Consider the following 67,002-nt stretch of genomic DNA (forward strand, 5'->3'; position numbering starts at 1 on the left):
TATATTGAAATTATATATAAATCCACAGTGCTCGGAAAATTATAGGTACAAATTAAAAAAAATGAAACACGAAAACGTTTAGTAAAGCTTTACTAAACGTTTTCGTGTTTCATTTTTTTAAATTTGTACCTATATATATATATATATATATATATATATATATATATATATATATATATATATATATATCTATATATCTATATATCTATATATATATATATATATATATATATATATATATATATATATATATATATTGATTATAAATAAATGTGTTTATGAACACTTGTCTTTCTCATTAACCTAGTAACAAAACGTATAGTGAACACGGTATATAAATAAATGTGTTTATGTAACAATTGTTTAAATATATAAATTAACTTGTATCTACTTCATTTTCTTTGAATAATTTAAAAATTATAATTAAATAAAAATAAATACTCAATTATTTTATGCTTTCCGTGCCGTACATTATGAATAACTTTAAAAAGTCAATTAGTAAAGTTTTTAAAAAATTTATTTTCAACTTCCTTAATTCAGAATTTCGAATGAAAGGTTCATTGCATATTAACTATTTTCATATACATTGTTCGAAAAAAATATATTTAAAATTTGCATATTTTCTCTTTTTTTTTTCTTTATCCTCTACAACATAATTTTTGTGACCTAACTGAAGTATGCATGCTTGTTTGATTTTATCAATATTCACAAGCTTACAATTGCGTGATCAAATTACGACGTACTCCCAAATTATTCCATGTAAGTCAGAACATTAAAACATCATTTACTCCCCTGTATAAATCAAAACAGCTGTTGTCTTTACTTCCCCTTTACCCTCTATTGATCCCTAATACTGACGTGGTGACTATTAAGACCCTGTACGAGTCTGCTTGGATTACATTTAATCACTTGATTGGATTAAAATCAAACACATGGTAGTCCAAGATTAAGGTCAAGTAAGTATTCATTTCTTAGAAATATCAAGGTCGTCCCTGTTTTCATCTCAAGTTTGGTTTTAGATTGTGGATGTTCTGCTTGATTTATTATAGTAAATTTTTGATATGTTAGTCTTTTTGCCTCACAATCAATAATGTTATAAATTCTTAAATCATTTCGAGTCAGTAGCAGACAATTTAATAATCTCTGAAATAGTTTACTTGAAATACATAATACATACGTAATTCGAAATGAAAACAACTGAACCGTGAACAAACTTTATATACATAGTATCATATATTTTTAACAGAATTATTCCTGGGAAATAAGTTGATGAAACAAGGGTATCAACAGTCTTGTTTAAAGTCGACAATTTGCAAAGTCTCTAGTCAATACAATGACCTTCTTTGGAAAAACAACCTGTTGTAAGGTCGATTTTTGACTGACATTTTTAAAACAAATTGTCAGGCCATTATTGTCAAGCCGAATTGTCTACGGATTACTCTGTTTACCAGATTGAGACAAAGCGATCACGGCAGGTGTGATCCAGTCGACGGGGGATGCTTTCTTCTTAATGGCACCTGATCTCACCTCAGATGTTTTCTTTCCAGAGGTCCGTGTTTGCTTTGCTCTCTATTTATTTTTTTTTTATTTGACATTTAAGCATGAATATTGTTCTTTGTATTTACAATACATTATTACAATTGATAGTCCAAATTCTTATGACAATTAACTGGGGAAAACTGTCTGTTGCCTTTAAGCTGCTCAAATGAATACTGTATTACAGGGGATGCGTACTCCTCCTAGGCACCTGATCCCACCTCTAGGATTTCCATTGGTCCGTGTTCTATGCCCTGTTTGGAGATTTGTATTGTTTATAAATGTTTTTAAGATCGAACACTGTTCGTTGTCTTCACCTTTTTTCATTTTTCTTTTAGAATGAAAAGACAGTGGCGATCAAGCACAGGATGCCTTATCTTGACTTTTATCGGAGTACTCACGTGGGTATTCTCTACCAGAGTTTTCATTTTGAAAGTGTCACAGAAATATGTTCAGAAATCTGGATTGACAAACTCACAAGCTAGACATTATTTGTTACACCCACAAGGGACGCTGAGTAATAAAGAAAATAGGGATAGGCGCTATTCACAAGTGAAAGAGGATAAGGTAGTTTATGAAATTCTTCACAAAGAAAGGGGATTCTTTGTTGACATTGGTGCACACGATGGCCAGTTTTTATCCAACACACTTTGGCTAGAGAGACGACACAGTTGGACTGGTCTCCTGATAGAAGCAAACCCTGAACTCTGTCACAAAATAGATAAATTAAAAAGAAATGCATGGAGATTATGTGCTTGTTTATCAGGTACTCAAAGGGACGTCTCATTCATCACAGGAGGTGGTGTAGGTGGCATTGCAAGCCACATTGATCAGCATCACATGAAAATGTTAGAACAGAAAAACAAAATAACTGTACCTTGCTTCAATTTGGAGCAGATTTTAAACATTATAGGAGTCTATCATATTGATTTTTATTCACTAGACATTAAAGGGGCAGAAATACCTGTCCTTGAATCCATGAAATCAGGACTCAAGTCAGGTGTCTTCACAGTTGATGTTTGGGCCATTGAATATAGAGTGTGGGATGGTCAAAAGATAGCGGTTGAGAAATCAAAGAAGAATTTGAAAAACTTAAGGGACTATTTCAAACACATTGGGGGATATTTTGAACATTCACAACTATCTACAAATGGTAATAAAAAAGATGGATATGCACTTGATGTAGTGTTTGTTCGTATTACGACGTGGTGTAAAACGAGAGAAAGTTTCCCAAACGGGACAAACTGCCCAGGAAAGGAGCAAGTCTACCACATCAACGAATATCTTAAAGCTCCTCATCCTTACCGAAAAGTAGAGAATGCAGACCAGTTGTATTCACAAGCCAAGCAAGACCAAGTTGTTTATGAAATTGTTAAAAAAGATGGAGGATTTTTCGTTGACATTGGCGCTCACGACGGACAATTCTTATCCAATACATTATGGTTGGAACGAAAACACAACTGGACGGGACTTCTTATTGAAGCCAATCCAGATCTCTGTCAAAGAATAGATCAGATCAGACGCCATTCCTGGAGAATGTGTGCATGTCTATCTAATACACAGAAAAAGGTCTCATTCATTAAAGGGGATACCGTGGGTGGAGTTGAACAACACATTGACCAACATCATATCAAGATGTTGAACAAACAAAATAAAGTAGTTGTTCCCTGTTTTAGTTTGGAAGAAGCGTTGAATACAATTAAAATCTCCCATATTGATTTCTATTCACTGGATGTTGAAGGCGCGGAGTTGGCGATACTGGAATCGCTTAAGGGTGGACTCAAATCAAAGCGTTTTATAGTAGACGTGTGGACGATTGAATACAGAGTCTGGGACGGCCGAAGAGTGGTTGTGGATAAGTCGTTAGAAAATCTAAATGCATTAAGAAAATATTTCCAAGATATCGGTGGTTACAATGAACATTCCCAGCTATCGAACGATGGTAATTTTAAAGATGGGCATGCCCTAGATGTAGTTTTTGTACGTAATGAGATGTGGTGTAAATCCCACGACAAATTACCAAATGGTGCATCATGTTCAAAATATGGCTGATCTTTGGTGTTTGGAAAGAGAGATCGTCCGTAATTAAACATATTTTGAAGATGTGATGCTCTACGTGCACGTATAGTTTGTATAGATCTACATGTTTATACATATACATTAGAAAATACCTTGATTATTCAAATTGACACGGTTTAGATTCTTCTGGATGACCACAAATTAAGCTTCATTTTGTGAAAGGAAGATCCAAACCCGAAAATTGATAATTATACATGTAAATAATAATGAAATTTTGATGGAATCATTTAAAAAATCTTCTAAAGAACCATGGGGTCAGAAAAGATAAAAATTTCTGACACAAAGTATATGTAAATATAAAATTGCTCAAATCATGGCCCCGAGATAGGGCGAGGTCACAATAAGGAATCAACTGTTACATGAGTTTGTATTTGGAAAATGTATTAAAATCTTATTAAGAACAACAGGTCATGTTCAATGATATTGACGTAAAAGCTTCCCTAGAGTAGATTCATTTTCTTTTTTAATCCAAGGCCACTGTTGGTAAGGTGGAATCAAATTAGGGGTATCAGTTTTATGGGAATATATGGGAATGTATTGGACTTTCATACTTCACATATGTAATCCTTGTAACAAGACTTTTCTTTAGGTACCAACAATTTTGACCCTTTGATCTTGGAGTTTGACCTACTTTTGGAAAACTTAAACCTTGGTCATAATTTTTGAACGATTGGTGCTTCGGCTTTTTTCTTGGGAGAAGGCCTTTCCTTGGGTACAATTAATTTTTGGCCATTTGACTTTGACCTTGATGTTTGACATACTTTTGAAAAAACTTTAACTTTTTCCATATCTATTCAATTGTTGCTGCTAGGGATTTCATATTTCACAGGTTTATTCCTCAAGACAAGGCCTTACTTTGGGTACCAACATATTTGATTTGCATTTTAGAAAGCTTAACCTTTGCTATAAGTTGCCTTACGGGGGCATCAGTGTTTCACAAACACATCTTGTTTTTCCTTGTGACAAGATCTTCCTTTGGGTACCAGCATTTTTCATTTCTTGACTTTAACCTTGATGTTTGGCTTACATTTGAGAATCTTTAACCTTTGCCATGAGCTGACAAACGGAGGCACCAATGTTTATCAATAACATCTTGTTTGTAACTGAAGAGAAAATAAGCAATATTTGGGGTATATTTGTAGGAAATGCAGGGTGCAGACCAACTTAAAATATGGTTGAATGCCTGACTGGACTTTATATTTCTAATGTTCACGGCATATTCCTTAGTTGGCACATTTGATTTATAAGGATTGGACGAGATGAATTGGAATTATTATCTTCCGACAAATGTGGTGGCTTGCTGAGTAACATTCTAACATACTGTCACATGAACCTCGACGCTGCATTCAAGTGAGTCATCTAGAAATTTCTCTCTATTATATAGAAAATCTCCCTGACAAGTGGTACTGTCACATGAACCTCGACGCTGCATTCAAGTGAGTCATCTAGAAATTTCTCTCTATCATATAGAAAATCTCCCTGACAAGTGGTACTGTCACATGAACCTCGACGCTGCATTCAAGTGAGTCATCTAGAAATTTCTCTCTATCATATAGAAAATCTCCCTGACAAGTGGTACTGTCACATGAACCTCGACGCTGCATTCAAGTGAGTCATCTAGAAATTTCTCTCTATCATATAGAAAATCTCCCTGAAAAGTGGTACTGTCACATGAACCTCGACGCTGCATTCAAGTGAGTCATCTAAAAATTTCTCTCTTTCATATAGAAAATCTCCCTGAAAAGTGGTACTGTCACATGAACCCCGACGCTGCATTCAAGTGAGTCATCTAGAAATTTCTCTCCATCATATAGAAAATCTCCCTGACAAGTGGTACTGTCACATGAACCCTGACGCTGCATTCAAGTGAGTCATCTAGAAATTTCTCTCTATCATATAGAAAATCTCCCTGACAAGTGGTACTGTCACATGAACCTCGACGCTGCATTCAAGTGAGTCATCTAGAAATTTCTCTCTATCATATAGAAAATCTCCCTGACAAGTGGTACTGTCACATAAACCTCGACGCTGCATTCAAGTGAGTCATCTAAAAATTTCTCTCTATCATATAGAAAATCTCACTGACAAGTGGTACTGTCACATGAACCCCGACACTGTGTTCAATTGAGTCATCTAGGAATTCCTCTCTATCATATAAAATCTCCCTGACAAGTGGTACTGTCACATGAACCCCGACACTGCATTCAAGTAAGTCATCTAGGAATTCCTCTGTATCATATAGAAAATCTCCCTGACATGTGTACTGTCACATGAAGCCCGACACTGCATTCAAGTAAGTCATCTAGGAATTCCTCTCTATCATATAAAATCTCCTTGTCCTGTGGTACTGTCACATGAACCCCGATGCTGCTTTCAAGTAAGTTATCTACAAAACCCTTTGTATCTTACAAAATCCATTTTTGCTAGTGGTACTGCTATATAAACTCTGATGCCACATACAGATTGGTTATCTAGGAATTCCTCTGTATTTAACAAACATTGAATAAAAAATAATCTATGACTTTGTCTCCTCAAAAAACTAGAGTCATTAAGAAGTATTTTAAGTACTTTTATTGGCAGTGTTTTATCTTCGATGACAACATTTCTTTCTCCATTGGTAAGTCTGACATTTAACATATAAAACCTAATGCAATAAAACTTGTCTACTTTGTACACCATTGCACGTAAAGCATTGAGCAATCCCTGATTCTCTAACATAGTATCATGATTTTAATTATAATCAGCATTCTGTTTTTGAAATATTCACATCAACTATACTACATACATAATCATAATTTTACATATTTACACAATACAAAATTGAACTTTCACAGTTACTTCCCTTCTTAGAACTCTTTTGGAATTATCTAACAGGAAATGAAACATTTGTTTCTTTTTCCTTTTTTCTAGTCTTCCATTAGGAATAGTTCACTCACAGTATCCCATCTTTGGTCACTTTTTCTAATTTATGGTCGAGAGGTTTCTTTTGCATCCGATATCTCTTATGACAAGACTTGGCCTTGTAGACTTTAAATGATGAAAGTTAAAATAAAAATAAGTCAGTCCGCGTAGCAAAAAAAAGAAAATTTTCTGAGGACCCGTTTGGGGGAGGGGGTAGAAAATGGACATAATCCTCCCCTTCTGTCCCCCTTTTCAGGAGTTTATATTAACATAAACATTTTGTCAAAAACATTTCACTGAATTTAGCTTTGTCTGTGTACAAGTCTATAAACCATGCTCAGAAATTTTAATAGTTGTCTCTATGCAACCTTTTTTTTCCTAAGAAGAGTTCTGCAAAGGGAAGTAATTTTAAAATTACAGCAGTTTAAACACATCAATAATTCTCAATTGTCAATCATTTAAATCTCTTAAACAACAAAAGCTAACAAACTACTATATAACAAGTCTATAAACATATGAAATAGGCAACAAAACAGAGTCACTTTCATTAATATTTAAATTACTAACAAACATAAGAAAGACTTGAAAAAATAAAACATCATGCTGAGGATTCTACTTAGCAAATTTTTATTTATATGAAAGTTCCATGCATTTTATAATAGTATTTATTTGAGATCTTGAAGAAAAAGAAAAATACCAGTTTTAAAACTAATAAATCTGTCTCCTTAAAGAAAGGGCACAAATAATCATTCACAAATATAGACTCTATGGCTACATATCAGCATGTTTGTACAATAAGCACCTACAATTTCTATATATACAAGGTTAATAGCTGCATAAATATCACAGTCAATCGTCATGGAGACCAGAACCATGGCAACAAAATGGTACACAGATGGCTTGAGCAAGTAAATACACCAAATGCCGAAATTCACAGCACTACCTTGAATGAAAAGTTTTTCATCATCCCAAACTGCTTTAAATGATGGGGAAAAAACACTATGTTGGAAAAAGGTGAGCAAAGAGAAGATTAGTGCATAATCCAAAAGATATGTAAACTCCTTGTTCACTTGTCTAAGATTGTAATTATTTTTTTAACATTTTCAGTGAAATCATTGCATTTTTTTTTCTGAAATCTTTAAAACAATACGAGGCACAATTTTCCATGGCCAAAGGTAAAATATTTGAAAAAAATATTGGAATGCCACCAATTCTGAAATAAACTTAAAATCACTGATGATTTATAAGTATACTGAAACAATTGTTAGTCATTACTGTTGAAGAAATGGTGATATGATGTAATTACAGAGCTGGGAGTGGGTCTGTGATATGGAGGCTAATCTATCATCATAAATTCTTAAGGCACAGAAGATGGGCTCCTCATCACCTGGTCCATTAAACAGGAAATACTGTATTTTCATGAAGTAAAATTTCTCCAGGACTTTTTTTTTCATGAGTCAACTTTTACCCTTACAGATACAAAACATTCACTGTAAATCGTTCAGTAAATTATAAATTACAATTATACTGGCCAAGTATTTCACCATGTTCACTGTAACCATCCTGTAAATCATAAATTAGAATTATACTGGCCAAGTATTTCACTGTAACCATCCCGTAAATTATAAATTAGAATGATACTGGCCGTGTATAAAGTGCCCAATTATACTAATCCAGTACATTAATCTGGTTTTACACTACTCCAGTTATATTCCATGTACTGTGCACTCCAATATTCATACTACATATGCCCAGTGAATTGTATTTTTGTTCAGTACTAGTCCAGTATTTACTGTAAATAAGTCCAGTATTATTGGAAATAGTCCAGTATTTACTGTACATGTATATAAGTTCAGTATTTTTGTACATAGTCCATTATTTACAGTACACAAGTCCAGTATTACTGTAAATAGTCCAGTATTAGTTATGTCTCATGCAATGAAGTAACTTAAGTGGTAGCCAAAATCAAAAATCCAATACTTTGTTGACAACGTCCCGAAGTTGTGTCCCTTTTTGCACATCCTGTTTGGCTAGAACACGTCGGAACATGATTGGACAGTCCAGTGATACGCATGGCTGATTCTCATCCTGAGCCCCCATACAAGTATTACACACCTACAAAGAAAATTAGATATTTTCTAGAATTTTATCAATTTTAATCAAAAAATTTCCTATTTATTAATCATATTCTCAACAAGACCAAATTTGCTTCCCATACTAGCCTTTTCTAAATTATTATACATTTAACTTTTGCCTTGCTGTCATAACCACACAAATACATTAATATATCTGAAAACAAGAGAACAGATCATAGTTGTGCAATGTTTGCAAGATGGCCTTGAGTTAATAAACTAGCAAATGAATGACCTGGAATTTGTCACTTAAGTCGATCAACTATAGTTTTAGTGGCTTAATCTGTCAAGGGTTTGTGGAGAGCATAGCAGACTATGAAGTCTTGGTTTCCAAACATGTGAACACAGGGATCCTACTTTATGAAGGTTTGGGATATAAAATTTCCTACAATAACTAATACACTTTAAATCATTCTTTGAATCAAACAGCTATGTACCTTCACCAGGTCAGAGTAAATCTTCTCCCATTTCCTGATCCTATCACAGAGGGTGACACAAACATTCTGAGGATCCTTAATACAGATGTTACAGATTGCCTGATTGGTCTGTCTGTCACAAACCGGACAATTGGTGGCTGAGAAGTACTGAGAAATAGTTCCTTTTTTCTGGTCAGGCGCAAGGAGAGAAGAGGGCACAACTCGCACAACTTTTGGCATATCATTATACCTAGAGAGAAAGAAACAGAACCTACATTAATAGTGCTATCAATGATTGAAACTCTTGGCTATCAATTATTAACTTCAATGTACAATAACAGTTTATGCACTGTAAATGTACATGTACTTATATTTAGCCTTGATAATATTTTAGTATCTTTTGCACCAATTCTCGTCTGCTATAAATTAAAATAGCTGCATACTAATATATGATAAAAACAAATACATAGAGAAGCTTGGCTGAATATGAGCTAATTCATGATTATGCTAATCAAGTGACGTTGAAGAGTACACTGAATTTTGAGCATGCTAATATGTATGTATAAAGTATTTAACATTACTGAATGTTTATAGTATTTTACGTTAGTGATATCGTACCAGGAGAACACGTCCACCCCCAGAAGGGAGAAGAGGCGATCTAGTGGAGGCAGTATCTGTTTTGTGATGTAATATGTGGCATTTAGTCTCAGGGACGGGTCAGCTAGGACCTCATGTGGCTGCCGAACCAACTGTATCAATGGAAGTCCAGGACTGCCGTAAATAATCACGTACGGAACTCGCTCCCCAGTACGGGGCTCAGCTTGCCTGTCATGCCTCAGTAACTTCCTTCAATATTAACAAAATCTCATGTAAACAAAGATAAAATTACATATTTAAATGTTATTAGAAAATTACATGTATTACTGCATTTCTTTTATTATAACTCAATAGGGTCAAAGGGAGAAAAATAAATTGAAAGTTTCTATTTGATGATTATATTTTTGCAGATGCTAGTCATAAAAAACACTGGATCTGAAATTTAACACAATTGCTTCGTAAATTTTATATCATAGAGAGATTTCAGATTTACTTTGCTATCTCCAGGGCAGGGACACACGCTCCAGGCTTATAACCCTTCATTCCTCGGTACTCCTTCGCAAATATACAGTCCTGCATGGTAACTTTTCCTTCCATGAATTTTTGACACTGACGTAACACATACTCCTTTACTTTAGATACATCCTTACAGCCAAAGAGAATCTTAATAGAACGCTCCAGAATCTAAAATAAAATGATATATATACTAAATTATAACTTCAGCAGGTATCATCAATTTGTAAGTAAAATCATGAATGTCCATTTGATACTCGCTATGTTACCTTGGATACCGCTGCACACGAGTCTCGTCTGACCGTCTCTATCCCTTTGGCATCAAACACGGGTTCTTTCTGGTCCACCGTCTCAAAACTGTAACCCACATATCGCTTCTTAGTTTGTAAGACACAGGGATAATATACCTGATGGTAGAGAATAGACATTGTAGATCTGTAAAACTGACAAAGGAATAAACCTGATGGCACAGAATATACATTGTAGATCTGTAAAACTGACAAAGGAATAAACCTAATGGCACAGAATATACATTGTAGATCTGTAAAACTGACAAAGGAATAAACCTGATGGCACAGAATATACATTGTAGATCTGTAAAACTGACAAAGGAATAAACCTGATGGCACAGAATATACATTGTAGATCTGTAAAACTGACAAAGGAATAAACCTGATGGTAGAGAATAGACATTGTAGATCTGTAACACTGACAAAGGAATAAACTTGATGGCACAGAATATACATTGTAGATCTGTAAAACTGACAAAGGAATAAACCTGATGGTAGAGAATAGACATTGTAGATCTGTAAAACTGACAAAGGAATAAACTTGATGGCACAGAATATACATTGTAGATCTGTAAAACTGATAAAGGTCAAACAAAACAAGGTTCAGCTTCAGTTAAAAAAAAAAGGAGTTATGGCAGATTGCTTGGGTCAGTCAGAATTACTTCTGTACATCTTATCATGCTTATAAATATTACTTTGATGCTCCTAATGACAATAAATGATTTCTTTGTAAGCTGATATTAGCCATAAGCAGGTTAATTATAAACATGTTTACTTCACAGGGACAAACATTCAATAAACTGAAAGGTTTTAATGCAACAGATTGACATGACTAGTACCTTTTCAAACTTCAGTTTGATTGGCTTTGGATTCATAGCTGTCACAGCGTCACAGATTTCATGTCCGATGTTAAAGGCTTCCTCTTTGCTCTTACCCTTCATCTCAATAAACATACTGTAACACAGAAATTAAAGTTAATGAAACACATGGAAAATAATCAAAGTACATGCATCTCAATAAACATACTGTAACGCAGAAATTAAAGTTAATGAAACACATGGAAAATAATCAAAGCACATGTAACTTCACAAAATATCACAACTGCAAGAATACAGTAAATTAATAGATGTAAATCTCTTTAAGATTAACCATGCATGTATTTTTATACCAGTCAAGTCTGATCTTGAATTTGGAGCATTACCCATATTTTCTTCCAAATAATGACAAACAACCTCCACCATATCTGTATGGAATATGCATCATTCCCATCTCATAAAACACACATGAATAGATGACTCATCCCCCCCCCCCCCCCCCCCCCCCCAGTGATTCATTTTGGTCTGCGTCCTGCGTAAATTACGCACAAATTTTGCTCAGGACTCATTATTTCAATAAATGTGCATCCCAATGGATGCATAAAATTTATAATTTAACAGGTATAAGATTGCCAACAACAGGTCAGATTTTACAATTCACTGTTAAATTGTAGTTATAACAAGCAATTATCAGAAAATATTTGAAAGTTAGATAGCATAGTTCGATTATGTCTACTGTGGAATTTTTCTGAAGCGTATTTATATACTATATAGCTTTGTAAAGCTGTGACCTGTATCATTTTAATATTTTCCTTAGAAGTTAAGAAGTATAAAATTTGATCATTTTTCTTTCTGACAATTTTTCATTTAAAAAAAAAAAAAAAAAAAAAAACTTTCTTTACTTCATTCTGATTCTGTGCATTTTATGACTGATACCATAATAAATGTGCGAGATTGTATTTACGATCTAAAAATAGAACCAAGGTGCACAGTTGACAATATTATTTCATGTATTCTTACTTCTAATTGATAGTAAAAGTATAAACCACTCACAGCTTCAATAAAACATGTGCACTTTTATGCAATACCCTTTCATATTTATTTCACCAGGATTTCCTCTGTAATATCTAATGAAAAAAAAAAACAAAAACAAAAAAAAAAAAAAAAAAAAAAAAAAAACAGTACCCTTGGATTTGGACACATTGATTTTGGCATGGGACTCATTGTTGTCATTAAGAGGGGTCCTTTGGACCCATGATAACCATTTTCAAAATGAATCACTGCCCCCCCCCCCACCCCCCCCCCCCCATTTGTTACACGATATCTACCTGTCTGTATCACCGTAGAGGACTTGTGTCCCCCCTCCCTCCCTCTCCCCAACCTCTGTTATATGATATCTATCTGTCTACATCTGTTATATGATATTACCTGTCTGTATCACCATAGACAACTCTTGCCCCCCACTCCGGCCTATCCTCCACCAGTCTGATCGCTCGTTCCAAGGTCTCCCGTGCCTTCCTTACAATGCTGTCTCCCACCTTTGTATATAAATACAGATTCAATGTTTACATGAATTTTGTAATTTCATGAGAAAACAATGTTTTTCACTGTTTAATGTCTGTCTCCAGAAAAGCTACAGAATTTTAGTTCCATCAGGCATGAAGTACAAGCACTTATATATATCCACACAAAAACCATCCATGACAAAGCATCTTTCAATTTTAATCATTTTATTACTACTGTATTAAGAGAATTCTAATTCTATTTCAACTTAATTATCCATTTCTATCTTTACCTGTGTGCTACAATTTATGTACAATTTATATTCATATAAACTTCACTTCCAATCATACTCACTAATGCACAGATATGTAATATGCACAATGCATTCAAACACTTAATGTAATTTACCTCAATACATGGCATTCTCCCTGAGAAGTTAGCCCCTGTGTAACCGTAAGTAACGTTGGCGATAAGTTTAAGTCCCATTTGTCGAGCATCAAGGAGGCGATACAAGCCTTTATCATCTTTGTGTTCTTTCATCGATTTCTTAACCATAATACGAGTGTTCAGAATTTCTTCAACCATTCTATCCAAAGAAAAAGCACAGAAACTTAACAGTATAACTTCTTTTCTCAGAAAATGATATGAGAAAAAGAAAATTTGTGTGTATGACATGGGAATTATGTGGTTACTTAAAGATCTAAAGATCTACATTATGTTCCTCATCACACAATTACGGGACAGAATATGCTTTGTTCCATGACCAAAAATTAAAATAGCTGAAAAGTTATGTCCCTTGACAAAATATTACAGGGAATAGTTATATCCCTTGTCATATTTCAGGAAGTGAATGGAGGTATGACCCTGATACAACATTACAGGCCGGTGATCTTACTTGGAGATGATTCCTTTTCTGACGTGTTCCTTTACAAACACCACTCCATTGGGAGACACAGTAACATCATTCTTTATCCTCTGAAAGAGTCATTAGCGTACAATTAAATCAGAAACATTTACTTGGTCTCATATAAAGTATTTCAGAAGATGCATTCATGAAAAAAAAAGTGTTAAGGCAAACGAACGTACATTAAGGGTTTTAGGAGAGATTCTAAGATGAGTGCATCCAAATTCTATTGGGCCCTCACTACAACAAAAAATAAACACAAATGTTAAATCATATCAGAGGACATTAAAGCTAGTTTGTCTGCTGTACAGTACTGTGTAAAAGTTAGCTACCTTCTGACCTGTCTCCAGGAAATCCAGTCTCTCTACAGATACACTGTAGTTGTAGTACAGTACTGTGTAAAAGTTAGCTACTTACTGAGCTATCTCCAGGAAGTCTAGTCTCCCCACACAAGTGGAGAAGCAGTAGTTGTAGGCAATCATAATGGAGGGGTACAAGGACTGGAAGTCAAGGACAACCACAGGGTCAGCATAGAACCGAGACTCGGGCTCCAAGGTCAGGGGGATACACTCAGGGGCCCTCATACGGGCTCTCTGCTGAACACTGGGGGAGGCCGGAATAAAATTCATAGGTTTGGCCAACCTCAACATCATAGACTCCACACGATACTGAAAATTAAAATGCGAATGGTTTACACTAACAGATTAACATGTCAGTGTGGCTATTCCTTTATCTACTGATTAAACTAACAACATTATCAAACAAACCTGTGAGCCTCTGGAGAGAACATGATAAAACTCGATCCCAAAAACTCTAGCAAACTCACTCGTCCTTCCTATCAAGTCCAGCTGGTCTATGATTTTTAAGTTACTCTGTACTCGAATTAAGTAGTACCTGATGAAGCGCCACCTACAGGAGAAACCAAAGGAGTGAAAAACGATACTTATATGACTCATCCTAAATATTGCTCATAGGTATATCCTGGAAACAGTTGTCTAATCACTTGTTAGGAATGCATTCAACAGTTTATATTTATAGGTAATGAAATTCTTAAAATCAGCTTAATTCAAATAATCATTTACATGTATGTAGCTCCTTAATAGACTATACAATTTAGTCAAGGTAAAGTACAATTTAATCTATATTCCATGTTTTACATGCTGAAATTATACAGTGTATCTTGAAATTAGGCAGTGTATCAAATTCAGTAGGGTTGAAATCTTTAGAATTTACCTGTAGAGGTGAGTTCTATGTTTGAACCAGGAATTGAGAGTCTGAAAGCTGTAATGAGGGACTCTCTTGTGAATAACATGGTGGGCTATATTCTCAAATGTGTAAATGTTCAAGGTCACCTGCAATACACAGAACATCAAGTATAAGAAATGTAAACTTGTGCAGAATCAACTTTTCAGCAATGTCAAAATCTGAAATATAAAATATAAGCTTTTCTCTGAGTTTACATATTAACTGGGCAAAAATTCATATACATGTATTCAGGAATCAGCAGCACTCATAAATCTTTCAAAATCCTCAGTCTGACAGTAAATATTTGAAATTACCCCCTTTCCAATTCAACCAGCCACTCCAGTATATTTCTACTGAAAGAAGCTCAAGATCAGAGGCTTTACAGTGTATTTTATATATTGAGGATGACATTCCACATGCAAACCTCATGTCTTAGGATCCTCCAAAGATTAAGGATCACACGTCCTGCGAGGTGGATCTCAGAGGAGTGGTCCGCCCCCCACTCATCGCTCTCAGCCTTAAAACTACTCTTCCTCTTCTCATCTAAACAAATCAATTTTTTAATGCATAAATTTAATAGCTAACTTTCTTATATGCCTTAAGAAAAAATATTTCCACTTTTGTAAAATTTAAATTCTTTTATATGTCATATTCAATATCAAAGTGGCCTGATATAAATTCAGGATTGTAATCAAGATACTGTATGTGTACGTAAATTGGTGTATTGAAAATTTAGTGCAATCACTGGGTATTGAGTTGTTGGCACATTCATGAATTAGCGCTGCACACTAACGCGTTGTATATTGTACTAATGATTTTTTTTAGCAGTATTCATGAATTAGAGCATCGTTGTCCGCACCAAAGCCGCTAAAATATGATGCCCGCTTTTATAAGTATACATACAGTACATAGCAGGTATAAACATTCAAATCCGCTGTTTCTATCAGTTTATGAATGTTTTCACTTACTGCTGATGATAAAATAACATTGATCTTCTTTATATACAAGGCATACTGGTGCTTTGAGCATAAGGAGATTTGACATTTCATTCATTCATTCATTCAAAATTCTAGAACTCAAGGTAACAGATGATATTTGATCTAATAATTACCTGGTATCCTAGACATTTGGGCACACAGGTTAACACTTAGATGTGAAGCTCGCTGCAATAGGTAACCCCAAGAAAACTTCTGAATCTCAAACCCGACCAGAATATCTGGGTCCCACCTGTCACAATATAAAAAAATTCATTTATATCATTCTTTTTGTATACTTACATGTACTTTACATCCATTGCTGATTCATATTCTTCTTTTATATCAAGACTAGGAAGAACTTGCACATTTACACTTCCAGTAATGATAGATTCCAAATATAATTTTCTAAAAATACTATCGATTATAAAATTTGTAAGAGCTTACACAATAATTGATCTTTAGCACTACAGAACAACTTTTTAAAACAGTTATATTAATGTGAAAAGAAACTTGAATTCTCACTTGGAGAACAGCTTGAGAATTTCTTGAAACAGTTCCTCCTCATTTTCCACATAAGTGACTTCTAAGTCTTCATTCACGCCTGATTTCTGCAGCACAGTATCTTCTATATCAGATGCCTTAGGCACCTTACAAACTGGTCTGGGGGAGGGGCTTCGTGACCTTGACCTCTTCCCTTTTTGTGATGGAGCAGGGTGACTTGATGTAGAGGGTTGTGGGGAGGGGGATCGCTGGTAAGAGGTTGAAGGTTGATCGGAGGATCTGACCTTTGACCCTGTGTCATGTGACATGGATGGCTGTGGAGATGTGGGTTGGGTGGTGGTTGATTTGTTTTTCAAGGCTTCCTGGCTTTCTTTGGACTTCCTGTCCACAAGTATGACCCCTGTGATGTCACATTTTTTGTCCTCTGCGGACACATCATTAAGAATGTTGTAGAAGACAGCGACAATGGGGTCGATTTCAGGGTCAGGCATCAAGTCCCGTCGTGTCTCGGCATGTAGCTCCAGACTCAACACAGTGAGGTTCTGTACCTGAGGAAATATAGGATATAGTCAGCATCCATTAATGTCAGACCTTTTATTACGCACTATCAGCCATAAAAAGCCATATTTCCAAACAATATTCAAATCGTGGAATTCAGAATCTCACCATAAAATATAATAGATTATTCAAATCAATGTGAAACTTGGAATTCTTGTCCACAATAACATGTACAAATTAAGATTACTTCAAAAATATTAAAATTCTCTACTCTCTCTGAACCTGAAACTTATGTATACTAGTTTACATTTACTCTCTGCTGCTCCAATTTAATTTAAAGTAAAACTGCATCAGTATGAGCCAAATATTCCAAACCTATAAAGATATAAAAGTCGTGTTAAAATTCTTTCATTTATTGTAAACTCAGTACTCACCTCATGAAGTGCCTTGGCATCCTGCAGATTGTGCTGACTGACTTTGAAACCAAATGAATTCTTCGGGGTGGGGCCGTCGATTTGAGACACATTTCCTTTAGAATTTGTGGGGGTTGCCATCTCCTGAGGAAGACCCAGAAATTCTAAATTTTTAACTTCGTAGCACATAATTCGTTCTCTGCTTTTACCATATGGTTAAGATAAACAAAGGACAAGATAGGGTAAAACTCCTTTTTGGCCCCTGGTTTGGGGTGTCTTTTAGAATGATGCAACAGTTTATCAATAGAAACCTGTTGTCACCCCTACCACAAAATGAGTATTAGTTCTAAGTTATGGGATCCACAGAGATCACAGGAAGGTCACAAAAAATGTCCATTTCCAAATTTTCTCATTTTTATGCAAATTTTCATCAATTTTACAGCACATTTTGTTTCAGAAAACATAGAGCACAAGCTTGCCTATCTACCAAATTTATATATTTCATACAATAGTATCAGATGCATCTTATACATAAAAATCTCAGATAGGCAAGCTTGTACTCTCTGTTTCCCGAAGTGAAAAGCATCCCAAATTTTACGAAAATCGATCAGAATTGAGGAAATTTGAGAAAATGTCCTACTTTTGCACCCTCTAGTGGCCTCCATGTAAGTTTTGAATCAAAATTAGTGCTGGTTATAAAACAAGCATCATTCTAAGTTCTAAACCACAAACTATCACAATTTTAACTGTGTTCTGATTTTTACATCATATAAGGGGCCAGATTCGGCCATTGCCATACCTTGTCCTTTCTGTAAACAAGTTTTTTTAAGTTTTGACTTTTTAAGTAATAAACAGGTGTTTGCTCAATTCACCATTTAACCTAGTTCTAGTATGGTCAAGACTTAATTAGTATATTTTCAACACTAATAATAAAATTTTCATTTTGAAAGAATGGACAAATGAAGGAATGAAAATCCTCCTTACCCTCATTTCAGCTGAGGACATCAGTGATCGTCTGGGATCTCCTTTTTCTATGGACTGTTTCCTGGGTAATGTTACTCGACGTGGGGTCTGAAATACTCCAGAAGTCTCTATATTTAATTTCACTTTCTCCTCTATGTCTACATTGCCAGAGATTGGAGTCACATTGATCCCTTCTAGTAGGGATTTTTGATCACGTGCTGAAACTGGAGTGCTATGTGATGAACCAATCAGATTTCTCCGTACTAAATCACATGACTGCTTTTTTGCAACTGTTGCAGATGACATTTGACTAAGTCTCATTCTGGATGTCAGAGATTTTCCCAACTGTTGAGAATCCTTTCTGATTGATCTTATCATTGTTTTGGGTGGAGAGGGGCTTATGATGTCTTCTTTTCTCATCATTTTTGTTTTGGGTGGGGAGGGGCTTATGATGTCTTCTTTTCTTATCATTGTTTTGGGTGGAGAGGGGCTTATGATGTTTTCTTTTCTTCTGAATGAGATTGTCTGCTGAGGAGGGGATGGACTGATTATATTCTCATCGTCCGAGTCATGGGATTTAAACACCGAATCTGATTCCCTCTCCTGACAAGGTGGTTGTGTATTTTCTAAACACATACTTGATTCACCATTTTGTTTTACTGGGGAAAAACTATCATCATCAACATGAAATATTTCAGTTGTCTCATTAAAGCTAACTTCTCTTGTAAGAAATCTTTGTTTCGGTGTTGCAGTAATGTTTATGCCTAAATCACCCCCTCTCTGCTGAGCTGGGGTAAGTGTCACTATCTTAGTAAATTCAACTGATTTCCCATTCTCCTGGGAGTCACTGTATTGTTTTCCTTTTTCTAGGGAGTCACTTTTCTGACTTTTCCCAGACTTTTCCTTCATCTTCTGTTGCCTGTATAGTTCTTTCTTCTCTAGCCAAGACCTCACACTAGCCGAGGAAGGAGATTGTTTACAGGGTACCATGGTAACCAATCGGTCACCGAGCACTGAGCACCTGAGGGTGTGGTCTTTTGTGATGGAGTCCATGAGGGTTTGATTGTCTGTCTGTGAGGGTAGAATGCGATCAGTAGTGGCCAGAATTTGTCTGATGGTGGAGAGTCCTTCACAGGCCACTGTGCTCAGGTATTCCATCAACCCTGTCACCTAGAATACAGAAAATGTTCATCTAGCTTCACACAGTCAAAATGCTAATACACATGTACACGTATACTTTTGGTTCATGTGTAATATCATTCCCTGTCAATGTGCATTACTTGAAAATTCATTTTACTAAAACTTTGCCAGATCATATCATTTGATAACAATTTTCAATTGAGTTTAAAGTTATTTTCATTATGTGCACTGTACTTCATATAATTGTAAGAAAGAGTATGAGAGAAAAGTATTAATGAAACCACTCTGACAGATAAAGAAACTTTAAAATTAAGCAATGATTTTTCTTGTGAATTTGGAAAGTTGTTAATCCAATGTCAATCAAGACAGAAAAAGACGAAAAGGAAAAGCAAACTAAAATAAAAAAAATTAACAAACTGTTAGAAAAAAAAATTTACTATATTTACAAGGATCTAATATGGAAAGGAGATGCAAACTAACAGTGCAACTAATGTCCTTGTCTAAGAAAAAACTAATATCTGAGTGATGTGATGTGTGTAAGAAAATGGCTGAATGTGAGGATGACAAAGTCCCAGAAAGAAGTAAATATGCTCACCCTATTGGACTGTAGAGTAAGGAGTCTCCCACCCACCTCCCTACAATACAAAAACTGTAACAGTCTCAGAGGAATTCACTTAATTGCCTTATATCATACCCCTATTTCATTCCTTTCTACTATGGACTCAGTTCAGGTTACATATCAATTTTAAAAGAAACCCCCCAAAAAAAAGAAAAAAAAAAGATTTTTCCTTTAATTTTATTCACATACTGAAATTCTGAAAAAATATTCCCATTTTGACCACCAAATCTTTATTTCTTGTGATAATAAAATTTTATCATACATTTTTATACAGTTGTAGTCAATATTTGCTGAAAAGAAAAAGAGAGATAACTCTTGCTCCCCCCCCCCCCCCCAAAAAAAAAAAAGAAAAAAAAGCATGCTACATTTAATTTTGATTTTTTTTTTTTGACTTAACATTACCTTGGTTTTTCGGGCACATCATCAGCATTACTACAGAAGGCATCCTGGTTGACCACGGTGTGAAGTCCGTACTGCCTGGTGGTCATCTCTACCCTAAGTCTACTGGGAGGGGCTTCCTTGGGTCTCAGAACTCTCCTTTTGGACGGTGACAATGATCGGAACATTTTCTGTCCCTGCCCTTGTGGAGAAGGCTTCCTTTTCCTGGTTATCTTCTCTTGGTTTCTATAGCAACCATCTTGTTGGGTACCTCGGTTAATACTAGAATGATTCTCTGCCTGAGTGTCTCCGTTCCCAGACTTTGGAGGATTTTTCTCATTGGTTCCTTTCCTTGTTCTGTAGTTAACAGTGGATATGATATTTACTGACCCATTGACTACTGGCGTTCTCTCTTCATTTTGATCTGATCCACAGGTTTCCAGGATATCAGGTGTTCCACTTTCTTCTGAATCAATAAACTGGTCATTTCTGACAAGATTTGGTGGACTTTTGGAATCCTCCTTAGAATATTTCCCTGGAATTATAGGAGGGCCCAGATCTGGTGGAGAGAAGCTCTCATTGTCACTAATAATGGGAACATTCTCCTTCCCAGAGCAGATGGTCTTAAAGCAGTACCGCTTTATCTCTCTCTCTGTTAAAGGTTGCAACTTTACAATAGCTTTACGTTTGAAATGTAAAGGTCCAATTTTTGGTCCTCTGGAATTTGGAATTTTATTTGTCACATTGAATACCAGACCTGTTGTTGATTTCTCCGAGATCAAACTTTCTAACTGTTCCTCACTAATGTTGCTCTGTATTTCTGTTTGGAATGAGGATTTCAATGAATTTCTGTCCATTTTTACTTGAATATCTTCCTCTTTTACTTCATCCGTGTCTCTTTTAAGCTCGTCTGCCTTGTTATCTTTTATACAGCCTTTATTTTCTGTTCTTTCAACATTCGTCTGATTGCTTAAGTCTAAATCACTTAAATTCAAAGTGGAGACTTTCTTCATGGGAGATTCATTAACACTCACAAACTGTGACGTCTTGATTGGTGAGTAAACTGGTGATCTGCTCTCCTCATCGGACATCAGAGCCTGATGTAGATCATTAAACACATTTGTTTTCTCTGGTGAGGAGTCAATGTCTCCTAGATCTGTAGGGCTGTAGGGCCTGGGAGGGGACTTTTCTAGTTCCTCAGGTGGTGGGGGTGAATAAAGAGACATGGTATACAAGGCGTCTTCATACTTTGTTCTGTAGTCATCAGTCGAGTCGCAGTAAGATGGAGCCACGTCCATCAGATTAGCTAGGGTCGCCTGATGTAGCACAGACAGACTCGTCATTAGTTTACCAGAGTGAGAGCGAGTCCGCCTCTTCCTGGCCCTGTAACTCGCTCCATTAAAGGCTGTATGAATTTTACGACTCTTGCTCAATTTTTTCTTCTTCTTGACATATTTTGGAGTAGTTTTTACCGGCCTACTGTGCACAGAGTTTTCTTCACAACTCTCTTTACCATCATCCATTTCATCATCATCATCGTCCTCATTGTTTATAAATATCACAGAATCATTAGAAGTCCAGTCACTGTTTATCACAGGCTGTAGATCTAGACCCGGAGATCCATCCTCGTCCTCCGAGCTACTGATCTCGATCACATCATCGTTTGGTCGGCTTCTTCTTAACAGGGACAAGCGGCTTTTTCTCGGCTGAAAATAAGTGGAATCTTTGGATGAATCATCAGAAACTATATTTCCGAAAAATTTTGAGTCTTGCAAGGATTTAAATTTTTCGAAGATATTGTCACAAAACAATTCATGAGCAGCCATCTCTGGCGCTTGAACAGTTTTGTTCTGACTTAATCCATTTTTCTGAAACAGTGAGTTAAGTGAGAAAACTTGAGATAATTTGACTACAGTTCCATTTGATATATTTAACTTTTTTAGCTGAACTGTCATTTTTTTATGACCTTTGAACTTTCCTGTTACTAAGTAATCCACACCTGGTACTTCCTGTTTCCTCTTTCGTTCTCTGCGCCCAATTCGAACCGATTTCCTCGTTTTTTCTTTATCAGACTCACTCAATTTCTTGTTTTTCAGTTGTTCAGCCTTTGTGTGCTTTCTGCAGCTACTATCACTAGAGGACCTTGACCTTGTCATATGACCTTCAAATTGTGAGGTCTTCCTGCTGTTGTCTGGTTCAGGGGGTCTTTTGTTGTCAGACGCAGGGAGCATATTTTCTAGGTCCGAGCTCTTGTTACTTGGGGGACCACTTTCTACACCTGATTCCTCTGAGGGAGATTGGACACATTTTTCATTCGTTTTCCGAGCTGTAGGATTATTCTCTACAGCTAATTCCTGTGAGGGGTATTGGACACATTTCTCATTCGTTTTCCGAGCTGTAGGATTATTCTCTACAGCTAATTCCTGCGAGGCAGATTGGACACATTTCTCATTTGTTTTCTGAGCTGTAGGGTTATTCTCTACAATTGATTCCTGTGAGGGGGATTGGACACATTTCTCATTCGTTTTCTGAGCTGTAGGGTTATTCTCTACAGCTAATTCCTGCGAGGGAGATTGGACCCATTTCTCATTTGTTTTCTGAGCTGTAGGGTTATTCTCTACAGCTAATTCCTGCTGGACACATTTCTCATTTGTTTTCTGAGCTGTAGGGTTATTCCCTACAGTTGATTCCTGTGAGGGAGATTGGACACATTTCTCACTTGTTTCATTATTCTCAACGATAGAAAAATTAAGAATTTCTTTTGATGTATGAGTCTGCCCGTTTTCACTGAAATTGGCTTCATGCGCGTCCACCAAGGATGAATTCTCTGTGTTCCCTACATTTTTCTGTGATAAAGCTGATTGACTTTCATCCTTACTATTACAAGAAAGACCCGGCAGTATTTCTGACTTTTTCTGAGATGTTGATATTTGCTCTGAACTTTTCCTATTATTAGTATTGTTCTCCATTTCTGCCCCTGTTTGGACATTCAGTTGGGAATCTGATGAAGACTGAGATTCTGTTAAATCAATGACGTTAGTTTGTGGTGAAGTGCATTCCTTCACCTGGAATGTTTCCACTTCATTATTTCCATTGTAACCACTCAGTTCTTCTTCCTTCTCTGAATCTTTACAGTTATCTGGATCTTTCTCACAATCCACCTCCTCTCTCTCTGATGTGGAGTTGTCGGTGTCTTCTTCCTTCTCTGAATCTCTACAATTATCTGGACCTTTATGACAATCCACCTCCTCTCTCTCTGATGTGGAGGTGTCTGTGTCTTCGGAGCTGCTCTTAATCCGAGGATCTAGGACATCGGAATCAAACAGTCTGTATGTCTCTCCAGTTGGCTGATGCCTGATGGGACTTCTACCAGTGATCGGTGTCCGGGATTGAACTGGAGTGTTTGAACCATCCGAGGCTTCTGTCAAACTAACATCCTTTAGAACAGGATCGGGTAACTCCTCCTGATCTGGATCTATCACCAGAGGGAGCTTTTTATGAAGTTTTAACAGCTTTTTCTTTCGTGCAGTTTTACTGACAGAGACCTTCAGCTTACTGTGTCCATGTCTATTCTTCCTGTATTTCTCATCTACAGGTACTGGCATGTCAGTGGTCTGCTGGAGGTATTTAAAAAACTGGTCTTGATACATCCCTGTCTTCTGTTTGGCCTGCTCTTCTTTCCCCCCCTGTGTCTGGATGACGTCTGGACTTGGCTGATCCTGATCCTTTCCTACATTCAGTTCCTCCTCCTCGCAGCCTGTGGTCATTGGTTGATACTCCTCCTCGGAGGACAACGAGCTGAAGGCCTTGTCAATGATAGAAGCCAGGGTGATTTTTTGTATCGGTTGGGGCCCATTAGTCTGGTCTTCTATACACCAAAGCTCTGAGAAAGTCCTTTCTCTTTCTGCCACCAATTTTGTTGCTCCTTTTGACTTGGCCACTTCTACTCTCAGTTCTTCATAACTTGGGTATCTTTTACTCTTATCCACAAATGGCACAGTGTTCCTCCTTTGAGAAGGCTTTTTAGGGACCTTAGATTGAATTTTGCTTTCTGTTATGGATTTCACTTTTTCCAATTCCTTGTGTGAAAGCTTTTTCAGTTTAACAACTTCCCTTCCAATTTTCAACAAACTGTATCTACGAGCATCCATAGGATGCATACGAACAACTTTAACTCCTTCCCTGGGTGGACGGTGTTTGAGCTGAATGTAATTAACTTTCTTGTACACAGGAGGTGGAACAGTGAAGGAGTATGTATACTTAGAAGGCTGCACAGGAACAGGAGGGACCGGGATCTTCCGAGGTCTGCCTCGTTTTCTTTTCACAGCCTCAACAACTTTCTGTGGAGCTGGTGTGCTAAAGGATCGCACCAAGGAAGGCCTGTTGACTGACTTCTGCTTAAGTGATTTTGTGAATTCAGTCCTATTGCTACTTGAGCTTGAGGTAGACATTGTTCTTGCTCGAGCTGAAAACTCAGTGTTTGAGACAGATGCACCCCCTGGATTACTGGACATAGACAAAGCTCTGTCTCGACTCACTCCATCTGAGTTTACAACAGGAAGGTTACCTCGGAAACTTGACACTAAAGGCCTATCACTGACTATCATTTCAGCACCAGGTGCAGTAACTTGACTAGAATTATTTGATATGGATCTGCCACTGTTTGAACACTCAACATAGCCTCTGTTTGGACACTCTGCATAAGGCATGGAATGATTACTGATGGTACTGGACAATGATATAGTTCTTTCTCTGCCAGGAGAAACCATGCCAGACATTGGAGGATATCCACCAACACCTGGAGTGGAAATTCTTCTTGGTGGAGTTTCTGTTGCAGACAATGACCTCTTTTTCCTGGATTCTGTTTCCACTTTACTCCTTATGAGTTCAGATACATTTGTGGGTTTTCTGATGGGAATTTCACTCTCAGTAGTCCTCTCTGCTTCGCCCACTGTGTCTGGGGACTCCAATAAACCAATATTCTTTTGAATGTAACTTTGAAGTTCAGCCTCTGAACATGAGTAAGGTTTTCCATCTGTTGCGATCTGACGGACATCGTGTCCAAACTGAGTCTTCTGTGGAACATTTGTCACTAAGTCCTGCAGACTGAAGAGTGAACCAAGGGGATTTAACGCCGTCCTCTGTGGCCATTTATCACTCTCCGGTGTTCTCTCTCTGAATGGAGATAAATAATGTGTTAAGGCAGAACTAGTCATCTGTGGTTGGCCTGCAGTCTGATTCAATGATTGTGAAGATGAATTATAAACACCTTTCACTGGCGGATGAATAAAATTTTTTGTTTCTGGAGGAGAAATTCTGTCAACATCTGTAGGCTGCTGCACTGAACAACTAACAGCAGGTTTCAGAATGTTTGTTTCACCAGGTGAATGGAATGATGATTTTGAGGATGTGTTTTCGGAGGGAATACTTGAAGCCTTAGATCCTGGTTCAGATTTTATGTTGTCGTTTTCATTTGACATTAGGAGTTTCTCCAGGAGATTACCTCCCCCTGGGATGGGGCCCCGGGGCTGGAATGAGGTGGACCTTTGTAACACACTTCCTAGTGAGGTCCCTCCACTGGAAACTGTTGTCACTGTGGCAAAAGTACTCACAGATTTTGGCGAAGATTTTTTAGCAGGCTTTTTCCTTGTGGTGCTGCCTGCTGAGCTGTCCTCTGACTTTTTCTTTGGACCTCTTCGTTTTGGAGTTTTAGGAGGTTTACCCTGGGAAGGATTTATAACTGAGGGGTTGTACCCAACATTAGGATGATTATTATAATGAGTTACAGATTCACTCCAGTTACTACTGTTAAAGCTATTCTGAGAATTGGTAAACTGGCCATTTGATTGAGATCCTGGATATGAATGTGATGAATATGAATTTTGAGAACTCTCACTGCCCTGTACTTTTGGTAAACTCTGAGGAAATGATCCTGTTGGATAATCTGGATGAGATCTTGAAAACGTCATGGAAGATGAACCACTAGAATTACTTGCGTTTTGTTGAACCCCATTTGGAGCCCCACTGTATGTAACACTCCCACCAGACAATGGGTACTGTGTCTGGCTGAGATCACTACTTTCACCCGCTACATGTCTAAGATTACCATGGAGTTTATTGGCACTAGTGGAAACTGCACTCACATTCTTCACAGAAGTGAAATCACTCTGAGCACTGAAATTTCTGTTTGGTAACACACTACTAGGAGAATGTGATACATTTGATGCACTGTTTGGTAGATGGCCACTGGGATTTGATTGTGCAGAGCTATTCATTGGACTAGTTTGTGAATGATATGTTGAATGTGAACTTGAAAAAGTGTGTGGGTCGATCTGCTGAGAGAATCCTCCTTGCTGAGAAAACCCACTGAATTCTGGGTAATTCACTTGGGAGTCCCCTCCCTGAGAATTTTGGAACACTTGGTTGCTAGGTTGACTGTACTGAACTCCCAAAGACTGATTTACACCCTGTACATTCATGTTAACATGGCTATTTGGAGACACCCCCATTGGAGTGGAGGTCATACCCTGCTGGTTTGGAGAGAATTGACTCAGCTGTCCTTGTGAAGAATTCAGGTTATGCCCCCCTGGAGTACTGAAGTTTGGCTGACTCCGAGAGTAAAACATCTGGTCGGTTGATTTTTGTGACAGCTGTCCATTAACACCACTACCCTGAGAAAGTGTACCGTCAGAGTCACTCAATCCTCCAAATTCTGAGAAATTCCACAGATTATTGGATAAAGTTTCGTCATTCATAAGAGCACTAAAAGAATCTCTTGGCTCCATCACGGAAGTCTGAAAGCTCTGTCCTTGACTCATATTCTGAGTATTGAGAGGAGCATTGATATTTGGAGAGAGAGAATTCACACTTCCATTTGATGACTGTGCACTATCCTGGGAATTTCCAAGCTGAAAACCATGTGGAGATTGTAAACTCCCCTGGGAATTTCCTTGATGGAAACCTTGAGGTGATTGTAAACTTCCCTGGGAATTCACTGGCTGAAAACTCTGTGGTGACTGTAAACTTCCTTGAGAATTTCCAAGCCGTAAATTGTGTGGAGATTGTAAATTTTCCCGAGAGTTTCCAGGTTGTAAATTATGTGGTGACTGCAAAGTTCTCTGAGAATTTCCCAGCTGTAAACTATGTGGCGATGGTAAATTCTCCTGGGAATTTCCATGTTGTAAATTATGTGGTGATTGTAAACCATGTGGGGAGGGTAATCCATGCGGTGACTGAATCCCATGTGGAGAATGCACACCACTCTGTGTTGCCTGTATTCCTGGTGAAGTCTGCATGTTGTGAGATGATGTTGGCACTCCCTGTTGTGGCTGACCTTGAGGCGAAGTTAGCCCATGACTTCCCTGTTGTGAGCGACCTTGAGGTGAGGCCGTCCCATAAGCTCCCTGTTGCAGTTGACCTTGAAGTGCGTAACTTTCCTGTTGTTGCTGACCTTGAGATGAGGCCAATCCTTGTCCTTGACTTAATTGATGGTGTGATTGCTGAGTATTCCCATTAGGGGAGTTCATCATGTTCCAGTTCATCTGCTGATCCCAGCCCTGTACTCCATAACCTGGATTACCACTATAAGGAGCCTGTTGATTCCACATATTGTTGTAGTTATAATTCCCATACTCCATGCCATAACCTTGACCTTGGTAGGGGTACTGGTTGCCATTGGAGAACTGATTGTCGTTAGGTCCACACATATTTTGGGTCGGGTTGTTGTAACCAGGAACAAAGGCGGTGTTCTGCTGAGCCTGCCTTTGAGCTGAGGATTTGTCAAACCCTATTACTGGACCTGTAGCTCCTAGTCTCTTCTTCTTACTTTTTTTTGCTGGAGTAAACATAATAATAAAAAAAAAAGATTAACAACAGTACTCTCAAATTATAAAGCTGTTATACATTACTTTACAAAAATCAAGTCAAATATTTTTCATGAACATAATGAGTACAAAAGTTTTATTTTTTATTTATTACATGTATTTTGTACACACAATTCTTCTTCCAGCAGAGATTGAATTTGTCTTTTATTGTCTCCAAGAACAGTGTGCATCTGTGCACAGCTTTGAACAGATTTGTTCACAGATACTAGGGGGTCTGAGTACTTAAACAAGACAATGACAGTTTAGAATAACTTTACCTGTGGGTGGTTTCTCATCATTGGCACCATCATACTGGGGAATCTTTAGATCCTCCTCCTCGTCACTAATGGCAACAGCCTGGGAGTCATTCCATGTCGTGTCAAGTCCTTCCAGGTCAAAGTTTAACTCCTCCCCTTTACTGAATGAAACAATTCAAAAATATTTCCAGATGTTTGTCACATAATTTAAAAACAGGAGCACATTAAAACTCTCCTAATAGAACTAATACTGATGTCTTGCTGCATCACTGTTACCTTTACTTTAATAATTCAGGAGATGTCTCATAACTTGCTTTTTTACCCAAGACTCAGTTATTAAAGACTGATCATGATCAAATAGTAAAAAAGTTAACTACAACAGACTTAGAATATCCCCCTCACCTTTCCTTCCCTTCGTTGCCTTGACTCCCATCCTCCCAGACAATCTGTGACATCTCCAGCGTCTCGGCTTCATCTCTCTCCACTGTCTCGTCGTCGGGGACGACAGGGGCCTCCAGCAGGATACTGTCCTTCTCCTCAAGGATAGTCACCTGACCAGCGGCAGCCTGAGAGGCCGGGGGAGAACTGTCCTCTGCTAGAGAAGCCAGTAAAGCTGCTAAAGATCTATCCTGGGGCTCATCTGTAACCAAACAAGAATAAGTAGAGAAATTATTTGTCATAAACCATGACATACATGTAGCTGATCATTATTTTGAAAACATAGTATACAAAGCTACGTGATTCTGGAAGCACTTGAGATGTTAATAAGCTTTGACACACTATGTGGTTGTGAGTTTATGGGGTGCCTTTACGGGGGTTTCATGGTCAGTTTGAGTGTGTGAATATGTTTGTGTGGGGAAGGAGGGGTTCCTTCCTGATTGCTGTGACAGTGGTGTAGCGGAGAAACTCTGACTCATGGATAGAACTCTCTGTATGGAGTATTTATGTGACTGTTTTTTTAATGTGAGGAGGGGTGGGGTGGTGAAGGAGGGATGGAGGGTTGTTGCCTGCTTGCTGTGAGAGTGGCCTAGCTGAGAAGCTCTTGGGAGTGGGAGGTGGGGGTGTTCCTACCTGATTGCTGTGACAGCGGTGTAGCTGAGAAGCTCTGGCTCATGGACACTACTCTCTGTATGGAGTCCATGTTTACAATGGCTGTTTTCCCTTCGTCCTCCTCCTCTCCCAGTATAATAGTGCTCTGTGATGCCTCAAAGTCATCTGGAACAAGAATAGCACTAACTATACACATCTAAAAGAAGAATCTAAAAGAATATAAGTTTGCTTGGAATTATTGCTTGGAATTTTAAATATGACTGTCTGACATAATGAAATCTCTCCTAGGAAAACAATTCCACACTATAAATTATTATTTCCCTTTGAGTAAGATTATATCTAGATCCTAGTTTTCATGTTTCCCCATTACTTAACCTATTTCATTCCTACCTTCCTGTTGGGAGGAATGGAAGTCCACACTGGAGGCAGATTGAGTGGGAGGAACTTCCTCCTGGGAGGATTCAGACATGGAATCTGGTTGGCTGTCACTATGGAAATACGTAAATGAAAGCATTTTTTATGGCTATTCTTCCAACAATTTTAGGAAACAATCTCACAGGTGAAAAATTGTACACTTGTTTGAAAGAAAACATTTCTAAATCAGATTTGTGCTATCCAGACAGGAGTGAGAAGATCATTAAATCTGTTCAATCCGGTATCTGTATTTCCAGCATAACACAAACAATCTATAAAAGTTACTTTACAAAAAATTATTTGTTTGCTGATAGCATATTTTGATAGTTTTGGGAGCATAATAAATTGTACTTACACATAAGGAAGTTGAGATAGAACAATTTCTCTGAAGCGGTCAGAAAGAGCCTGGTCACTTTCACTGATCTCCACTGACCCACGATCTGTAAAACATATCACACACAATGAGAAATAATATCAAAAGAATTTATCATACAAATCTATTCAATACAGAAAAATTGTCCTTCACAAAGCATTTAAGAAGAAAGAAAAATGTTTGATCAGTTTTAATATGTGACAATCAAACTAAAATCCCATTTACAACAATGAGACATCAATTTGTATTAAACCTGTGACCTTGTATTTAACCACTGACCTACCCTACAACACTCATCCTGTGAACCTGTGTTTTTTCCTGTGAGGTATGAGGAGTAATATGGGAGACTGACTCTTGTTTTGTCACCTAGAGACATCACAATTAGCTCCTTAATTATCCATGTAATTCATGTCATTAGCCTGTGACATTGACCCTGTATTTAACCTTTGAGACTTGCCTTATGAGGCTGTATTTAACCTTTTGACACTTACCCTTTGAGGCTGTATTTAACCTTTGACACTTACCCTGTGACCCTGTATTTAACCTTTGACACTTACCCTTTGAGGCTGTATTTAACCTTTGACACTTACCCTGTGAAGCAGGGGGAGTAATCTGGGATGACTGACCCTGGTTCCGTTTCCTCTGTCTTTCATCTTCCCACAGAGCAGCGAGGCCAGGATTGTTTCCAACATTAGCTAAAATGTAGAAAGGATTTAGGTAGAAAATATAAAGGGAGATAATCGTATTCTGTGTGTACAGTCACAGACCATCAAGGCCAGGTGCCTAAAGATGATGGAAAAAATAAAGGGAGATAATCGTATTCTGTGTATACAGTTAAACAAGGTAACAGTTCACTACCAGGGAAAACCAAGACTGCTTTTTTTTAAAGCTGTGATTTGTCACAAAATATGGCCTTGTTATACAGTATGATGGATATCATTCAAGAGGACTAGTAATTTGTGAGATAAATATCCCTCCCTCTCCCATCAAACATTTACGGCTACTTGTACTTGTAATTACCATTAATATCCTGTCTTTTGTGAGAAAAGATCAATGATACACACATTTGATTATGAGAGGATAGAAAATTCATGTTCTTTGTTATTATTGAGGGGATAGATTATTCATGTTCTTTGTTATTATTGAGAGGATAGATTATTCATGTTATTATTCATGTCATTATGAGAGGATTAGATATACATGGAATTTCTAGAGGCTTTATTTACCATCCACTTCCAGTCTATTAATGATGTCAGCTGCCACCACGTCTACCTCAAGTTCACATGTACTCTGTCTGACGACCTCATTCCCCAAGTATAGGTCACTGAAATAGTGAAAACTATAGACTCAGCAAGTTACAATACATGTGTATACAACAAATTACATGTGTATACAACAAATTACATGTGTATACAACAAGTTACAATACATGTGTATACAACAAGTTACAATACATGTGTATACAACAAGTTACAATACATGCGTATACAACAAGTTACAATACATGTGTATACAGCAAGTTACAATACATGTGTATATAACAAGTTACAATACATGTGTAAACAACAAGTTACAATACATATGTATACAACAAGTTACAATACATATGTATACAACATGATAATATCATTTTTGCAACAAGAAATATTTAAATGGTCTTCTACCAATATTTACAGCTAGATAAACTAAACAGGATATAATTACACTTGTATGTAACCTTTCCTTTTACAGGACAAAATCAAATGGAAGTTTGCAATGCCACAAGGTTATGACCTTTTCTTCAGAGCTTTGATTGGTTGCTTTTGTTTACCTTGTGATTGTGTCCTGGTTCCAGATTGGCTGGGACTGCAAGGAGGCATTAGTGAGCCAGTCCTGGAGCGATACATTAGGTGATGTAGGGGAGGACATGTCAGACCGACGGTTCTCAACACAAACTTCAGGATTTGCATTTTCTGTAAAGATTTGTATATACCATAAATTGCACAAAAAAAGATTCTCAATTCATTGGCAATTCCAGAACAATCGAAAACCCCCCCCCCACATATTTTCAGAGGTGCTGATGAAAGAATGATGTCATATAAAAAGGCTTGTTAAATGTGAATGCTACATTTGCCTGTATGTAACAAAAAATTACTTGAAATTTAGTAATAAAACTGTTTGGGTAAGGTGTCACTATGCTATAGACCCAGTGTTGTCTTTTGCAGTGTATGTTGTCCTTGTGCTGATGTTGTTTTTTGCAGTGATTGTTGTCTTTATTGTAATTTTATATTGATGTTTTTTGCAGTGTTTGTTGTCCTTGCTGTAATTTTGTACTGATGTTGTTTTTTGCAGTGTTTGTTGTCCTTACAGTAATTTTGTACTGATGTTGTTTTTTGCAGTGTTTGTTGTCCTTGTACTGATGTTGTTTTTTGCAGTGTTTGTTGTCCTTACTGTAATTTTGTATTGATGTTGTTTTTGCAGTGTTTGTTGTCCTTACTGTAATTTTGTATTGATGTTGTTTTTGCAGTGTTTGTTGTCCTTGCTGTAATTTTGTATTGATGTTGTTTTTTGCAGTGTTTGTTGTCCTTACTGTAATTTTGTATTGATGTTGTTTTTGCAGTGTTTGTTGTCCTTGCTGTAATTTTGTATTGATGTTGTTTTTTGCAGTGTTTGTTGTCCTTGCTGTAATTTTGTATTGATGTTGTTTTTTGCAGTGTTTGTTGTCCTTACTGTAATTTTGTATTGATGTTGTTTTTGCAGTGTTTGTTGTCCTTACTGTAATTTTGTATTGATGTTGTTTTTGCAGTGTTTGTTGTCCTCACTGTAATTTTGTATTGATGTTGTTTTTGCAGTGTTTGTTGTCCTTGCTGTAATTTTGTATTGATGTTGTTTTTTGCAGTGACTGTTGTCCTTATTGTAATTTTGTACTGATGTTGTTTTTGCAGTGATTGTTGTCCTTATTGTAATTTTGTACTGATGTTGTTTTTTTGCAGTGTTTGTTGTCCTTACTGTAATTTTGTATTGATGTTGTTTTTGCAGTGTTTGTTGTCCTTACTGTAATTTTGTATTGATGTTGTTTTTGCAGTGTTTGTTGTCCTTACTGTAATTTTGTATTGATGTTGTTTTTTGCAGTGTTTGTTGTCCTTACTGTAATTTTGTATTGATGTTTTTTGCAGTGTTTGTTGTCCTTGCTGTAATTTTGTACTGATGTTGTTTTTTGCAGTGTTTGTTGTCCTTACAGTAATTTTGTACTGATGTTGTTTTTTGCAGTGTTTGTTGTCCTTGTACTGATGTTGTTTTTTGCAGTGTTTGTTGTCCTTACTGTAATTTTGTATTGATGTTGTTTTTGCAGTGTTTGTTGTCCTTACTGTAATTTTGTATTGATGTTGTTTTTTGCAGTGTTTGTTGTCCTTCTGTAATTTTGTATTGATGTTTTTTGCAGTGTTTGTTGTCCTTGCTGTAATTTTGTACTGATGTTGTTTTTTGCAGTGTTTGTTGTCCTTACAGTAATTTTGTACTGATGTTGTTTTTTGCAGTGTTTGTTGTCCTTGTACTGATGTTGTTTTTTGCAGTGTTTGTTGTCCTTACTGTAATTTTGTATTGATGTTGTTTTTGCAGTGTTTGTTGTCCTTACTGTAATTTTGTATTGATGTTGTTTTTGCAGTGGTTGTTGTCCTTACTGTAATTTTGTATTGATGTTGTTTTTTGCAGTGTTTGTTGTCTTTACTGTAATTGATGTATAACAGATACTGACCATCCTGGTTCCTTCTCCTGAATTTGATGGCCGCCACATTCAGCATGTTCATTCCATAAAGATTGTAGTCAATAAACATCTGCAAAGGACAGAGACATGTCAAGTACTCACTCACTAATAAAGCTTCATATACAAACTTTAGTATGACCTGACTGCATCTATTAACTCACTGATACTGTGACATGTCAGTTTGACCTGACTGCATCTAATAACCTACAGGCAGCAATTTATGAATGAAAGTAGTTTACCCTATCATAGCAGCCAATACCCTGGAGCTTATTGAAGTACACAACATACATCAAGTGTACAGGGTATACTTACTTGTAATGTGTAAGGTATATGTGACTCGTGGGGTTGAAATCCTTTGTTTAACACAGCTCCCCCTAGTAATAAATCTGCAGCCCTGAAATAAAACATATGACATTCACTGACCAATTCTTCAGCATCTCAATATACACAAATACAGCAGTATGAGATCATGTGTGACAATGTCTCAAAAAATTTAATTTAAAAAAAAAAGCACCCTTAAAGGCTAACAGATTATTATCTTTAAATTACTTGATTATATCCCAGTGACACAGAAATGAAAGTTTATACTACATGTATATTTGCTTTCTTTTATCATTGTTTCACTTATTTTTCATTTAGACACATGAAAATGAAATAAACTAGTGCATTAATTTTCTTTATTGCCATGATTCATCAGATTAAGCCCCGCCCCTTCTTTCTACACGGGTACCACAAACAATTAAACAACCTCTGATAACAGATTAAACTGTGTTACAGGATTATCTATGGCCTAATCTCTCTTACACAATAATTCCTCGGTAGTTCATTAAGTTACACAGGTATAATGCTCAGTGATAACTTATACCCCATCACTTCTACATACCTTGACCTACTTCTGACTTCTGTCTACAGGTACACACATGGATAACTTACATCATTACACCTTTACACTGGTTACCTACTGCTCTTCACAGACTTAAAAGTCAGCAATAATAAAACTCAAAAGTTTTATTTAGACATTTTTTTTTTTGAATTTTTGGGCAGATCATTTAGAATGTTTGTGTTATTATCATGTGATTACCGGTACATAATTCAAGTTATATAAATATCTAATATTTTTTTAAAAAAAAAAAAAAAAAGGTTTTCTTTTGTTTGCAGACATTTGAATGATTTAATGATATCCTTTGCTACAGTTCTAACATCTGCACAAAAAAGTAAGTTATTTTTGTCTGAGAGATCATGAGGTTGGGTAATTATTACAGAGTATCCAATCAATCTATTTCCCGTGACGTGGAAAACAATACCTTGGGCAATGGAAAACAAGCTCTTTTTCATCCTTCACAGAATTCATCAAAAATTTTACGGAATTCTTTGGCTTAACTGTATGTAATAATAACTCTGTTTCTATCACACTACACGGTCCTGGTTTGACCGAAAGTCTTCAGTCCTTCATTAATTTAAACAACTTATGATCGGGAGTCTAATTACCGTAAATCTATTGTGAACAAAGCTACAATGCAATACTTTGACCTATAATTATAAAGAATGGACAGGAACTGTCAAAACGCCAAGTACTCTTCAGAAAACATCCATGAGTCCAACTTAACAGCTCAGAGTTAAGACACATAAGAATGGATTGGGAAAGATGTGACTAGAGACTAATGCCTGGTTGACTTTCTCATTACTAGACTTCTCCTGGGGGGGGGGGGGGGGGGATGGGGGGCTATGTAGTCTATGTAACATACCTCCTAATGATGTTGGGGTTGTAGAAGTAAATCTTCAGAAACTGTTGTTCTCTTTCATGATACCCGTACATAGGGCTGTAAACAGAAACAAAAATTTATATGTGGAAGAAAAGAAACAGAGTAACATTTTCCAAATAAATATTTCCAATTCATTTTTTTTGCCTCATACATTTAGAGTATGTTTTGTGTTGTGTATGAATAACCTCAATGTAATAGGCAATGAAATTCTTTTAATAAAAAAATACATAACTGTCATGTAATACAAATAATTTTCATGACTGAAATACCAAAATTCTGTTTATCATAAACTTGTGAATCTAAATGTTAATTTTACAAGTAGAATCAGAGAAGCCTTACATTCCAGACACTAGAGTGATTTTGTACACGTGTTGTATTTCTGAGGATGCGTTGCCCTGGGCTACGTTAATGGCTTTATCTAAACTGTTGGCAAACAGTCGTAAGTATCGGTCCCACGGCTGCGTCCCATCATAAGGCACATACAGGTATGGAAACACTCCGTGTACATGCATGCATGTCTTCTGACCTAAAAATAGTATACCATTGTCCTTGACCACTTATGTGACAACAATAATTTTGCAAAGCTCTGATAGAAATGTCTAATCCAAGAAAAAGCTATTACTTGTAAAAACATAACATTTACTTAAGTACTAAAATTAAACACATCTGTACAGATTTATCAAAATAAAAAGAACTTAAATCAATGTTCAGATTCATTCATTTACCCTGGGGCATTCAGACCAATTCACAATATGCTTATTTTGGAGGGACATTTATTTTGTGGTGTTACAATTCCCAGAATTCAGTGATGGACACAAAGGTATCAGTATATATTTAGCATTTGTAGTACAAGGCCAGTGAACTTGATGGCCATGAACCCCAGTATTTTACTGGGCCCTGATTGAGCATACCTTGAGCTGTTGACCCATACACTCTAATCACAGGAACTTTCTTGACAACAGAGGCCCTGAAGTCAGTATACTGGACATCAAGTCCTGGTATGGGGGACCCTTGGTAGTGATCTGTCGTTACAATTCGTATCGAGAACATTCTGGGTTAGTTCTCCTTCACTCCTCAAGATTCATCTTCTGTGGAAAAAAATAAAAAATTCATTCAATAAAATTATCTATTATAACAAACAATATACCAATGAAAATATAACACTGTCCTCAGAATAATTATATCCCTCCCCCCCCCCCCCTACACACACACAAAATATTCAACAAAAGAAGATGACTAAGACATGCTACTATCATTTTAATCATGCACAGGCAGATTTACAAGACAAAAGATGACTCAAAAGCAGAGATGTTGACATGTCACCCTTGCTCATAAAATCAATACATCTGTTTATGAGTCTCTATATACCTAACAACAGCTTTGTTCATGGAACATGATCCCCATAACGAGGATAAGCCAATAGATATTTGTTATACAACTACTATAGGAACAAAAAAACCCAATGGGTCAATATCAATATATATCAGTGATTAGTGTTTGATGTCGTATCATTATCATGTGACAAGACACCTGGGGTAGACTAGGAACACCTGTCACTTCTCTTTTGTTTTAATCTGAAACTCTACAGCGAGTAAAAGGTAACCTGACCCAGCATCCTGACCACTAGTGAGAGACCGAGACAGAAGACATATTCTGTCAGATCTACAGAGTTGGAAGAGAGACATACCGTCTCCTTAATCAATATCAGTCAGCTCCCAGATGATGTGAATGACAGGACTTCTTACCAGAAACTGAACCAGCCCTCACCAACAGATATGACTACAAATACAATTTATTATGCACTTTTAAAAGAACTATACAATATTTTGGCACCGCTAAGACACTCTAGTCTTATAGGACTGTTCAGAAATTGACAGGAAGCCTCTTCAGAGTGGGGAGTGAGGATGGATTCTGGCACTGCATTCCCGGGGAGGAAGGAAAGAGCATGACACTGCTTTCTTTATCTGGTGAAATGCATGCTTCAAGAGTTTACCAAAAAAAAAAAAAAAATCCCTGAATAATTAAAAAAAAAAAAAAATAATAAGTGCATGTAATACCTTCAGAACAGCTGGTGTGATATTATCAGCAATTGTGTTTTTAGTATACCCAGTATAAGACAGAGAATATATCATTAGATATGTTAGAGATAACTGGAGGGGGGACCTCCCATATTTTCAAGGTTTTCAATATTCTTCCCACACTGTAAAATCCTATATGTCATGTAGTTTAGAAATCTATCTATTTCTACCTGGAAAACATTTTTTTTTACATGCATTTGCAACAACTTAATTTTTTTTGGTTTCCTGTAAAAAGAATTTCTGAGGCTACTATTTCAGGTTGCTGTAAAATTGAAACAGCTGGCAAAGTATTTTAGATGTACAGGACACCATGAAAAATGAAGTGGATGATGATGATGATGATTGTCACAGATTTAGAGAGTAACCTCTTCCACTCAGAGACCAGCTAGGCTATAAATAGATCTGTTTGTTACTGATCCTCTCTAAAAGGGAATCCCCCCCAACACACACTATCTGACAGAGTATTTTGATGGGCCTATATATTTAACTTGAGTATTCAACCTTTCTTTCATGATAATTTTTTTGGGTTGCATTAAACTACCAGACCACCCGCCAAACAACACAGCAGACTCAAACTAACCAGGACAGATAAAATCTTGATACAGATTTATCTACCATTAGAATGTACATTATACATAACAATCCTTATCAAAAACCATATCTCTACTTACTAAGTTAAAAGTCTTGAATTATATACAGTTTAATATTATACATGTACTAATACACTGTATATGAATGAATAAATCTTGACATATCTTCCAGTATTTTATAAGCTTTGTATGATCCTGCCAGACCTTATTTCTGAGACCGTACTGGACCAGCTAGTACACAAACAAAATCTCAAGTAGCTGCTCTGTGTGCATATATAAATTATACATCAGTGTCTTTATTCTATGATCATTGCTATGTGGTTAATGTGAAGAGAAGTGGTGCATGAAGTATACACAGGGGTTGAAAGGTCAGACAAGCAGTCAGCCATAGCAGAATGATTGTGGTTATATAAATCTATACCCCACCATAACAATTACTTAACAGCGTACTACTGATAAATGCTTATAAATATTTAATCTGAAGTCATAAATACCTGTACTGTACGTAACAATGGGGAATCAATCTAGAGCACCCAGAGAGATTACAGTACTAGACAGTTTTACTATGAAGAATTCTACAGAACAAGACTTATGATCAGAATTATATTATTATAAATAAAGTGCATAAAAATAGATTTCAATCCCACTAATTACACCACACCACTAAATGGGAACAAACCAGATCCACCACTGGTCAGGAGGGAAATAACTGAAGCAATGTTCCTGCTTTGACAGTAGTCATTAAATGTCCCCACCTAATTACCTGATGGACAGGCATAAAATCAGCCATATTAAATATTTAACTTCCCATAATTCTTGTAGCGGTTTTAAAGTTATGGTTGTGGTGCCCTAGTGATGGATAAGTGGTAACAATATACCGGAAAATCAGATCACTCTAAAATAAGGAAATTTCAATACCAGTAAAGTGGGTGGGTTTACAAGTAGAATTAATGAATAGAATATATATTTCAAAAACAAACAAAATACTTTACATGAGGATGCTATTCCTATGGGGAAAGGCTGAGACTAATCAATGACACATGAGTCTGGTACTGGTGGAGATTAGCTATACATGTATATTGTTTGCTCCCTAAGAGCACCACATGGATATACTTCACAAGAGCAGAATCTAATACCTTTTCCTTCTTTGTATCAAGCTGGCCTGACCTTGACCTTTTAATAATGAAGACTCATTTTCCTGTGGATATAAATAGACTGACTGAATGAGAGGATGATCAATACTTTCTCTCTGTTTGATTCCTACACAGTACGACAGGGACCTCTCTCTCCCTCATACCAATTTCAACATAATTATTATACAGAATACTTTCTACTGTAACTAATCCCATCCAAACTCTCTTAATTATCTTCATTAAAGTCTTTAACCAATCCAAACCGAATACTTTCTCTTTGTAATAAATCCCTATGCACAACTCAATAATGCTCAGAGTCAACTCAAAAATCATTTTTTCATTATCCTACAGTTCATTTTTCCTAAACTTTTCACCAATTCCTGCAACATTTTGGTGACATTTTCTGACTGACAATCAAACACTGGAGTAACCTCCGTTTAATTTCTAGTCGACAATAGTCACTGTACATGAACATACATACTAGACAACTTCAAGCCAAAAGCATATAAGCATCATGATTTTTTCCATCTTTCATTTCAAGGTGCTGAACATTACTATCATGGTAAAAGATCAAGAAGATATCAATATTAATGGACCACAGAAATCAATCATTCCAGAGGGGATCAGCAGAACACAGGTGAATAATCAAGGAAATGTTTGCTGCAAGGCTCCTGATTCTCACTCTGTCATCATTGAGGACCATGGGGCTTCCTCTCATTCTGTCAGGCACAGCACCATGTGGCTTCCTCTCAATCTGTCAAGCACAGAACCACGTGGCTTCCTCTCATTCTGTCAGGCACAGCACCATGTGGCTTCCTCTCATTCTGTCAGGCACAGAACCACGTGGCTTCCTCTCATTCTGTCAGGCACAGCACCATGTGGCTTCCTCTCATTCTGTCAGGCACAGCACCATGTGGCTTCCTCTCATTCTGTCAGGCACAGCACCATGTGGCTTCCTCTCATTCTGTCAGACACAGCACCATGTTCTTCTGATCCTCACTCTGTCATCAATGAGGACCACGTGGCTTCCTCTCACTCTGTCATCAATGAGGACCACGTGGCTTCCTCTCACTCTGTCATCAATGAGGACCACGTGGCTTCCTCTCACTCTGTCATCAATGAGGACCACGTGGCTTCCTCTCACTCTGTCATCAATGAGGACCATCAGAGATTTTTTTACCCTTTGATTCCAGGGGCCGGGGCCCTCAAGATTGGGAAAAATAGCGATATTTGGTTGAAATTGGGAAAAATATCTTCATACAAATAAATAGGAAAAAAGAAGCAAAAGTCAAATATTTAATCATTTTTCTTATTTTTTATAGTATGAAGCTGGCTTAAACCAGCTTTAGTGATATGAAATAATACTAGCTGCTGTTGAAGTTCAGAAGCTTAAAAATGGCAAAGCCGCAGGGTATGATAACATTGTAAATGAACATATTTATACGTTGTCATCTTTTTTACCTTTCTGTAAGAAGTTCTTTAAGATAAAATCTGAGAGTGGGTTTGTTCCAGATGATGGGTTAATCGGTATTGTTTGACCAATTTATAAGAATAAGAGCGATTCAACCCAGCCTGCCTAAAAATTACCGTACTAGGCAAACTGGAGAGTGATCCACGATTATTTATTAAATAACGATCCCGACTTTAATTTTTAAACATCGATCCCGCTTTAAAAAGTACGCATACAAACATCCGTAGTACTCCGAATAACTTCTCAGAACTCCTCGGATGGCTCGTACATCGCACATGGAGAACATAAACACCTTTTTGTCATTATTTTATTTTAATAATTTACAACTTAATACTTTTTTTTCATATTGGGAATTTTTAGGTATAATTTTGGGAAAAACATACACTTTTCAGCATTGGGAATGGGGCCGAATTTCGGCCCCGGAGAGACCCTAAAAAAATCCCTGACCAAGTGGCTTCCTCTCACTCTGTCAGACACAGCACCACGTGGCTTCTGATCCTCACTCTGTCATCACTGAGGACCATGTGGCTTCCTCTCACACTGTCAGGCACAGCATCACATGGCTTCCTCTCACACTGTCAGGTACAGCACCACGTGGCTTCCTCTCACACTGTCAGGCACAGCACCACGTGGCTTCTGATTCTCACACTGTCAGGCACAGCACCACGTGGCTTCTGATTCTCACTCTGTCATCACTGATGACCATGCGGCTTCCTCTCACTGTTAGGCACAGCACCACGTGGCTTCTGATCCTCACTCTGTCAGGCACAGCACCATGTGGCTTCTGATCCTCACTCTGTCAGGCACAGCACCATGTGGCTTCCTCTCACTCTGTCAGGCACAGCACCACCAAGCTTCTTACTCAGTCCAATCTCTTTGTCAAAGGACTCCATTTTATATAGAGGGACACACCCACAGCCCCCCTTTCTGCCTCCCCTTTATTTACTCTGTAGAATCTTCATTTTTCCTGCTCTACAGAACAGATAGTATTTAATCTAATCCTCCCAAGTCACTAGAGAATCCATTCAGCTGTGGTTTATAATTAGAGGTGAAATCTGATTCCGTTCAGGTGAATTCCTTCATGTCCTGTGGTTAAGACTATCCAACTTTTCACTTCAATTTTTATACAAATCAAAAAGAAACCTCAAACTGATCCAATAAAACCTCTACCTGGCCTTACAAGTCACCTTTTATTACACACGTATTCATTATGCCCTTGCTATGCTTTGACACCTTCATGTGTGGTACTCATCTTAAGGCAAAGACTAATGAAATAAAGACACGATTTACTTACCACACAGTCTGTGTCCAACTGCTGATTCTGTGTAACCTAGTCAACACACACCTAAAACACAGAAAACACAAGATGACTTTGTGAAACACGAAGCATCATTCTGTCAAAATAGGAAAATATTTGACTTTGTTAACAATTTCCAAATGACACAAATTCAGAGTCAAGGTACATCACATCTTATTGCCAAGTATGAGCTTCTGATGTCTCTTTATTGAAGAGTTCTGGAATAGATTTAATCCAGATGACCTTGGGAAGGGAATGGACACATCCCCTGATCACAACCTACTGTCATCATTGAGATTCTGAATTTCTTAAAGATCGAGTAATGACCCAGAATGTCACACTCTGAATCTATACAAACTTGACCTTATGGCATTAGTTTAGAGTCATTACAAACCTTCTGGACATACATGTAAGCTAAACTCTGCTAAACATGCTAAATAAGTCTCTATTTTACTCTAACAAAACATGGAAGTTTTGAGCAAACTTAAGGTTACAAGGAAAGACAGACAGATCCAAAACATATATAAATTCTTTAGCAATTTTAGTCAAACAAAAATAGGGACTGTATTAACTGACCCTGACCTGAGCTTTATCCAGCAACAATTAACTTTAGTGAAAGGTGCTCGGACAACAGATTACAGTGATGCATTGTTTTACTATAGGAAGGAAGACAACTTACATGTATGGTAAAATGTATTGACACTAACAACAGTAAATAAATATGCAGTTTATGTTGTCACATCTGCCCCCCCCCCCCCCTTCTTCCTCAAATGACAAATCACTTTCCATTCCCTGACTGATCTATTCAGTAACAAGTCCTTTGTCTCCCCCCTCCCCCCTCCCAACTCTCCCCACCTCCTCCTCCTTTCCCAAATCCTCTAAAAATGAAGTCCATTTCCCCTTCAGGAATTTTCTATCATTCATTAAACAATCCTATCACTCAAGGACACAAGCTGTACATCAGTTTCATTCATTGGAGACAACAGTTTGTGAACAGAAGTAAAAATCAATGCTACAGATTTACTAACACCATTAATGTAGGCTGATAATGGCTTTTATATGTCATAAAAATATGTGTCATGTAGCACACACACACACACACAAAATACTATCTCATCTTATACATTCACACATTTCAATTGATTTAAAATGTATAGCATTCCAGTTCATCTCCACAAGTAGTAGATCAAATTTACATCATACTTTTTTCCGAATGTATGCTTAGGTGCCTGAAAATATGTGAATGTGCTTTCAGAATTCAACTCTTCATCCAAAAAAAAAAAAAAAAAAAAAAAAAAAAAAGATAAATATATGCTCCCATTTCTAACAGAAAGTAGTCTGTTAGCTTCACAACAACAAACAAGCTGTTTTCTATACAGCAGTGCATGTTTACATTACACCCTGCAGATAATCAACAAAAACGACAAGTCAATTATACCTCATACAACATGGTCATAACTGATGCAGTGTTACAGCACTTGAACAAGGAAAAGAACTAAACTGAAAACACTCGTGTTCATAAACTAGAAATAGGGCCTTTCTGTAGCAGACACTAGTCCATTAACACAAATCACTTCTTCCCCCGCAACTAAACACGGATCCTGAACACAGATCCTGATCGATCAATATGGTGCTGGATTCCGAATTTCAGAAGGAAAGTATTCCCTAGAGAACTCCCAGAAAAGCAAGAGAGAGAGAGAATCAACTCACAGAACACAGCTGATCAGGAACAACAAATCCATGCATCAGAGAAATAAAGTTTCTAGATCCGCACATCAACAAAGCTGAATGATCTAGAACCTGCATACACAAAACGTTATGTTTAATTAATAATGGATGAGTGTATCTTCATAGTTCACAGCTGAGGAATTAAAAAATGTGTAAAAATTCCTCCAGGTATATCTGCAGACTACACGATAGGAAGCAACTGAGCCAATTGAGCATGTGTGCCGTGTGGATTGTAAACACTTGATCGACACACACCAAAAATCCCTCTGTTACAAGAATTCTCCAAGCTAGAGCTCCAACATTACCAGGAGAATTTTTTTTTTACCTCCAAGTTCTGCTTTCCACAGAGATGTGTACAGAAGCTCTGTCACAGCGCTTATTGTCATTGATCTCTACACTACAGGCAAAGGGTCAATTAAAACAGGGGAACACGAGATGGTAGTTGTCTATCATTAATATTAGCATTCTTAATTACTGACATTTTTAAGCCCCGAGGAAGTTAAGGTGGTTGTTCACAAAAAAAATACAAACAGACACTAAATCATAGGCTGTCATGCTTTCACAGCAAGTTGTGAAGTGTTTGTAAATCAAGCAACCTGAACGTCCAAAGCACCTACTTTATAATGGTGGAGATAATCTTACTGGGTTAACAGGGAGATTTCTATCCTCTCTGGACTTCAGTCTATACAACCCTGACTTGTAACCAATAATGAAACATCCTTCTCATGGTAAAATTAACTCAGTGTACTTAGTATTCAGAGCATCCTCTAAAGCAATGTCAGAAATTATTTTTCAGCAATTTCCCTACACATTAATTATGTATGTACATCTACAGGTATACAGGAACATGTTTTAATTTTATACCCCTCGAAGGGCCTCCTGGTTTTTCTATCAACATTAGCCACATGGGCAATTCCCAAACAGTACACAGTCTAATCTTAGAAACCCTGCAATGCCTGATCCCTGAACATGTGATTAAGAATAACTGCCATATGCTACCATCACCTACTATCTAAAAAACCCTAAACTTGTTAAATCAACTTCCTTCATGCACCAATGTGTCAAAAATACCATTCAAATGATCATTTACAATGCTCATGAGCCATAAATAAGGAGATTCTGTCAGATTCTCTTGTCAATTTAAAAGGCTCCCATTGCCGGCTGACAAAGAGGCTACCTGTAGCACATACTGTGGGGGTATAGGTTTAACTGTACAGTATTTATCTAGGCCAACTTGACATACAAAACAAAAAAAGGTCAGACTGCAAACACACATAAAATATTCACCCATCATAAATCTTTATTTCCCTTCTAATTATAAAACACTTATCTGAAAACAAGAATCTTTGACCTACCAGTCCTATAGCACATGGAATCCATTCTCCATAGCGATAAAAAATCAGAGAACCTGGTACGATTTGACCCAACACTGAAAGCTGAGTAGATCAAGCACTTGTACAGAGGACAATGTCTCTGGTCAAACTTTACACTGAAGAATCACCTAGCCATGTGCTCTCCCACGCTCTACAGGCCATGCAGTATGATAAAATAGCTGTGTCCACTCCGTAGTAAACACATAGATATGTTACCTTGCTACACTTGCTATCCAAAGGCACACAGGACATACACAATGTTATCAAACACTATAAGTACAGTACTAGTCTGTGTAACAATAAGCACTAGTGTTAAGAGAGGATTTAAACATTCATGTGATTGTTTACAAAACTTCAAGCATTCTCCCCTCATTCAGTGAGCACTCAATATTTAAACTGGTCTGTACTCCATTACCATTAAACTAAAATTATCTTTGAATTTCTGCACAGAAAAACAGCTTCCACCAACTGCAGCTTAACTCTTTAATATATGCCTATAAGCTTTAAAAGAAAGTCAACTTTGGTTCCAAGGACAATCTACTCAATTTTTTTTTTATTTTTACTGATCGACTTAAATTATTTTTACCACAGTAAAAATTACAGTGAGTAGAATGGCAGACCATAGTTGAGAGCCCTCCATTTTATGATATACATTAGATATCAAAATACAACTTTAAATTGGAACTTAACATATTTTCATGAAGGGATGGAATTTATTCACTGCTGGCTCAGTGTGTATAGTATCAGCCCGTACCTGTGATCAGGTGAAAACATGATACGCCATGCAATGACAATTCACCCTTAAAAACATCACAGAAGATACTGCTTACAAATTGATAGTTCCCGTGTACGACCAAGATCTTTATATGACAAGGGACAAAGCTGTTTGCAAAAAGTGTTAGAATAAAAAAAGATTAAATAAATAAATAAAACTATTGAAATAGCACTTTATTACCTTATAGCATGGACAAGTTTTTAAAAGTAAGAGAAATGATGAACTAGAGATGACACAAGTCATAGTGCATCCAATACCAAGAGAAATAATGTGAAATATTTATCCCCCGGTCTCCCAAAAATTTTGCATTCCAATTGGACTGAAAACCTTATAAAATCTTGATGCCAAAGTTGCTCAGAAATAACCCAAAGTTCCTTGAAATAGACATGGATTTGTTATGTAGAAATAATTTATAACTTTTAGGGCCTGACAAATAGATTTTCAAGCACTTGCCCATGGGTAAGTGCACATAATGGTCAAAATTCACTTGCCCTACCTTATTTTATTTTACTCGTCCCACCATAAAGTTAACTATAAATTACAAAATGTAGGTAGACAAAACATCATGACAAGTTCTCATGTCCAGTTGTAAAACTAAGACTTTTTTCATGAAGAAAGTCACTTGCCCATGGTTAATAAAAATTCACTTCCCCACCCCTAAACGCAGTAAAATTCACTAGGCCCTGGCTTTGCACATTGGTATTTGTCAACCCCCTGACTTTAATAGAACTCATTCTGAAACCTTGTGAATAATAACATTCTCAGAGATCTTCAGATGACCTGGTTCGTAAAGGAAGACCCCACAGGACTATCTATCTACATTACTTGTTACCCAGTATATTTTCATGTGGCTCAGGTTTCCAGTCAGGAGAAAATATGCTGCACAATAGTAAGAAATACACTACAAAGACCTAAAGCATCTGATTCAAAAAAAGACAGAGATATCCTTCAGAAAGAAATTGATTTCTACATCATCTTAACTTCTTCCATGTGAAATGCACTATTATAAACTGGTCCAACCCAAGACAAAGTCGGTAGAAAATTCTCATTGTATATACAGCTGATACATCTTGTAAATTGATAAAGAATTTGTTCTCTTTATCGGATGTTTAAGCCCCCATCCCCACCGGCACCCCCTCTATTCTGAATCAACAGAATTTACATGACCATATCAATCCAGTCATCTAATAAGTAAACATCAGGTTGTGTTATCAGAATGTCTAATTTTAAGATTATATGTGCTTAAATCTTACCAATAGGTCAGAGTTAATAAAGAAATTCACCCATTTTCTCATAAATCAATGAATTTCTTGCAAAATGTAACAAATTAAAAAAAAAATTATGTGTACTATTCATTTATAAATATTGACATCATAAATTCCTATTATCCATAACTTATTTTTCAAATGATTGTTTAGATTTATTAGTAGCTAACAATATGTTCTTTGCAATAGAAATATTATCAGTAATTAAATCATTACAAATTCTTTTGTTTATTATGATTCTTCTACTGCTTGTTATGTACAAATTAATTCTACCCCCCCCCCCTTCTTCCAAAAAGAAAAAGAATCCCCAGCATATAAACAAAAAAAAAAAAAAAATTTTTTTTTTCCTTGTATGGTACAAAGCTCTCTCTTGATCATTGTCACACTTTGTCCAATCATGGAAAGTGTCATCGTCTCAAGCCACGGTCCGGAGTCCGCATATAGCTCTCTCCTACCCGTGGCTGCTTGATTTCAAAAAGTGTCGTAATCTTGAATATTTATGCCTCTATGTTGTGACGTCATGTTCAGCCAATGACAATATTTGTTTCCATCGCAATTCAAATCAACAACTGACATCAACAGTATACAAGAAATGTTTCGTATACTGCGATTGGGCATTGAAAGGTCGCATCAAAGTTCATATCCAACTATGCTTTACTCGCATTGGTCAATATTTTAATGAGCTGCGAAATATTCTCTTCTCATTCAACCACAGCCAGAATGGGAGAAGATCGTACATTTTGGCTGTGGGAAAGTGTATGGGCTTCTGCAAACATTGGTGCCAGGGATCTCGATTCTCTATAATTGGGGCCGTTTAAAGGCCCCATTCCCAATTCAAAAAAGGAACCTTTTTTCCCAATTTAATGTTTTAATTTTCCCAATTGGTCACTTCCCCAAATATTAAAGAACATGTAGTAAAATATGTAGTTCCTAAACTTCTTATTCACATTTCTCTATATTACAAAACAGAAATTTAGTTGATAACAACCACCAGAAACTCAATATATAATGAATTTAATGGATATTGTCTAGTTATGATTTTCCCACATTTCCTCAAAAGGTCGCTAATTTTCCCAATTTCCACGGCCCCGGCCCCAGTCCCAAAAACTGGTGTGAAAGCCCTGGGTGCAGATTTAAAAGCAGGACAACACCTTGGCTAAACAGCTGGTGAATGTGCTGAACAAGTAGTTTTTCTTCTGACACAACATACATCGGTGTCATAACAACATTATTTTTCATTCTATTGTCCAATTTTGTAAACTCCAGTAAACCCCAGAGATTCTTAACCAGTAGATATCACTTATTATTGCCCTTGTTGTATACATCTCCACCAGCTGTCCTCTGTACAGATGTGCAACATAAATGCACGCCAGAACTGGTTTACTCTGACACAAATTCCCCTTTCCTGTCCACCTCACGGACATGTCTACGCTACACACTGTTTACATACAGCTTTTGTTCACGATTTACTTATCACGTCAGGTTGACTTGACCAGACCAAATGTGGCAAGACAGATTGGTCCACTTTCGATTTGGAAATACTTGTGTGACTATCTTCCATTGACCACTTAATGCTAATGAACACCCAGAATAAGAAAAATCTTACCAAGACACTCTTCATCAGAAAATTCAGATGGCAGACACAGTTACTGCATTAATCGATCTGCTTTCTATGTATTTCTCCTCGACGCCCTCTTGTGGAGATTTTTTCATTGATTCACGTGTATCAGAAGCTTATAATCTCATGTGCTCATGAATAGATTTACAAACGTTTAGATGATTAGATTCTTTATCGCGAAGGACACGAGAAAAGCGAGACAACTCTTTAAATTATTCCTACCTCTATATATCATCTTTTTATTCACAAACTTCAAGTCAATGAAAAAAAGAAAAAAATCGGTAAATCACGTGGACCACTCGCATTTTTATTTACTCTCTGACATAAGTCTCCTGGGTCCGCCACAGGTTCAGTGTATCTATACAGTAGCCATAATTAAACAAGGAAGTTAATAGTGTCTTGTGTGTACAAGCCTAGATAGCAGCTAGGAGGGAGAAGATATCCATGAAAATAACATTATTTCAAGAGCAGATCCGGAAATTTTCCAATGGGTCCATATTAATTCCATAGTGTTAATGAATTTTAAAAATTGGGTTTTTTGAATATCAGAAGTAGAGTTTTTCAATTACGCCACAACCATGTCTACAATGTATTTCATAATAAAGGTCCAAATTATATGTACAGCAATTTTAAGCGAAATGTTTCTACATATTGTAAAGGTCAAGTAAATTTAATTTTTTTGTGCCAAGGGTTCAAAAAATGGACAGTGAAACCTTTTTTTTTTTTTTTTTTTTTTTTTTTTTTTTTACAATGGAATTAAAGATTGGAATTATCTACCTGATCAGATTAAAACAATTACCAATAAATCAAAATTCCAAAAAAGAGGTCACCATTTTATGGACTGAAAAAAAAAACTTCAGAAAATGTCTAAAGAAGACTATTAGATTTATAACCCAACTGTTCTTTCTTCTTATACAATTAAGAACTTGTGTTTTAGATGCTTTTGCATATTAAGTATGATTGAAATTTAAAGCCATTCTTGTTTATAGTAAGGATATTATGTAGGGTTGTTTTGTATTAAGTATATAATATATATGTCATATACCAGTAATTTTGTTGTATAGCAAAGATTAAAATTTGAGAAGGAAAAAAAATAAAATATCATAAAATTTGACATCTACGTACATATTTGCAGAATTTCATTGGTTTAACACCTTATTTTTCTCTTTAAAATATTAGGTTTTACATTTTACATTTATTTCTTTTAAAAAACTGAAAATATATTGCACATCACAGGCCTTTTTTTCTTTTATAGATAAGTTTAAACTTTAGATTTAAACTTTTAATGTAACACATGTACCCACACACCAGATTTGTTGTGTTCTTATTTTTTTTTAAATACTATAAAAGGAAGACCTATAGATGCCTTTTATCAATGTTTTCTTTACGTCCCTCGAAAATTAAGCATTCATTCACAGAATTTATTTTTTTTAATATAAATCCCCTGATATGTGACCTAAACAAGGAAGTTCAACAAGAGATTACACGTTCCTTGGGACTCACACGACTTAAGCTTATTATATGTCAGACCTTAAATCCAGATTTTTTGTAAATTTTATTTTTTTTTTAGGTGAAGTAAGTCATCTTCTCAGAATATTTCTGATCTAATGTAATGGAGATTGGAGAGTTAAATTTTTACTTTTTTAAAATTAATATATGGGTTGAGTTCATCTTGCATTGGACACAGTTGTATTTGAATAAATTCTAGCAATATCGCTACCGACCGAATATTATCAAAATGGATAATATATATATATATATATATATATATATATATATATATATATATATATATATATATATATATATATATATATATATATATATATATATATATATATATATATATATATATATATATATTATAGATTCAGCAGCCTTGCAAGGAATAAATGAGGCATAACAGCCCATCGTTATAACAGGTAGTCTGCGCCAATGATTATATAATTCTTCCATCAGCCTATGATTTTAACAGTCAAATTAAGTTCAAGTTTAAGTTATATTAAACCAAACCAAAATATGGGTACATGGGGGTACATCAAGAACATATACATGTACACGATATATACAAACTGGTCAGAGGTACATATACAAAACAAAGAACATGACGGAAACAATAAAAAGAAAGGGGAAAATAAATCAAGGAGGACAGACAGCAACATAAATTTTAAAGATAAAAATGCATACTTTTTTCAGCATTTTTTTGTTTTGAGTTGCATGACATTAATTCCATGCATGAATCAAATAATATTCGGTCTGTGGCAATGATAATTGTCCACGTAATTTTTCCTTACATTAACTTAAGCTTTACACTGTAGGATATAATGAAATTCATCAGCAGTTTGCGATTTTTTACAATTTAAAGTGTACAGATTCTATCACACAGGTGGTATACCATACCATATTCCAGTTTCTACTGGTAGATGATGATTTGCTTTACGAAATTTTTAAGTATTTTCTAAATTTAGGAGATAACTTATCAATATCATTTTCAAATCCAAAGTTTTGTTTAAAGATTCTGTAAATCTGTCCTTTTGAGGAATTATTTACGTCACTGGATCACTTTTGAATAATTAAATTAATCTTTGTTTTATAGATAGTTATCCATTTATACTGTAATTATTGACATCCTGTCCGTACCATACATTTGATAAACCACACATAATTACTTTTTGTCATATTGTTTCGATTCAAATTCTATATCATCATGTGTAAAATGTGAAGATAACGAACAGTGATTAATCTCATAAATCCAGTTAACAAATCGAATCGTGAACAAGACCAAAACACGGACCTCTGGAAACACTAGAGGTGGGATCAGGAGCCAAGGAGTAGTAAGCATCCTCTGTTGTTCAGTCACACTCGCCTTGAGCCCTATGTATTGGTCAGGTATACGGACTACTCCGTAGTCAAATTTAGTATAAAAGCAATGATCCAACAAATGGTATCATGTCTATACAATCAAATTTGGAATCTATTGTAAAATCATTGCCACAATCAAATAAAACATTCATTACTTCTATAATACATTGATAATTTTTTAAGATCTTTGAGAAATAAATTTCAATCATATCGTTGAATGGCTTGACCCCACAGTATATGATTTAAAATACAATATTTTTTCTACGAACATTTATTATACTTGTTGCTGAACATTATATTATTAAAAAGTGCAGACGATACCAATATACATGTACCGGTAAAATTTTCAGCCCTAAGTACACGTACAATAAATTTCCAAGGAAGTTTTACTTTTGCGTTATAAATAAATAAATAAATATTATTTAGTCTTTTATTTCTAAAAAAAAAAAAAGCAAAATAGCATGATGTTTTCTGCAAAAAGTGCTTGAAATATTTGGTAACTAGCTTCCGGGGGCTTTGCTCCCTGGGCCCCCACCAGATCTACGCCCTAGACCCACTGGAGGCCTCACGGCGGCCCCATACCCCCTAACGTTTTCTGCGTACACTTCACTTTCATATTCTGGCTACGCGCCTGCAAAAGAAAATGTCTTCAAAGAAATGTTGCTTTATTGTACCTTAATCATGAAAATGTTTTTATTTTGATAGGACGAGTTATATACCTTATTCCCTGGTCATCCTTCACATTTTCGGTACAAAAACATGTCCCTAACTGTCCCATCGCTGCCTCGAAGTGGGCATGGATTGCTTAAATTTTTATATGAAAACTTGATATACATGTACCAGGTACATTAAGGGAGTTCTACCGTAAATTTAACAGTTTTGAGATTTTGCAATGACGGGTTTTTAGTATTATAGACGACTGTCTCTTCAAGAAAAACGGAACTCGGAAGATTTCATATCCTGTGATTTGTCATCAACAAAATTACTTTCTTATAAACAACTCTGATTCTAAGCATAAATACTTTGAAGTTGATATCCAAAGGATGCTGGAGTACCTTATTGACAACATCAAACTAGTCTTAGTTAGGAGACCAGGTCTTCCAACAAACTGTAAAAATTTCGATGGGAACTAATTGTGCTCTTTTATTAGCCAATGACAATTTCAGTCAGATTGACTTGTTTTTATATTCCTGTGAAGCAGTGGCCCTTTTCACAAAAAATCTTACGACTAAGACAAAAATATTCCCCTTCTGCAAAAAGTATCTAAGCTGTAGTAGGACATTAAAAAGTCTTACATTTTTATTACATCAGATTACATTTAAAAATATTTACGAAAAAAATCAATATATTTATTTAACAAAAAATTACAGAGTTGTCAAATTTTTATCTTAGTCGTAAGATGTTTTGTGAAAAGGGCCACAGAATTATTAAAAAACTTCTACATGAGAAAAAAAAAAACACTTCTTGTGGCCTTCAACTCCACTTTTACATATATCGACAACGTTTTATCAATTAGCAATAGTTACTTTCATTCATATGTTGACTCGATATATCCCAGTTAACTCGAAGTAAAGGATTCACTACTACTTTATGTAAATACACAATTAGGTCTTCATCACATTCGCACCAAACTTTACTCTGTCCCTTTGAAAATTCTATATGGTCTATTTGAAAAGGTCGAGGAAAGTCCATATTTGGATTCTTCGACACCAGAATACAGTCTTGGATATGTGGTTATGGATATTGCAAATCAAAGGCTTTTTAAACCGACAAAAAATACATCTAAATCTATCCATCTTTTCATTAATCTTTAATATGCCAACAAAGGAATTGACGCAGTTAGCATAAGTAATATTCTTAATCACAAAAGAGCCCAGTTTTGTATTCCACCATTCACCACCATATTTCCAACCGAAGACCACAACCTTTATTATCTATAGATATACATCGATTATTGCTTCCAAACTTTTTAATTACAAGAAAACTTTACAGAGCCTGGATATTGAGCATCTAATACATAATCCTCCATCGTGTTCATGGTCTTCTTCACCCTACAACTATAGATCTGCTGGACACGTTATTACTGGAGACGCAAATATAGTTAAAGATGGGGACCTTAAATCACTTATTTTAAAAGGGCCAAAATTTAGGGAACCCCGATCTTTCAACTGGAATCATAATTTCATTAATATTATGAATTCTGTCGAAGATTACGACAGGCGATGGGTCAGACATGAAAAAGAAGACCTTGACACTTTGTCAGAATGAATTAAATGTATCAGATACTAGTATATGTTAAAATCTCGCATTAAGCGATTGAGGGACGATATGAAAACCATCTATCCTTTTGTAATCAATAATGCAGAAGTGAAAAAAAGAATTAGATAGACTACACGATAAGTGTGTACTTGTCCCTGCTGACAAAGCAGGTAACAACATTGTCTTTGTTTCTAGGGCTCATTATTTTAATTGTATTTTAGAAGAACTGGGATCAAATTCTAAAAACGGCAATCCAACTTACGCCCATTGCTCCCTTTCTAAGCTCCCTTTCTAAGGAGGAAATTCTTCAAAATCATATATGTCAGTGTTGAATATTTTTAATATTCCCAAAAACAAAACGAATTTGAATTATCATATTTATACTGGATTCCGAAACTTCTAATAAATTCTTACAAAGAAAGATACATAGCGGGTTCCAGTAAATGTTTTACCAAGCCTCTTTCTTTACTCCTCGCTAAAATATTAACAGCAGTGAAGGAGAAACTAAAGGATGTAAATCATATACGGTACCAATTTTGATGCACCAGATGCGCATTTCGACAAATTGTGTCTCTTCGGTGATGCTCAAGCCCAAATTTTGGAAATCCAAAATAAAAAAAAAGACTTGGAAGAGCTTAGAAATGTGCCAAAGACTGGAGCCAAATACGTTGAAGGATCAGAGCTATGCATGAGGGAGATAATCCTTAATTTTGAAATAAATTTCTAAATTTTACCACAGGAATTAAATATATATCCGTATTTTCAAGCTAGTACCGAAGTACTATGTAACTGGGCTGTAGAGACCCTCGGAAACTAACATTCAGGAGTATTGTGCAACAATATATTCGAGAAGTGGTGTAAATCAGATTAAAAATTCCAAGGAACTTTTGGAAAATTTGAAATCACAAAACTTTACCAAAATCAATAACATAAAAACTTATGCCTTTTCAACTCTGTATACAACCATTCCCCACGATAAATTCAAGTCCAGACTTTTTGACATCATTGACAACTGTTTTTCAATAAAAATGGAACTCGTAAATATACTTACCTTGTCATTGGTCATTTGCAAAATTATTTTGTTAAAAAACGTTCTGATTGTACACACAAGTAATCTGAATTTGAGATTAAAAAGATGCTTGGGTTTCTGATTGACAATATCGATGTGGTTTTTGGAGACCAGGTCTTCAAACAATCTGTTGAAATTCCCATGGGTACCAATTGCGCCCCATTGTTAGCAGACCTATTTTTGTATTCATATGAAGTAGAATTTATTCAAAATCTCATACACGAGAAAAAGAATTCTCTTGCTGTGGCCTTCGACTCGACATTTAGATATACTGAAGACGTATTATAAATAAACAATAGTTATTTCCATTCATATATCGACACGATATATCCCAGTGAGTTTGAAATAAAAGATACCACAGGGTCTAACACATCTGTTTCATATTTGGATATTTTACTAGAAAAAAAGACGGTAATGGTAATCTAACAACAAAGCTTTATGATAAAAGTGATGGCTTTATCTTTTCAATCGTCAACTTCCCTTATTTATGCAGCAATATACCCATATCACCTGCATATGGGGTGTATATTTCTCAGTTGATTCGATACGCAAGAGCATGCTCTACGAACAAGAACTACGACAATTTGGCCGTAAAATCTTTGTTGAATACAAAGAACAGTTCAATGGTAATTGACTGACAATTTTAATACCAGTGTTAAAAAGTTAAATGACCCTAAATCCACCTCTTTAAATAAGAAGGGGGGGGGGGTTAGACGATATTTTCCATTGAAATCGGGCTTTAAAACATCACCACAGTTTAAAATATTCTTGGATATGAATAAATGTTCCTAAAATCTTTTCTTATGCTTTACGAATATAAAATTAAACATATATTATTAATAAGATACAAAGTTTCAATTGTAAACCCCTTTGAAATTGGTCAAAAAATAAGCATTTTTGTAGTTTTTTGTCTGTAAACATATCTTCCCCCTGTGAAACACAAAAAGCTTTGGTTTGAATTTGTGAAATGACAGTCCATATTGCCTGTAAAAAGTAATTTTTGTTTAATGGGTGGGGGGGATGTTTTAAAAATATTTTCCGTTGATTTCTATAGTGAAAAACACAAGTTTTAGCAAATTTATAAAGTTATCTCTCTTTGTTCCCCCAAAGAAGTAACGTTTTATGAAAATTCATATCAATATCTATATAAATATGAAAAATCATTCAAATGTGTTAACTTTTAAAAATTGACTTGGAGGTAGACGGGAGAACAAAACTATCGTTCGTAGTTCTTCTAAAACGAGGTTACTTTCTGACAAACAAATTGATGAAACAAGAATATCAACAGTCTCGTTTAAAGTCATCATTTCGCAAGTTCTATGATCGATATAATGACCTTGTCAGCAAATACAGTCTCTCATTAAGTCATATGTTGACTGACGTTTTTCATACAAATTGTGAGGCCATTATTTACACACTAAATTGTCAACGGATTTTTTCCGTTATTTACCGATCATGACAAGGGGCACGAGGCGGATGTGACCGGTCGACAGAGGATGTTCAATCCTCCATGGCACATGATCCCACCTCTGTTTGCTCTGCTCCCGATTTGTATTGTTTTAATGGATTTTGAGCTTGAATATTGTTCGTTATCTCCCTATTTCATACTACAATCTGCCATATTTGGATGCTTTACTGACTATAGACGATAAGGGCCAATTAACTACTAAATCGTATGACAAACGAGAAGACGTCAGCTTTTTATCGTTAATTTTCCATATTTATGTAGATATATTCCACTATCACCTGCATATGACGTTTTCGTCTCCAAACTTATTAGATGCTCAAGAGCATGCTTTGAGAACGATGAAATATGGAGATAACGAACAGTATTCATGCTCAAAGTCCATTAAAACAATACAAATAGGAAGCTGAGCAAACATGGACCTCCAAAAATGTCAGAGGTGGGATCAAATGCCAGGAGAAGTGAGCATCCTCTGCCAACTGGTCACACTTGCCGAGTGCTCCTTGTCATGATCGGAAAAAGCGGCAAAATCCGTAGACTTTCTGTGTGTAACTAATGACCTAACACTTAGTATAAAAAATGTAAGTCAGCATTAGATTTATTGAAAAGTTGTATTTGCTGACAGGGTCATTGTATCGACCATAAAACTTGCCAAATGATGACTTCAGGGGATGCTCACTCCTCCATGGATCCAAATTCGTATTGTTTCATTGGACTATCGAGATTAAATACTGTTCGTTATCTTCATATTTCATGACTTCAAACGAGACTGTTAATATCCCTGTTTCATCAACTTGTTTGTCAATAGCTTGCCTCCATTTAGAAGTTGTTCATACGTAGAGCATGCTTTGGCGTATCGAATCAAGTTGGAATTAGAATCCCTATACTAAGTATACAGGCGATAAGGGTATATTGCTACAAATGTAAAGGAAGTTAACGATTGAAAAATTGAATTCATCACATTTATCATAAACCTTTGTTTTTAGGTTATCAATAATGTCTTTTTCTAGTTAAATATACAAACATGAAATAGGTGTATCAGACTCTGTGGTATCTTTTATTTCAAGCTCACTGGGATATAACACAGGTATCGAGTCGGCATATGAATGGAAGTATTTGATAATACGTCGTCAATATATCTTAAGTCGAGTTGAATGCCACAGCAGTTCTTTTTTTCTTCGCATGTAGAAGTTTCTGAATAAATTCTGCTTCATATGAATACAAAAATGGTTCCATCTTCTGACAATGTCTTTCAGTACTCTACTAATTTTTTTTCCACCCAAGAAGTGTAAAAAGTGGTATTTTTCGGCAATAATGGGTACTGTGACAGAATTTGTATGGGATATATGGAGAACTGTCTAGTGAGCTTTCAAAAACTTAAGATTTATATATTTGAACCAACTTTAACCAGAGACAACTTGAAGAGGTTGTGTTCTTTTGATATCATAGTATACTGTTACATTAAAATCTTTTTGGTTAAATTTGTTCTTCAGATTAAAAATTGATTATATACCTCAGTTACCCTATTTTCCTAAAGACTCTAACTCGGGGCTATATACATAAACGACACATGATTTATTTCAAGTCTGCGTAGCCTAGTGGTGTACGCTGAACTGTTTTTGTGTTTGAGGTCTCCGATTCAAGCCCCCCAAAATCCAGAATTTTTTTTGCATAAATGATAGATATAAGTACGTAATTAATTTTCATTTTTACTTAAGCTAGTTAATTTTTTATCATAATATTTTCCACATAATATACACATCAAAAAAAAAAAAATTATTGTTCAAGCCTGTTTGCTTAAATTACCAGATACATATGAGTTTAAGTTTACCTGGCTTAATATAACATGGGTTTTTCGACTATTTTGGAAAGAAGAGATACATAAAGAAAATGTGGATTCTTTGACGACGTACTTTAGACACAGCAGTAGTTTCCGAAACGAATAGTGATGTAGACCTTTCACGATAACAAGATTCTTGAAATAATCCTGATACATAATTCTGTAAAACGTCAACCAATCAAAAATATAAAGAATATTTGATTTGATTATAGTGATATATTCATATGTGCAGAATGACTGGTTCTGAAGTTATCAAATAGAAATATCTCGTATATAGTGTTTCTATAGCTCGCTGGTCTGAAAAAAATGGGATGGACAACCAGAGAGCTACAATGCGATGTTTCTCCATTTATATAATGGGCTAACAATTCGTATGAAAGATGTCCGTCAACATTCGTTTTTACGATAGATTGTACTTGCAAACATGACCCAAAGGTCATCGACCATAGAATATGCAAAATGTTGACTTTTAAAAAGATTCTTGATATCCTTGTATCATCAACTTATTTGTCAATATTCTGCCCCTGTTTTTTTTTTTTAAGAAATTGATTGTATGTAGAAAATGCTCTTCGCAGCACAGTTAAGGCCACAAAAAGGGGTCCGAGCCTAATTTGTATGAGAAAAATTAATTATGACATCGTACAAAACCAACAATTCTTAAAATTACCACAAAATGAAATGATTTGCTATTTTAAACTGTAGGAGATCATCAAACTACATCAAAACTTACTACAACATGCTTTTTTGTGGTTACTTAAATCCCACATAACAAGGTTTAATCAAGTCACTGATCGCTATGCACTTGTCGATGTGACGTCGTTTCGTAAAACTTGACGCAGTTTGTATCAGTGAGAGGCGGATCCAGAAATATTTTCTCAACGAAGAATATATTCTATATTTAAATAAAATATTATTTACAGATGTTTTATAGGCCATTAACTTGGATTCAATGTCTTCTTTATGATATTATTAATATATTTTCCGTACATTTCCTATTTAATTGATGCTGCCGTATTTTTGCACGCAAGTACATCGGAGGGTAATGTAAGGGTCTTTATAAATTGATCTAGTGCAAGGACCTACCCCCCATGGATCATAGTAAGCTTTTACTAATAAACTCTAGAAGTATTAAGATATCTGAAAAGTGCTGCGATCCTGGTGAAATCTTGAAGATAATTTAATTATATCTATATTTAATGTCATTGACCAGCAAAAAATACAGCATGCAGTCATACAAATACGATTTTAACTATGAAATAGCGGAAACTGTATAGGATCGTGGCACTTTTCAGAAACTACAATGCGTGTTGAAAATATCAGAAACTTAACTTAGAATTTTAATTTGGTTATGCCCTTACACTAGTGAAATTTATAGGTGACCTCAATACTGCAAGTAAATGTGCTAAAATCACGTGACTACCGCATCAGTGAAAAGTCTAAATATAAAATCTAATCGTCCTCAATACATAGTTATTAACCATAATTACATTTGTCCGATATAAATAAAGTACTAAAAATAATCGCCATCTTGATTATGAATACATTTTTAATCACAAAAATTTGTCGATATTTCCGTTGCGCACCTTAACTGTACCGCGTTGTATCAAATCAAAAGAAATAAACCCCACATGTAGGTGATAATTACGAAAGCCCAGAAGGCTCATTCGAGATTCGAGTTTCGAAATACGAGATTCGAAATTCGAGTTTCGAGATTCAAGATCCAAACTAACCAATCAAAAGGCGGATTTATTAATTGATTCCTCCCCTTTATTAAGTTTTTACTATCAAGAAATCACTGAATTTATTTATAACAAATGGGTCATTTGCTTAAATGATAATGCAAGAAAAAATGTTATATGTATCAAAACAAAATAAAAATGAATTTTGGCTAACGTTTTGAAAGATATGTATAAAATCTTAATTTCCTTAATAAACAATTATATAGAATATTATATGGTCTTATCGTTGAATTGCGAAATAAGTAGCTCGATAAATTATTTAATAAGCACATTGATGAGGGAAGAAATTATTATTGATATGAAATACTAAGGATCGTCTTTACATTGAACAGTAATCTTATTAAGGATACATTTCATTACATTTAAGGGTGCATTTGTGCAGTTAGACTGATCTACTATTTGATGTGGAATAAAATAAATTCCAGTCTGTATTGTATACATGTATATAATTTTTAATTAATTCAAGTATTCAAAGCCTTAGACCAAGATAAGTAATTGAAAGCTTAATTTTTATGTTTCTCCTATTGGTAAACAGTGGTGTATATTCCATTCTGCTAATGTGTAGGCTAGTGTGTAGACACAGATTTCACCTAATGCGCATCATAACCGAATTGCGGAAAGGCAAGCAGGGAATCGCCCACTCTCAATAGAGGGGTGGGGGGTGGGGGGTTCGGAGGACCACTTTCTGCGATCTTGGAGACATCTATCATTGTCATTTTTCCAGGGAATATAATTATAAATCATTTAAACATATTTTTATGATACAGAAATTAAAATCTTCATGACCACTCTTAATAAAATTGAGAAATTTTAAAATCCTTACAAATGCAGTGCTTGGAAATTATTGAAACTTCTTTACTGAATAATCTAAATATAATTTTTAAAATGTTTTATATTTGACTTCCTATACTAATCCAGATATATTGCCTAATTTCTATTCCCTGTCCTAATTGTAGACTCCTGTTGCTGTCATTTTTTAAAAGTCTGATATCGACTTCTTAAGGTATAACATTTCAATTTTAGACTTAACCAGCTATAAAAATCAAAAGTTTTGTATACTGTAAAAATTGGATAGGCATAAAAGTGTAGATTGCTAAAAATACTTTTATTGCATTTGATGAAAAATATTCTAGTAACTGGTAAATAAATAAAATTTATGATCAACTTTCTCTCATTTTTCAACAAGTACATGTATAAATAAATATTTTTTTTAACATTAAGAAAATGATGTGTAGGCTACAGCCTTTTTGCCTATATGGAATATACACTTTGGAAAAGCGAACGCGATTTTTCTTTATCACTACTACGATGTCTTTCAAGATTTCCTGTGTACACTATAAAGGTATACATGAACTAAGTAATTTTAATACGTACTCCTTTAGGCTATACGATTTTTTTCAAAGTCCTGTATTCAAAATCATGTATTGAAACTTGTGTATTGATTGGTTATGTATCTTGCGAGACCCGAGCGGTTTCCTTATAAATAATTAACGAATATACAATTATTTTGCCCAAGCATCACAAGATTTACACTGAATGTTGATAACCGAACATTTGTCTACTGTTGTAATAAAATAAACAACATAGCCATAGGACCCTGGGCACGTGTCTCTCACCCCCCCCCCCCCACACACACACACACACATTCCCCTTATATTTTTTATCGATATAATATACTATAGAAAAAAATAGCAACTTTATGCTTGTGTTCTTTCAAAATAACGTCTAATGTGTGTCAAACTCTGTGGTGTCTTTAATTTCGAGTTCACTGGGATATGTCGAATCAACGTTGGAATGAAAATGAATACTATCTAAATGTCGAATTGAAGGCCACAGCAAGAGACGCATTCTAAATTCATGTAGAAGTTTTTGAATATATTCTACTTCAAATGAATACAAAAACAGGTCTGCTAAAAACAGGGTCCAATTATTACCCATGGGAGTTTCAACAGTTTGTTGGAATACCTAGTCTCCAAAAACTACACAGATATTATCAAATTAAAACTCAAGCATCCTTTAAGTTATCAACCTCGGAGTACTTTTGATTAGAATTAGAATTTTTTTTTAACAAAATAATTTTGCAGATGACCAATGACAAGGTATGTAAATTTACATTATGTTAAATTAACAATTTATTGTTGTTTTTGAGGTCATAAAGCCTATTCTTTAATTTAGGAATGGCTGTGCAGAAAAGTTAAGTACTATTGATCTTGGTAAATATTTGTGATCTCAAATTATTTAAAAGTTTCTTTGAGTTTTTAAGTGTCCACATCTAATTGACACCATTTCTTGAATAAGTTGTTATACAGTACTCCTGAAGTTTATACAGTGAAAAGGCTGCGGCCACTAACTCAACGACAGCCAACCATTTGTACTGCCTTGTGTACGCCAACTTATCTAAGGTAATTAAGTTTTCTACTATTGCATTATCAAAACATAGCAAACTGGCTCTCCTTTCATAAGACAAATCTTCTTCTTCTAAGTTCACATCATTTATCAATTTTACTTGAATATTTATGGGCGGCGGAAAGGGTTGAGAATACGTTTATTAAAAATGAACAATTAATTCGCAAAAGCATACTGAAATACAAAACAGAGTAAAATAAAATCTGAAGACTCAAATGCCAAATCACAGACTCTGTGCAAAAAGAACGATCATCGATGCAAAACCATCAGTCATTAACTGAATTGACATTCATTCAATGCGTTTTTTGTGCAATGAATGCCTTGTTTTGCGTTAACGTCTTTTATACCCTTTCCGCCGCCCATGCATAGTTCTTTTATCTTTGACCAATTAATTACATTATTTACAAAGATTAACTACTATCATGACCAAAAAGTCAAAGGATTTAACCCGTCTAACCGTTTCAAATCCCACTTCACGCATAAATGAGTTCAGATGATATTCAGTTATCGGGACAATTCATTTATGCGGACGATTTGGACCGGGAACCAAAATGTTCCGATTTACCAGACTCAACTGTACATGCAATTTTTATTGCTTTAGTCTTGGCGACTCTACGTATGGAATAAAACTTCGTAAACAAACAAGTCAGAGATTTGGATAACAATTTATATTCCGATAAAAAAATGACAAAACGAAAACAGTCTGTTCTTATTGTGAGGACATCATGCACGGTACTTACACCAATGAATAGACGTTATATTAGAATATTATCACCTGCATACGGGGTTTTTTTCTCTCAGTTGATTCGATTCGCCAGAGCATGCTCTACGTATGAACAATTTCTAAAACGAGGTAAGTTATTGACAAACAAGTTGAAGAAACAAGAATATCAGCAGTCTCGTTTCAAGTCCTCATTTCGTAAGTTCTATGGTCGATACAATGACCTTGTCAGCAAATACAATCTATCATCTAGTCATATGCTGACTGACTTTTTTCATACTAATTGTTAGACCATTATTTACACACTGAATTGTCGACGGATTTTTCCGTTATTTCCCGATCATGACAAGGAGCAGACGGCGGGTGTGGCCGGTCGGCAGGGGATTCTCACTCCTCGATGGCACCTGATCCCACCTCTGATGTCTTAGACGTCCGTGTTTGCTCTGCTCTTATTTTGTAATGTTTAATGGACTTCTGAGTTTGAATACTGTTCGTTATCTTCATATATTTCATTTTAACCTGCTGCACAGTAACTGGGGAATTCAAGATTATTCATAGGTTAGAAAAAGAGTGCAATAGAAGTGAAAAAAAAAAAAAAAACATCCAATGAAAAATCCAATAGAAAATACGACTTGAATATGGGTGCGCTTCCTCACTAATGCAATCCGCTGAAAGGTTACTACAGTTGGTTTTGATCAATCAATTATATCGCAATGTGTCAAAGATTTCTTCATGACTGTAGTCATTAATAATCACTACAAGTTTATATTCATTAACATTTTACCTGGAGGGTGAGTTACAACGCTCTAAACAGGAATAATCATATATTTTACTTACATAGGCATTCTGTTAATTATTACTCGTTGGATAAAATATTAAAAGCTTTCATAGATTATGAAACAAAAGAGATGTACCCCAGGGTTCTCTATGGGCCGTTTAACGTGGCGGTCCCGCCTCAGTCAAATTCCTTTGCGCCACAGTTCAAAAATCAGCGCCATAGTTCCGCCACAGTTAAAAGTATTAGCGCCACAGTAAGATTGTCGTTGTCGGTACGATACATATATAAATTTATGAATCAAATAAACCTCTAAATTATGTACCGTTTTCAGTTTCTAATGCTAAACTGTTAATTCACTTTAATTAGGACCCATTGTTTGGCATGCACAATGAATTATCTTCTAGACTTCGCTGGACACATGGAGCCGTTTTTTCACTCTTCACGATTATTACATAGGAAATTTTGAATATCAATTAGTTCTTGCTTTAATAGTTCAACGGTTAACCACGTCTCTAAAATTGCACTTGCACTGCAAGTCGAAACATCGTATGGGTACTATGTGACCTACCAGAATTTCCTCTGTCCTTTAATGAACACTGTATGTGTACATTTACCTCTTGTAGACATTTTTTTAATAGGGTTAAATGCTTAAAACTTGTTATTACTGGTAATATTTTTTTTTTAAATTCTATAAGCAAATATCTATTTATTAAGTACGTAAGTGTGTTTGGGAAAGGGGGGGGGGGGGTTCACAGTATACATATATACATACTCTGTATATTTTAAAAATATTCTAATGTTTGTTTGACACTGTGTTAAATCGATATCGATTTTCTTTATCATTATTTAATTTATCAATCATTTTGCCAAATAATTAATGCTATTTGTATTTGAACTTAATATTGATTCACTGGGGCTGTGTGTTTTTCCTTTCGTGGTTCCTTTGCGAATTTGGTCACGAAATGACTACAAATATTAGTACTCCGGTAATTCTTGCGCCACAGTTAAATTTGAAATGGTGAAGAACCCTGTACCCTATTGAAGATTTTTACCGAACTGAAACTTTTTTGACTAAACGCATATATCTTAAAAACGTTACGAGTAATAGAACTAGAACTAATCTCGTTGGAAGCAACAAGTGGGTCATATACGTACGCTTTCTGATAAGATAAGATAGGATAGCCCCCCCCACCCCCCCCAAAGTAAATTAATAAAAATAAATAAACGAATAACATCAAGATCTTCTTTACTTTGGATCCACTCTCATGATTGAAGATGAACATTAGCTATTTTTTGTTCTAATTGCTTTTCAAGTGTTTATTCATATTTACAGGAATAAATGATCAAATACATAACAATCTGTTCCCTTAAACGACTTTATAACGTAAATATTTACATTTCCAATGTCTTTGTCCGAGCTAAAATTACAAATTGTAAAAATACTTTATTTCTACATAAATCTACTGGTTCATCGATAGGCGCGGTTAAAAAAAATCACGTGCAGGGCGGGACAAATAGAGACAGAAGCGGGGCTATTAGCACGGGAATTTGCAGAATCAGGAGCATGTAAATATAAGGAATAACTGTCAGATTTTTTGGATTCATGACGATGATCAATCGATTGGCTTGCGTGATAATTTTATGCATAAACGCCTTCGGCGTTTATGCAAATTATCACGCAAGCCACTCGATTGATCACATCATGAATCCAAAAAATAAGACAGTTATTCCTTAAATGATTTGCAAAAAACACTATGTATAGGAACATATTATCACGATGGAATTCCTTTGTTTCATTTCAAATGTATTCAGATTGAAATGATTTTTAAAAGCATTTTAAAGATATTTTGATAGTTTTTCATCTAATATCTTTGAGATTTAAAAAAAAACGTTCCAAATGCCATTGTGGGATATTTTCTGTCTTCAACATCCAAAAATGCCCAATTTTAACATTTAAATTTATCATATTTTATCATATTACATTTTCAGGACCTTATGTACACGTATAATATGGTTTCACTAATTCAGACCTCATCGTCCGCTATCGCTTTCTTCTAGAGGAATGTATGTTTCACATCACTGTCAATAATCAACAACTTTAACCTGTGATTTGACAGCACATCGCTAACACACCTGAGCTCATATTTTCTTTATACTCCACTTCAAATCAACACAACAAAACCATTGGAAAGATTTCGCCAAGATCTATTTGACGGTGTTAAACGTTTTAAAATCGGTGAAAAATAAAGAGTAATTAATTTTTTCAAGAAATCAAAGGATATCTGGCGAAGTTCAAAATGTTTTACATAAAAACTTAAACATACATTTTTATAATTGCTAACACACTCGAGTTATCCCCCCAATAATAATAACAAAAATAAAACATTCTTTTGTGAAGATCTAGTCAAGATCTATTTGACAGTATTTTAGAAATTTTAAAAAGGTTAAACTTTCTTTAAAAGTTTGTTTTCAAAAACTTAAATGTATGTGATATATTGAATAAGACCTGCTCATCAACGGATAATTATTCATTAATTCTGAACATTGCAATCTTCAGAAGCTTCAGAGGATATTCTGTAATAAACGTTCGCTTTGTTTTTTTAATTGCGTCATAATTTGCGCCCAAAAGTGTGTTTAAAAATAAATAAAAGGTG

General features: G+C 35.7%; 2 protein-coding genes across 2 annotated transcripts; one reads left to right on the forward strand and one right to left on the reverse strand.

The window, feature by feature from the left end:
• Nucleotides 1-1,875: 1,875 nt before the first annotated feature.
• LOC133185674 (uncharacterized) lies at nt 1,876-3,588 on the forward strand. The gene has a single exon (XM_061320981.1). The coding sequence runs from the start codon at nt 1,876-1,878 to the stop codon at nt 3,586-3,588; it is 1,713 nt and encodes a 570-aa protein (XP_061176965.1).
• Nucleotides 3,589-6,163: 2,575 nt separating this feature from the next.
• On the reverse strand, nt 6,164-42,500 carry LOC133185675 (uncharacterized). Its single transcript, XM_061320982.1, has 35 exons — nt 42,448-42,500; nt 36,793-36,969; nt 36,221-36,407; nt 35,864-35,938; nt 34,431-34,512; nt 34,110-34,188; nt 32,187-32,328; nt 31,603-31,700; nt 30,967-31,071; nt 30,359-30,443; nt 29,980-30,077; nt 29,611-29,754; nt 28,942-29,179; nt 28,561-28,700; nt 27,871-28,254; nt 20,445-27,795; nt 20,019-20,058; nt 18,305-19,453; nt 17,342-17,464; nt 16,431-16,957; nt 16,043-16,158; nt 15,356-15,474; nt 14,920-15,038; nt 14,454-14,595; nt 14,104-14,354; nt 13,869-13,926; nt 13,678-13,757; nt 13,191-13,368; nt 12,708-12,817; nt 11,304-11,418; nt 10,444-10,581; nt 10,155-10,345; nt 9,683-9,910; nt 9,086-9,314; nt 6,164-8,631 (listed from the first exon to the last, which is right to left on the reverse strand). Exons 2-35 carry the CDS (start codon nt 36,929-36,931, stop codon nt 8,482-8,484), a joined length of 13,410 nt encoding a protein of 4,469 aa, XP_061176966.1. The 5' UTR covers nt 36,932-36,969; nt 42,448-42,500; the 3' UTR covers nt 6,164-8,481.
• Nucleotides 42,501-67,002: the final 24,502 nt, after the last annotated feature.

Source organism: Saccostrea echinata, unplaced genomic scaffold (genome assembly GCF_033153115.1).
Source record: "Saccostrea echinata isolate AGI-Se365-2 ecotype Australia unplaced genomic scaffold, CSIRO_AGI_Sech_v1 ptg000012l, whole genome shotgun sequence".
NCBI classification, from domain to species: domain Eukaryota; kingdom Metazoa; phylum Mollusca; class Bivalvia; order Ostreida; family Ostreidae; genus Saccostrea; species Saccostrea echinata.

What these genes read in the sequence shown, in the direction of transcription:
- LOC133185674 (XM_061320981.1), top strand. Translation starts at nt 1,876, where the DNA reads ATGAAAAGACAGTGGCGATCAAGCACAGGATGCCTTATCTTGACTTTT.
- LOC133185675 (XM_061320982.1), bottom strand. Translation starts at nt 36,931, where the DNA reads ATGTTCTCGATACGAATTGTAACGACAGATCACTACCAAGGGTCCCCC. An exon ending in AACCAGGACACAATCACAAG is followed by an intron (nt 31,701 to 32,186) that starts GTAAACAAAAGC and finishes TCACTATTTCAG; the next exon opens with TGACCTATACTTGGGGAATG. An exon ending in GGCAACGAAGGGAAGGAAAG is followed by an intron (nt 28,701 to 28,941) that starts GTGAGGGGGATA and finishes TGTTTCATTCAG; the next exon opens with TAAAGGGGAGGAGTTAAACT.